Source organism: Stenella coeruleoalba, assembly GCF_951394435.1.
Source record: "Stenella coeruleoalba genome assembly, chromosome: 5".
Lineage (NCBI taxonomy): Eukaryota > Metazoa > Chordata > Mammalia > Artiodactyla > Delphinidae > Stenella > Stenella coeruleoalba.
Genome location: NC_137150.1, coordinates 74,748,660 through 74,820,748, shown reverse-complemented (window position 1 = coordinate 74,820,748; position 72,089 = coordinate 74,748,660). Strand labels below are relative to the sequence as shown.

Genomic DNA, 72,089 nt, shown 5'->3' with positions numbered 1-72,089 from the left:
CTTTGTGAGTACTATATGGTCAGTTTTCATAAGAAGTTCCATGTGTTCTTCAGAAGAATACATAAGCACTAATTGTTGGATACAGGTCTCTCTCTCTCTCTTTTGGTTAGAAAAATGTGTCCTCGAAAATGAAAAAGGATAGAAATGTGACTTTTAACAGAATAGTGAAAAATAATGTATCACCTGTCTCACAAAATCGTTGATGGGAAGGTTTTACATGCCTGTGATGTATTGGTCTCCAGGAGGTCTAGGTGAGAGAATGTGGGTAGATCTTACAAGTCACCCACCCTCCTGTGATGTGTAAATAAAAGAGCACTCACTAGCAACGGGCCATTAGCGTCCTCTCCATCTCTGATTGACGGCTCTCAATGAACGGTAAAATTTCCTAGTGGTTGTGACAGAGGTTGTGGAGAGAGCAAATATGTTCGTTATTCCCATTTCTTAGGCAGGAGTAACAATGTAATTCACTGCCTTTTGTTACAGCTCCTTTCATCAAAAACCAGCTTTAGCTCTACTTTCCTATCTTCTTTGTGTAGCCAAACAGAAAAGATAAAGCCAGTGGAAATTGACATGGTGATGATGATGAAGCTTTCTGAGTAATATAGTATTCTGGATACCATGCAGATAGTATACAAAAGCTATTTAAGCTAATCCTTACACCATGAGGTAGTGTTTGAGTAGATTTCCGGTAAAGGAAACTCAGGTTCAGGAGGTCAAGTAACTTTCTCAAAATCCCATAACTAGTACGTGTAGAACCAGGATTCAAACCCTGGGCCACCTGCCTTTAAGCCTGTGCTAGTTTTACTAATATATGTTGTTTCTCATCATAGCAATTTTTGTCAAAAATAAGTTCTAGTAGTTGAAATCTAGTTTTCTCCATGATATTAAAGTTTGTGAAGCTACATATGACCCCAATAATAAGCAAATCAAATCCCCATCTGGTTCTAAATGAAATTGGTTCCACCACCTGGATGTACTGGTTAATTCCTCCCCAAGGCCTGTATTTGCTGTTGATAGCCATAGGCTAAGGACTGTTTTACATAGAAGAAATGGACGTTTTGATATTTCTTAAGGGGAAATCAATTTTCTGATCTGTTCCAAGCAATTGATTTTTTTTTAAATTTCATCTCCAATAACCTGAAGCTTTCCCTCTCTCCCAAGTAGTATCGTCTTCATCTTTTTAGAAGATCCTTTAAAATGCTATATATTAACAGAATGGAAATAAAACATATAGATACTTACATGAGATACATAAAAGATATCTGTGCCAGGGCCATGTAAGTGAGTCAGCTTTCTCCATCACATCTAAACCTAAAATTCTAGATCTATATGACTATCTTGTTAAAAATAGTTCTCCAGTAATTAAGTATTACAAAAACCAAAAAAGAAATAGCTTCACTCCTATAGCCCATCCATAGAAGCAAAGAGCACCTAAGCATGCCATACTTAACCAGAAATAAACTATATAGGCACCATTGCAGCTTAAAGAAGCCAAAGACTTATCCCTTGGGAATGCTACCTGGTTACCTGTACAGGATCCCAAAAGGTAGCGGTACCAGGCCTCCAGGTAAGGATGGCAGGTTGAACACAGGCATCCGTTTTCATTCCCTCCTGAGACTTCACTGAATCTACAGTAAAGGATTTTTTTTAAGCAGGCACGTAAAGATGAGGACATTGGAAGAAGAGATAGCAAGTATTAGAAGCAGAAAAGGAGGTGAAAGTGGCAAATGACTAAGAGACCTGAGAAACTCAGTCCAAGTCAGTTATGGGGTCAAGCGAGAGCCAGTGCAAGTTTTGCAGCAGAATTCCCGGAAGGCTCAGGTGTTGGAAGCCTCCAGTACCTCTGGAAATATGTGTAATGAAGATGCTAAAATTGGAAGGGTTGTCTGAACCTTGTGTGAGAAGAAATTGTGGCTCCAGACCTCCTCCCCAGCTTCAGGTAGCTGTGTGATTGTCCTTCCCAATCAAGGAAAAGACTGAAGATTTGTCCCCTGGAAAGGGTGAAACAGAGTGCCTCTGTTCTCAGGGACACCAGCCCCACTGAGGGCAATGGAACCATACTCCAAACAGGGCCACTGTGAGAATAGGTAAATGCTAGATTCTGAGGACCCCTGCTGTCCTACCCACCAGACCTCCAGAGGTGGACAGCCAGGGCCTCACCTTCCAGACAGAAAGTAGGAGGGTCTTTCTCTGGAGAATCTGACCAGCTCAAGAGGAAAGACTTAAAGATACTGACTCTGGAGTTTCCCCTGACAAAACAGTCCATTCAGATCACCCTACAGTGAAGGTCGAGTTGACAGGCTCCACCCACACACACAGAGCTTCCAAACAGCTTTTTAGTCCCCAGCTTTTAAAATGAGCCAACTTCTGATGCTGGCCGAGATGGAGTTAGCCCATTGTAGCCTTTCTCTCCCACTGGCTACAACCAGAATCCACGGATGAAATACAGATAGCAGCTACCTGAGCATTCTGAAAAGTAAGTAACAGATTGGGGAGTGAAGTTAACACCTGAAAAAAGACAAGGACAGTGGCACGGAGTTTTCTGGGTTATTATGTTCTGAGGGGTTTTTTGTGTTTTGTTTTTCTCCTGATCTCTTAGCTTTAACCCAAGGGTGGGCTAAATCAGTGAACTGTGCAGCAGGCACAGAGAGCAAAATCTCCAAGAGAAATCCATCTTTATGGCCAAAAGACAGGAAGAGAGCAGGGAGATTCCTATTTTTTCCCCTTTCTTCTTTCTCTTTTTTTTTTTTTTTTTTTTTTTTGCGGTACGCGGGCCTCTCACTGCTGTGGCCTCTCCCGTTGCGGAGCACAGGCTCCAGACGCACAGGCTCAGTGGCCATGGCTCACGGGCCCAGCCGCTCCGCGGCATGTGGGATCTTCCCGGACCGGGGCACAAACCCGTGTCCCCTGCATCGGCCGGCGGACTCTCAACCACTGCGCCACCGGGGAAGCCCCTCTCTTACTCTTTTACCCACAAGGGCATTCATATGGAAGTGTATGAGGATGCCAGAGGCTAAAACTCTTGACAGAATCCCATGTTTCTGGCCAGCAGAACTACAGAAAGTGTCCATTTGAGCTAAAGAATGTGGGAGAAATCTCAGTGAGGAGAGAGCTAAATATTTTTATAAGAATCATATGCAAAGGATTAGGAATAATAATGCTTTGAACATTAACAGTTAACATCATCAATCACACTAGAAGTTAGAAGGCAATAGAATAATTCCTTCAAATTTTGTTTCAACCTAGAATTATACCCAGAGAAACTAATAATCAAATATAAATGTAGAATAAGCATGTTTTAGATATGCAAATCTCAAACAACTTATTTCCCATGCACTCTTTTTCAGAAAAGACTGAAGAATGCATTTTACCACAAAAAGGAAAAATAGTCATAGTTTACTAGAGGTTTAACTGTGACCAACACTGACATAGTTGCAATAATGGAAACACTGAATATTGATTACAATATAATTCTCTTGGGGGGACAGGGGATGGGAAAAGTGGTTATGTGATGGGGACAAAGGAAGGAAAGAGACCAAAATCTCATCTTCTATAGTGGGATGTCAACAGATAATAACTAAAACTGAAAAGTCAAGAAATAGCCATACAAAATATACTATATTTAGAGTCATGGAAGTAAATACCTAAATAATCAGCAAAATACACTGAAGTGATATATTAAACTACCTCTAGAGGAAGAAAAATGGGGACAGGTGGAGGATGAGGCACTATTGTTTTTAATAAGAAACTTTGTTAAAGCTAATTGACTTTTCAAACCATGGGGATGCATAACTTTGATACACACAAAATATATTTTAAAAATTAAGATAGCAGTACCTTGACATAACCACTAATTCAGGAGATCTCTCCTCAGCAATCAATTGTTTTCCTGTATCCAAAGTCCTCTGGAAGGAGGTGACCTATAATAAACAAACAAGAGAGGGCGCTGTTAAAACGCAGAATGGTAGTTTATTAATGGATGATGTAAAACAGAGCTGCCAGTTTGACCAAATACTTGTTCACTAGGCCAAGAATGATGTCTGACATGTAATAGGCATTTGATTAATATTTGTCTAATACTTGCTTTATTAATTAGGGCTTTCTCTTCTTTGGGGAAAATCTATAGTAAAAAAAAAATTATTATTATCAGGAAGTTGCTTGGTGAACACAGAGCCAGGTCAAGGAGTCTGTTGGACAATCTTAGTAGTGGCCATGGTGTCTGATGCATTCGTTTCTGCTAGAGGAGTGGACTGCCCTTTGGACTGCTCATTCCTCTGCTCTTGGGTTAGGGCACCTCATGAACAGGCTTTGGATGATGCTGCCTTATCACCTCTTTGACCCTCCCTCTCTCTGCTTCCATTGCTGACCAGTTTCTCCATCTATCTCACTCTCTTACTACCTTCCATAGGCCTGCAGGTGAGTCTGGGAACCATTCTGTCTATTTCAGCTACAGTTAATTTTGTTAGATATAAAAATGGCATGGTGGTTATATATTTTCAAATGTCCTTGTCAACTACAGATGCAAACCAAGTATTTATGCAAGAAATAACATGCACTTAAAACACTCCAGATGGGGCTTCCCTGGTGACGCAGTGGTTGAGAGTCCGCCTGCCGATGCAGGGGACACGGGTTCGTGCCCCGGTCCGGGAAGATCCCACGTGCCGCGGAGCGGCTGGGCCCGTGAGCCATGGCTGCTGGGCCTGCGCGTCCGGAGCCTGTGCTCCACAACGGGAGAGGCCACAGCAGTGAGAGGCCCGCGTACCGCAAAAAAAAAAAAAAAAAAAAAAAAAACTCCAGAAAAAAAGGGCAGGAGGTGGGAAAAGAATAGATGAAAGGTTGGCAAAGCGTTGATAATTGTTGAAGCTGGCTGCTGGGTACACAGAAGATCTGTTCTACTATTCTCTCTACTTTTGTGTATATTGGAAATTTTCTGTAACAGAAGGATCATAAATATAAAATAAAATGAAAAAATTGCCTCTTTAGAAAATGTTTTGAAATTACCGTAAAGCAGAATTCCTCCTTCTTTAACATTGTCACTGTTATATATTATAGAAATATATTCTGTTCAGAAAAGAAAACTGAACCTGTGGTTGATGTTCAAAATGACAGAAAAATATAATGACTAAAAATATTGTTTAGTTTTTTGCATCTCAAAGAACCCTAAAATGCTAAGAAAGGAAAGATGGCTTTTCTGAATGATAACATTATAATTAAAAGTACAGAAAAGTCGATTCCTAATAAAATGTTACTGTCTAATCACTTTGGATAAAACTTCTCATATCCTTCAATAAAATGATACCTAGTTGATTGAGGAATCTTGGCAAAACACTTTCTTCCTTTTGTTTTCCAGAGGCCGGTTCTCCATAGTAAAGAAGTGCATTCACAAAGCTACTCGCAAAGATGTCGCTGTGAAATTTGTTAGCAAAAAAATGAAGAAAAAAGAGCAGGCTGCCCACGAGGCTGCCCTACTTCAGCACCTGCAGCATCCCCAATACATCACTCTTCATGACACCTATGAGTCCCCCACTTCCTACATCCTGATTTTGGAACTGTAAGTATAGGCGTCATCTCTCGAAGGTGGTCCCGAGCTATTGGGGTTATTTCTTGCCCACAATTAATGGAAATGGCAGTTACATTTCATACTATGTCTTCTAGTTTACAGAGTGTTTTATGTAACATGCACTCTCCCCTCCACTGTATAAAAACGTTATTCCCATTTTATAGATCAGAAAGTCAAGGATAAGGAAGATCATTAAAAGTAGCTCCTTAGGGCTTCCCTGGTGGTGCAGTGGTAGAAAGTCCACCTGCTGATGCAGGGGACACGGGTTCGTGCCCTGGTCCGGGAAGATCCCACATGCCGTGGAGCGGCTGGGCCCGTGAGCCATGGCCGCTGAGCCTGCGCGTCCGGAGCCTGTGCTCCGCAATGGGAGAGGCCACAATAGTGAGAGACCCATGTACGGCAAAAAAAAAAAAGTACCTCCTTAAAACTATGAAATGGAGAAGCTGGGACTTGAACCCACATCTCTCTCACTCCAGTTTTCATCTTCTTTCTCTTATGGACTCTTGGGCTGGGCAGGAGTTTAGGAAAAGCTTATGGACAATGGGCTTATTGACAGGGGTGGAGTTGAATTAAAGAGAGGGGTTTGTGCATCTATCTACTGCCATAGCATCCCCAATCTGCCACCCAAGAAATTCCTTTAAGGGCAGAATCTTACCCTCAAAACCTTCCACTCGGGCTTCCCTGGTGGCGCAGTGGTTGAGAGTCCGCCTGCCAATGCAGGGGACGCGGGTTCGTGCCTCGGTCCGGGAGGATCCCACGTGCCGTGGAGCGGCTAGGCCCGTGAGCCATGGCCGCTGAGCCTGCGCGTCCGGAGCCTGTGCTCCACAGCAGGAGAGGCCACGGCAGTGAGAGGCCCGCGTACCAAAAAAAAAAAAAAAAAACCTTCCACTCATTCCAGATTTTCTAGGGACTCAGGCAGCCATATACTTGGGGCTACGTACTGGGCCCCGGAATAGACCAATAAGGTCACATCCTTCCCACTTCTTCCCCAGGCTAAGAACAGAGATCGTGCTCTGTGGTTTAGGGAGATCTTACAGAGACTAAAGAGAACAATCTTTTCAGAAGTATGGAGCCCTCGTAGAAATGTTGTCTGATTGGTGCTGATGAGGCCCTGCGCCTGGAGAGGAGATAGACATTTACACCGAAGACCAGTGCTGTGTCTGGCTCCACATGAACCTACGTTCCGTAGAGAAGCACCTCTGTTTACACCTTTCAACTATCATTTTAGTCTTGCTCTTGTGTGCTTGTTAGTCTAGGTGTGTTGGGGGGGGGGGGCGGAGGGAGGGGTTCGAAGCAGTAACTTTCTGTAAATTTATTTATGATGAAAAAAAGAAAGCCAAAATGCAAACATCTTAGGCTACATTTTTTAACTGGTTGAAAAGAAACAAGAGGAGACAAAACCATCACTGTTAGTAACTGTAATCCTTTTGTGATACTTAACTTTCTATAGCTGTGTAGTAGCTGGTAAGTTGTCACTTTGTTTTTCTTTTTTTTAATTGATAAAAATAAGTTTAATTTATATGCACATTAACCACTTATTCTGACCTCATGCTTTACTATTTAGTCCAGTTCTTTTTTTTTTTAATTTTTATTGGAGTATAGTGAAGATTGTCACTTTGGATTTCATAAATACATTTACAAACAGCCTTTCAGAGCCTAACCTGTTTGTTAAGAGCTTCCTAACTCAAAAGGTACATTCTGTTGACAGTGAACTATGTTTGTTTACAAGTGACAACATGTTGTACTTGAGTTCCAATAAAAAGTATTGTCACTTGTGTATCAACCAAGGTGGTACAGCAGACCCAGAACCTTTGCCTCTTCAGACTTGTCAATCACCATTCTGAGGGAAGGTGTTGACTACCAGGCTGCCACAGAGTTATGGAAAGAAGCTGTTCTTGGCATGGAGAACCTGGGCTCTAATTCCAGCTCTGTGATTTGGGGCAGTGTACTTAGTTTCCTGGGCCTCAGGGTCCTTATCTGTGGATTCTGAAGATGTTTCCACTTCTCAGAGATGTTGCAGGGATTAACTGAGATAAATATTGCATTTACTATGTGCCACCCACTGTGTAGACCTGGGCCTGGGTGGCAGGAACAAAGATGAAATGTTATATTTCTTTTTTTTTTTTCTTTTTTTTTGGCGGTACGTGGGCCTCTCACTGTTGTGGCCTCTCCCGTTGCGGAGCACAGGCTCCGGACGCGCAGGCTCAGCGGCCATGGCTCACGGGCCCAGCCGCTCCGCGGCATGTGGGATCTTCCCGGACCGGGGCACGAACCTGTGTCTCCTGCATCGGCAGGCGGACTCTCAACCACTGCGGCACCAGGGAAGCCCTAAATGTTATATTTCTTGCCCTTGAGGAGTTAGAAGTCTAATGAGAAAGTCCATAGGTAAATGAATGATTTCAGCATAGCCTGGTAAATGCATATTTTGGAGAGAGTTGTGCGAGAACATAGAGAGGGGCTTGGCTGGACTTGAGGTTCAGGGAAGATTTGTGGAGAGGCAGTACCTGAGCTAAACCCTGGTTATGCCATGACTGTGGGTACCCCTTTGGTGGCCATCTAAATTGCTGGTAGAGCTTTTCTCTACCAGGCAACTGAGGTTCTGATTCCCTAGTCTAGGGAGGGACCTGGGCATCTGCATTATCTAAGCGCTGTAAGGATGAACTTGGTGGCTGAGACTTTCTGGTCTCGGAGTAGAGCTACTGTTAACTTCTCCCTAAAACACTCTAAGAAGTTCAGGGGGCTGCATCTAACAAGCCCAGTCGTACTCCACTCCATGCTCACCACCCCTATCCCACCCTGGCAGGGTCAGAGGAAGGCAAAGGAGGCCTTCATGGGACCTAGCCTTTAATCCTGTCAAGGAAAGTGGGAGAAGAGAACAAGTTTGTGGGAAGGAATAAGCTAGAGAAGAGAATGGAAACTTGGCAGGGGGATGTCAGCTGTGTTCAAAAGCAGTTTCTGATTCTGGCTCAGGCTCCTCTGCCTGGGCCTTTCCTGGGGATGGGCCTCCATGGCCCAATGCATATTAGAGACCAGCTGCCTGACATCTGGTCACTCCCTGCTAAAGAGGGCCCAGAGCACCCGAAAATAGTTGCCATTTATTGCACACTTACTATTGCTACCAATTATGCTTAAATGCCTCATTGTCTCACTTGATCCTTGGACAATCCTCATAATGAAACAGCTATTATTATTGTTGTTGTTGTTACTCTAAAGATGAAGAAACCAAAACACAGAGAGTTTAAATGACTTGCTCCAAGCCGCCAACCTGTTAGTGGCAGAACCAGGATTTGAATCCAGGTCTGGCTGGCCCCTTGTACCAGGCTTTCAGATATAGTTTTTAAGGTTGGAAAGTTGCCCAAGAGGTATGGGATTCAAAAGGGGGTCAAGATGCCAAGATCAGGGCTTCCCTGGTGGCACAGTGGTTGAGAGTCCGCCTGCCGATGCAGGGGACACGGGTTCGTGCCCCGGTCCGGGAAGATCCCACGTGCCACGGAGCGGCTAGGCCCGTGAGCCATGGCCGCTGAGCCTGCGCGTCCGGAGCCTGTGCTCCGCAACGGGAGAGGCCACAACAGTGAGAGACCCGCGTACCGCAAAAAAAAAAAAAAAAAAAAAAAAAAAAGAAAGAATGTCAAGATCAAACTTTGCCTAGTTTCTGTTTTTCCCCAACTAAAAATTGACAAGTAAAAGCTATTTGCAAGACATATATGAGGTTCCTTGAAGCCACCAGATTCCAGTTATTCAGACAATTGCAAGATCTCTCTCTCCCTCCTTTCTCTATTTTGCAATCTAATCTCTCTTAAAGGGGTGTCAGACCTTTTTCCTTGTGAGCAGTTTCAAAAGTTAATGAAACATAATGTGTCTTAAGGTTATACAGATTTCTTCCCTGAAACATGCATGTATCTATCTATCTATCTTTTTAATATAAGTTCTGAACATTGTACTAACTTTGGGCTCTAACTAAAATATGCATGTGTTGCAACATTGATCTTCATTTATAATAGGGAGTAGGAGAAATGTTAGCAAACTTACAGATTTGTGTGTGTGTTATTTTTCTGTTTTCTTTATAAACGTATTTCCTTTGCCTTTTCCTCCCTATTTTCAGGATGGATGACGGCCGACTCTTAGACTACCTTATGAATCATGATGAGCTGATGGAAGAAAAAGTAGCTTTCTACATACGAGACATCATGGAAGCCCTGCAGTACCTTCACAACTGCAGGGTTGCACATTTGGACATAAAGGTAATAAGAAGTAGCAACCCTAGCAGGGAAATGGTTAAGTCTAACCTGCCATCATTACCCTTGAGGGAGGTAAATTCTCATTTTATTTACTTACACTAGAATCCCTGTGAATATTAAACACGAAATGGGTTGTCACAATTTAAGTGTGTTATTCGTGAATTAGTGAGAACACCCCAGAGTCCCGTGACACCTGGGGTTAGAGAAGGGAGGGAGGCTTTAACCACCTTGTCTAACTTTATAGACGGAATCCACTAAATGTCACCATCTTTTTGAAAAAGAAGCTCCTGTTCTCCAAAATAAATAATTTATCCTTTTCTTGATGTAGTGCGGAAGTAAGGGCTAGTTAAGAAGACATGATTTCCAATGTCAAACAACTTCCCTAAAGTACCATTTAACCTCAGGGTTTAGTTCAGTTTGAACATAGGGAATGTCCCATATACTACAGGCTTTATCAAAGAATGGCAGAACCGTGTCTGAATGGATGGAGTCCTACTGGTAGTCAAAACAGAGAGCTGAACTTGCCTTCTCTTATCCCCACCTCCTTGGATCTCCGCAGCCCGAAAACCTGCTCATTGACCTTCGGATTCCAGTGCCTCGCGTGAAGCTCATTGACTTAGAGGATGCTGTCCAGATCTCAGGTCACTTCCACATCCACCACCTGCTTGGGAACCCTGAGTTTGCTGCCCCAGAGGTGATCCAAGGCATCCCTGTGTCCCTGGGCACTGATATCTGGAGCATCGGGGTTTTGACATATGTCATGCTGAGCGGGGTCTCCCCTTTCTTGGATGAGAGCAAGGAGGAGACATGTATCAACGTATGCAGGGTGGATTTTAGCTTCCCCCATGAGTACTTCTGTGGCGTGAGCAATGCTGCCAGAGATTTCATCAATGTGATCCTACAGGAAGACTTTCGGAGGCGGCCCACGGCAGCCACCTGCCTGCAGCACCCATGGCTGCAGCCCCACAATGGCAGCTACTCCAAAATCCCCCTGGACACCTCCCGCCTGGCGTGCTTCATAGAGCGCCGCAAGCACCAGAACGACGTTCGGCCTATTCCCAACGTCAAGAGCTACATTGTCAACCGGGTAAACCAAGGGACGTAGCCGTCTCCCAGCCCTCGAGGTTTCACATGGAAGTGCAGTGTGAACCAAAGCAAGACTGAATGTGTCTGTAAATAATTCTGTTCATGATTTCACTCCACGCGGTTTTCTGGATGGAGAGATGTACCTCTTAAACCTCCTCAGTGGTTTTTCAGGGTCTGAGCAGCAGTCAAATCACCCTAAATCCAGGGACTTTTCAGAAGGTCATCCAGAAGGGATACAGATGCAAAGAGTCACGGAAAGTATTCAAAAGAGAGGCAAAGATAAGAAGAATAGCAGCTGTTATGAAATTTTAATTGCGTGTTCCAAAATGAGTGGTTAACTGGGCAAAACTTCGGCTCACTGAAGTGAGTATAAAACATTTCCGCCTTGGCTGAAATTTTAAGCAAAAAGTTCTATTTAACAGAGATGTCATGTATGTCAACTATACTGGATTAGATTACTTAGATATAGTTTCTTAATAGGATACATGTACACATACAGTAAAATATATCGCATTCAGCTTTCAGAGTTTTATAATATAGAGATATATATGAAATCAATCGTAAGTAACTTTGAGTACTCCAGGTAAGACAGTGACTTATTTACTGAAGCATTACATTGTTTTGACTAAGCACAATTAGATGACAGGTTTTTTAGAGCATTTTATAAATCTTGTATAGAACTCTTTTACCAGAACCTGTGCATTAAGAGAAAGCAATGTTACCCTTTCGCAATCTGTGAATGAGAAGATTTTTCTCTCCGTCACAGGTATTTGACTAACCTAGGTTCTGTTTATGAAATGCTATCCCCAGATTCACTGGCAGCTCAGAGTTCATCTGGCAGGAAAGCCTGCCAGGAAATAAGTCCAAATACAGTAAGAGGTGTGGGGCTATTTTTTATGTCTACACTGGGTTTCAAACAGGTAACAAATAAAACAGGTTCATACAGAAGTGCAAATAGAAACCTTTCCTACAGTTCCTGTGAACAACATAACAATGCGTTCTGATGTTTTCTGCCGCTGCAGAATGCAGTCCTCTGAAAGCTGGCCTGCTTTATTTCTAACCCCTTATGGAAGTGAAGGGGTGCTTACGAAAAGGAGGCAGCCATATAGGCCTTTTAAAGGCCTGGTCCCAAGTCCTTTCTGAAGCCATGGACTAAAATCTGATACATCACCCTAGCAGAGCATTGAGTTTTAACTGTGATTGCAATATCTATCACCTCTCAGCCACCAATATTTCCCTGGGCTAAAAGGACTAATTGCACTTTGAGGCCAACACTGCTTTCTGGTGTATATTCTCTGTACAAGATGATTATGAACTGCCCTTTTTTCCACTGGTGGGAAAAAAAAATTAAACCTGGGCATTTCATGGCTTTTTCTTCCTTTCTTTTGTTTTTTTTTGGTTTTTTTTTTTTTTAGTTTTGGGGAAAGAGTTTTTGTGTTTGTATTTGTACGTGATCCACCCTTTGTTTCCGAGAATGTGTTTCCAAAATTGCTGTTATGCGAATGATATTTTAAAAATATAACTTAACTGTTTGTCCAAATCAGGTTTAATGGCATCGCTTCTCTCCTGTAGTAGGATTGAGAAAATTCCTGCTTGCACTCAGAAGTGCAAGCAGAAAAGTTTATGAAGGATAAATAGAACTACAAACCAATCTTAATGAAGAGGAATGGTGGAAACTGAGCCTGAACGTTAATATATAAAAACACTTATTCCCACAGTGGAAATGTAGAATTAAAAATACTCATCATTCTTTTCCATTGGTAACAAAGTCAATTTCCTCATCCACCCTCCACCTCATCCCATCCAAGATTATAGATTAATAAATTAGTAGAAAGTACAAGCAATAAGACTAGATAGCACTTATGTATTTTCAGGATTAACCAAATATGTGGAAACTGACTCCGACTGTATTCGTTTCCTAGTTTTCATATGGCCCTGGGTCATCAAGGCTCCCTTCCTCAGAGCTCTCTCTTGACTAACCCTTTATATTCTTCATTCAAACCCATAGGTATATACAAATACTATATGATACAATATTTTGAAATTTAAAACATATTTACTAAAAATTCTTTTAGTAAATATGTCTTCATTATAAGATACAACATAAAAGAAGAAAGCCTGGTCCCTAGGGCACATCATGGGATAGATTACAGGCACTGAGGATTCCAGATATCTGTACAGTATGGCTTGGCGAGTTCTGTTCCATCCACTGTGGATGAGGAATAAAGAGCTCCCTGCTGAGTCATTGTGAATTTTTATGACCATGTAGGAGACAAGCTTGAGTTTCTGCTTGAGAAGGACAATGGTGTCCAGACTGCACAGGAGAGCGTTAATGAAGTCGTGTTGTCAGGAGGGCAGTTGACAGAGTATTAGGCAGAGCCAAAGCTTTTATAACAGGTTTTACATCAGAGTTGGGATGGTCCAGATGGGAGGTTGTTTGGAATCTCCCCCAAGTACACATGTTGGGGAAGTGAAGAGACAGGAGAGGAGGGACAGAGAAATGAAAAGTAGTATGACTTTGTTAACTGGACCCAAAGTACAATCATTAGAGTAGAATGGTTTTAATAGAGGCCCCAAAAGAAAGGGTGTATATTTTATATAGTTTGATAACTAAAGAAAACTAACAAGGAGTCATCCTATCTGCAAAGCTCCTGGTCCTTTGCAACAGGGATAAGATGATAGCATTCCTGGTTCAAGAATTCTCCATAGCAAGTTGGAAATAACAAGGAATCCCAGAAGATGGGGTTGGGAAATACACTTTAGGTTGCTCTGTGGGCAACTGTGGTGAGGGATGAAGGATTAGGAACCACTTTCTTGTACCTATTTTGACAGAGATATTTATTAATAGGATATATGTACACATACAGTATTTGTGGTAGAGAAGAGGGGAGAGACAAGGAAATAGTCCCCTTCTACTATAATTATGGTAGTTCTTGCAATCAAAACTTAACTAGGAATTAGTAAGAGTGAACTTCCAGTTGAAATGGGAAAAATAAATGTTGGTTAAGGTCACAAGTTTCTTGCTTGGCTTATATTCATTGCATAGGGTTTTGGGGGGGTTTTGTTTTGTAAGGGTGGGATGCAGAAAGAAGGAAACGATCAGGGACAACCCACAATAATTTTTCTAAGGTATAATAATTTACTTCATCTTTTATATTTGTTTCAAATTAAATAGATTTATATCCGCTTACAGCTGAATGTAGGAAAATTTTTAAGAAAAAAATCATAACGTTGGAGGTGTCCTTCAGGTCTCCGACAGCCATAAACACTCTTGGGGGAGTAGAGGAAGCAGAGGAAAAGCTGGCTGCACCGCTTTGTGGTTCACAAGTCTTTATAAATAGTAGTGCCTTTCAGAGGGGAGGTTGGGAGATAAAGAAGTTCATTGTATTTAGATTGACTGATACTGCAGCATTTTTTCTTTATTTTAAAATATCTTCTAAATGAAACCGTCTGAACATAGGGTGAGCCCAGGAATTCTTGAGTTTCAACCTCAGCTATTCCTGATTCGTCCTTTCTTACAGAAAGTCTTTGTTTTTTCTGCCCCAAATGTCCCCATTGTTAAAATGGGAGTTGGGGGGATGGAGGGAGGAATTAATCTCATAGGAATGTTGGGAAAATACCTTAGTTGGGATATCTAGAAAATACTTTGATTTTTTTAAAGTGCTACACACTGCCAGTGCTAAGAATTTTATCGACAGTAACTTTGAACATTCCAGGATTTCAATATTCATGTCTTTAGATACCATTTGAAAACCCATGAGATTAAATTCTATAAATTAATTTTAATTGGAAGTACTAGGTGCTCTTTGTCTGAATGTTATTTGGTCTTAGCCTGTAATTTCAATCATTTAAAAGCTTGTGTACAGAAAAAGGTTAGGAGAGCTGATGAAGTGTTTGTCAATAAACTGTTTTCTCCAGTATGTCTTATGGCAGAAGCAAAGAGTTAGATGCCCTCCAAAGCAGCCGTGACACTCTTCTCAAGCTTTATGCTCTAGAAAAATTGACAGAGAAGAGCCCAAACAGCCACTTTCCTCACTGGGAGGGCAGAAGTGAGAATAAAACATTTTCTGATATCACAACTCATTTCTTCAGATTCTCACAGGTATCTATAATGAGGAAAATTAAACGTACAGGTGTAGAAATGAATTGGACTCTTAGTTTTCAGAGGGAAAACCTTGGATTTTTTTTTAAAGATAATTAGGTGTTTCAGGAGTAGCATATTTGCTTTTCCATAGTCTCCACGATTTAGTGCCCGTGAGTTAGTCGTTACTTTTTTTTTTTTTTTTTTTTTTTGGCGGTACGCGGGCCTCTCACTGTTGCGGCCTCTCCCGTTGCGGAGCACAGGCTCTGGACGCGCAGGCTCAGCGGCCATGGCTCACAGGCCCAGCCGCTCCGCGGCATGTGGGATCTTCCCGGACCGGGGCACAAACCCGTGTCCCCTGCATCGGCAGGCAGACCCTCAACCACTGTGCCACCAGGGAAGCCCAGTCATTACTTTTTTCTTGCCCTGTGGAAGAGCATGGAAATTTAGATTTGTGAGAATATGAGGGAGCAAATATGTCATAAACTAGATGGTGGTTATTTCTGTGTATTAACTAAAACCTTGTCCCATGAATTTGATAGAAGAGGAAATATTTCAAACATAAGGTGTCTCTATAGTAGGGCAAAAGTGCAAACTCACCACTTCCTTGTTCAGTTTTGAGGAATGTGGGCCTTATTTATTTCTCTCCTGTGTAGCATCTCTGTGGAGTCTGGGTTAGGCAAACATAGTATGTGGGCTTTCAGTGTATTTATTTACATTACAGTTTTTCTTAACTATTTAAAATCTAGGGATCATTTGGAAATGAATGATTAAACCCAGGTTGGAGTTAGGAAGGATAAGGTTTACCAGTTCTCCACTAAGGAAAGGAGAGCTACCACATTAATATCCATTTTCTAAAAACTATAAGGCTCTCAGTTGTTTCATTAATTCTAGAGGATTAAAAACGACTGAAATTTGTCCATAGCATTAGACGTCTTTCACAGAGAATATTGTGCATGTGAGAAATCTATACAAAAATAGTAGAACACAGAAATATCACAGGCCATATTTTCTATGAAAGACATTTCTTCCTCATTTTCAGTACATGTAGAAGTTAGAGGAGAGGAAAAAACAATTACTCTAAGACAAATTTTCATCTTTAAGGGACATTTATGGAAAGACTGAAATTAATACTCATGGGCTATTGTGTTTCCTGTCAGCCTATTTACTGGGAGATTCTAAAATGTCGTCCGATTTACTTTTTATTCAAATGATCAAGATGAACTGTTTATTCAGATAAATGTTATTACAGGTAGTGAGGACGGCTGAGAAAATGGAGGGTGGTAGAAAGGAGTGCAAATGACAATTCTCAGAGTCCCAATCCTGAGGCTTAATTTAAGCAAGCGAATTTGCTAGCCCAGGAATAGCTAGTGTAATAGTTCCATCAATGCCTGATTTCCATCAAGAAATGAAGCCACATCCTGGAGTGTTATGGAGACTGTTACTGTGATGTCAAAGACTGTGGTTATGAATTTGAAGTTAACAGAACATACATCTTCTCTTACTAACTTAAGCCATATCTGTCATCTCTGTGTTTGATTTTTTTGACCCTGGTGCTTTTTCTTCTGTTTCTGCCAAACTTTGGCCTACTCTGTGGGGAAGGTGGGTAAAACTAGTAGTTAGGACAAATGTGAAGACTGTGAAAAAACTAAACCTGTTCTTCAGAATGAGATCCTAGTCAGAGAACAGTAGTGATCAAAGTGCAAACTGTTGGAAAATATGGATATATGTACATCTGTACATGTATATAGTGTATAATATGTATGTATATGTTATTGCTCATATGCAGAAATCTATCCGGTTGAAGACAGCCCAGGTGTGTCAATTTTTCTAGTAGAAAACCATCTAGGGCCATTCAAAACCATTAGGGCTGATAGGTAGAGTTAGATTCTACTCACTGGGGAATTATTTGCTGTCTTTTGAAGCCTACAAAGCCAAATGAACAAAGCTTGAAACATAGTGGGACCATCATATAGGTTATTCCTTTTACCTGGAGTCAGAAGGATCTTTATATTTGAATATTTAACAGTTGGTTTGCAAACTTCACTGGCACCTCTTGGTTTTGAGTGACCCCTCCCCACCAAGGCTTTTGAGAGTTTGGGGTGGGCATCTCTGGCCATTCAGATAAAGGGCCTTATCTGTAAGTGGACAGGTTTCCCCATAGGGACCATTATGCATATACATATACATATAAGTACGTACTTCCATCAGGCTTGTAACAATTGATTTAAAATCACTCCACAGTATTGATAAATAGCTCTATATTTTCAAGGTGCAGAAGAATTCCACAGCCTTAATTATTTCGGTGTCTTGCTGGTCTGCCTTAAGTGTATCTTCTGGGTTTTTGGTTGTCTCATTATTTTTAAATTTTTCTGCAGTTGTTCATTTTGTATGCACACAACGTCGTTTTGTAAAGGTAGGTTGTAAATATTTTATTTGTAAGTCAAAATCACTCATGTGTGATGTAAAGTGATGACCTGCTGTCTTGTTATTATTACTACGGTAAATGTTATAAGTTATGGATGAAACTTCAAAATGTACATCTCAAGTTATGCATTCCTATAAATATACTATACTAAAGATATTATTTCTGGTGGTCTTTTGTTTTCTAATTAAAACTTCTGGTAGAAAGGAGTAATTTTTTTGCTCTTCCTCCAAATATATGAAAGCCTTTGACAAGGTGAAAATATTGCGTTATTATTACATAACACGTTTTACCCAGCATTTGGAAAGAAAGCAACAATTTTGTTGCCTGGAGAAGTATTCAAAGGCATGTCTCTATCCAAAAGTGCCAAATAAGCCTCCCTGTGTGTTGTTAACTTCATTCTGATGTTTTATTTGGCAACTTTGTTAGAAAATTGGCAGGTCATTTGGGATGGATCTCACAAGTTTACACAACATATTGTGGGCTCCAGGAATCTGGACTAGACTCTGCAGACATATCAGGCTTTGAAAGAGTCTGTGTGCGCCACCCAAGTGCAAATGAAAGTGATTCATAGTACACTGTCAATTAGCTAGAGTGTGTGAAAACTAATAAAGGAAAATCTCATTTAAAGTGGAGTGAGGAAGCCCTGAAGGAGGAGCTTTCATGCACACACCAGCACATACCACCCTATGCAGCTTATTTTACATCCCTGGGCAGGAAGATGCTTACTTAACTTCCCTAGCATGACGGCGGAAGATGTTCTCCTTGCACACCAACAACGCAGCCAACAAGAAACTGTCACGACCCTGAACTCTTGATTTCCTCCAATGGACTTTCCTTCAGAGCAGCCCCTCCCAACTTCCCCTGTTTCTCTGTAAAGTAACATTCCTCGCCTTTGTTCTCCAGACTTGCCTATGTTTTGCCATAGTTTCCGTGCCTCAAACGCAATTCCTCTGCCATTCCCAAGTAAAACTCATTTTGTTGGTAAACTAACAGGCCATTTTATTCTTAAGGCTGACAAGTATTTGGGATTGAAGTATTTTGATTAGATTATTTTGCACATAAGAAGAAAAATGTTTTAACAGTGGGTTTCTATTTCATCAAGATTTTACTGCATTTATTTGAAATGAGAACTGTCAAAAACATGGACTTCTTCACACTGGCTGGTCATCTTGCCTTCAGAGAAAACAGACAAACATAAAAGAACATAGAAACATAGGAATGACTTGAGAATCAATTTTATGAGTAACAATCGTGAGTCTATGGTTTTAAAGGTAATTATCCTTAAAGTATTGCCTTCTACCCACAATGGGAATTTCCTCTACTTTAAGGAATTTATTTGTGCATACAAAGTACGCTTAGATTTTCAGATTAGCTGGCATGATTATCCTCCTGGATAACCTTGATACCAAGGTATCAATTCATCTTCTTCTGCTCTCTTCCCTCTCTTCTTCATCTGCTATACACGTATGATGTGCCAAACACTTGTGCTACTCTAAATGGTACTAAACCCACGTCCTCCTCCAGACGCAGAGGGCCGACAGAAGAGGTAATGAACAATTACCTGCTAAGAGCTTTATAGTCCCATGCGGAAATTGCTATGACACTGACATTTGCCAAATGCCATGAAGTTAATAAAAGAATTGAGCAAAGGTCCCCGTCTTCCAGAACTTACACTCTATTTGGAGAAAGGGGAGGGGAGGGGACAGTGGTGTTTAATAACGGGCAAATAAAGATATGCTCGCCCAAGAAGGAGAATTAAGAGGACACTGCGCTATAATAAGTAGGCAGGATTCATACAAATTCTCTTGAGAGGCTTGATTTTATGACCCTGGAGCCAATCTAACTATTGGGGCTTTCGAGTCCAGCGATTTCACTCACAGGCAGCGTCGGGGTAAAGTTCGCTACTACTGCCCGAAACCGGACCTGAAACCCTGGGCTCTCGCTACCTGGCACCCGGAGCTGAGCGGAGTGAGCTCGTCCAGCCGCCGGAAAAGGGGCCGGAAGAGGCGGGATTTCTCAGGTGACGTCACCGGGCGCCGCGGGTAAGCGGCTGTTTGGAGTTCGGAGTGAACTGGGAGAGGGGGACGATGGCGGCCGATGATGCAGCTTTGGAGTCATTGGTAACGGGTCTGTACGACGTGCAGGCTTTCAAGTTTGGGAACTTCGTGCTGAAGAGCGGGCTCTCTTCCCCCGTGTACATCGACCTACGGGGCATCGTGTCTCGACCTCGTATTCTGAGTCAGGTACCTGCCCAGGAAAGGAAAGAAGAGGGTTGGGTGGCGGGGATGGGGACCAGGAGAGGGGGGGGAATGACAGAAGTTGGGCTGTGGGTGACAGCAAAAGAGCCAAGCAGGCGGGTCGACCGTGCTATCGGCCTGGTGGAGTCTGTTTGCGAAGCCCAGAGACCAGGAACTGTTAGGCTTTTGAGGACCTAGAGGGCAGCCTGCACTGTGACTCGCTTGCTTTGACACGTGCTCTGCCAGAGAGTCGGGGAAACCCAGTTTGGGGCCTTTTCTTGCACAGAAGTACTTGAAAGAGTTCCGCGTATTTAACCTCGTGACAATGGGACGGCGGGGGGAGGGGAGGAAAAGGTGTGTTGGGGGAGAATTTAGTAGCTGCTTAAATACTTGGAAGGGCTCTTGCTAGGAAAGGGGGATTCGATTTTGCACTGTGTGGCCAGGAGCAAGAATTAAGGCCAGAGGGTGGACATTTCATGGAGGCAGTTTTTTGGTGAATAAAAGGGAAAAACTTTGTACAGATTAGAGTTTTCTAGCACAAGGCTTCTTAAACTCTGAGTAGATATGAATCACCTGGAATTTTGTTACAATGCATACTCTGATTGAGTAGATCTGAGGCGGGGTGGGAGGTTATGCATTTCTCACAAGCTGCCAGCAAAAGCTGCAGACCACAGTGTAAGTAGAAGGGTCTAAATGTGCTAATAGAGTTTCTACTAGCCGCATATGAATATTGAGCATTATGAATTTTTAAATTTATAGTCACATGCGACTAGCGGCTACCTTATTGGACCGTGCAGATATAGAACCTTTCAGTTATCACAGAAGTTCTATCTAGAAGACTTATGTAAGTTTTCTCCACCACTAAGGGTTTATGTTTGCCCTTTGTGAACCCCAGTCTGATGTTATTATGAAAAGGACTGAAGCACTAGTTGATGTGGGTTAGACTGTTCTCACCATCCAGAATCTTGCTATGGTGCATCTCGTCAGTGCTGAGAAAGTGGATTACTAGGGATCTTCTTTTGAAAAGTTGGTTTATTTTTGAAGAAGTCATCAGTTAACAGATGACTAAAAATTATTTTTTTGATACTAGATATTGGGGTGTGTGTGTATGTGTCTGTGCTTTTTGGTAGTTAACTCAGAAGGAGTTCAAAATATTGAGAGAGCTAGATATAACAGAACTCCTTTCATGTCTACTTATTTATGCAAATAGGGTTTCTTATTATTTGCACCCCCAAAAAGCAAAAGAACTTACACTGAATTCTGACTTCCTAGTAGTAATAGTCAACTACAGTAGATACATAAATTAATTGCCAGGATCAGGTACCATTCATCTCACTAAGAAATGCATTTCCAGGGCTTCCCTGGTGGCGCAGTGGTTGAGAGTCCACCTGCCGATGCAGGGGACACGGGTTCGTGCCCCGGTCCGGGAAGATCCCACATGCCGCAGAGCGGCTGGGCCCGTGAGCCATGGCCGCTGAGCCTGCGCGTCCGGAGCCTGTGCTCCGCAACGGGAGAGGCCACAACAAGTGAGAGGCCCGCGTACCGCAAAAAAAAAAAAAAGAAACGCATTTCCAAAATAATCTGTTTTTATGCTTCTATCAAAATTTGCAGATTATGTTTTAATTAATTTTATGCTCATAACAATTGTAATGATAACAGAATTTTTAACACTTAGAGAGTTATGGTCACAGGAAATTTTTAAAATTTACAATTTAGGGCTTCCCTGGTGGCGCAGTGGTTGAGAGTCCGCCTGCCGATGCGGGGGACACGGGTTCGTGCCCCGGTCTGGGAAGATCCCACATGCGGCGGAGCGGCTAGGCCCGTGAGCCATGGCCACTGAGCCTGCGCGTCCGGAACCTGTGCTCCGCAACGGGAGAGGCCACAACAGTGAGAGGCCCGCCTACCGCAAAAAAAATAAAAATAAAAATAAATAAATTTACAATTTAAAATTTCAGTTTATATACATTTTTGTTGTGGAGAAGTATCATAGAATGATTAGTAGAAGTTTTTCAAGCACAGATATATATTGCATTAGAATAAAATTTTGTGGAGACAATGGAATGAAAATATGAGTTCAAAAAAATGTAAAATTTTCCAAGTTCATAATTCAGCATTTTCATTTTTTTTTTTAAGCAGATGTTGAGTATCAAATCAGTATAGCATTTGGATCCCATTGTATTCACTTAAAGGAGTGGTGTAACAGTTCTAGGATAATATGTTAATTTTTTCAGTACTCTAGAAGTTACATTTTTTACAGCTTAAAAGTATTCATAAATTTTTCAAATCTTTAGAAATACAGGAACAAAAAATTCTGAACACCTCTGATCTAGTTCACTAAGTAACTGCTTTTCTTCTTAAAATAAGATGGTGTTGGGTGGGAGTATGCATTCTGGCATTAAAATGTGATGATTTATGTAGAAAAGGATATTATCAACTAGTGCTTCACACAGTAGGCTCTGTATTTATGAGACCTTTATTTTTTTTTAAAGTCACCTTTCTTTTTTTTTTAATTAATTTATTTTTGGCTGCGTTGGGTCTTCGTGTTGGGTCTTCATTGCCGCGCACAGGCTTTCTCTAGTTGCGGCGAGGGGGGGCTACTCTTTGTTGCGGTGCATGGGCTTCTCGTGGCAGTGGCTTCTCTTTGTTGCGGAGCACAGCCTCTAGGTGCACGGGCTTCAGTAGTTGTGGCATGTGGGCTCAGTAGTTGTGGCTCATGGGCTCTAGAGTGCAGCATCAGTAGTTGTGGCGCGTGGGCTTAGTTGCTCCACGGACTTGGGATCTTCCTGGACCAGGGCTCGAACCCATGTCCCCTGCATTGGCAGGCGGATTCTTAACCACTGCACCACCTGGGAAGTCCTATGAAAACTTTAAGAAAACACTTTGGTGTATATTCTTCCATTGATTTTTTTATTAAGATATAATTGACATATAAAATTATATGAGTTTCAGGTGTACAACGTAGTGACTCTATTTGTATATATTGTGTAATGATTGCCGCAGCAAGTCTGGTTAACATGTCTGTGTTCATAGTTAAAAATTTTTTTTCTTCTGCTGAGAACTTTTAAGATCTCTCAGTAACCTTCAAATATGCAATACAGTATTATTAACTGTAGTCACCATGCTGTGTATTACATCCCTATGCCTTACTTATTTTATAACTGTAAGTTTGTACCTTTTGAATCACTTCACCCATTTTGCCTACCCACTACTCTCTGCCTCTAGCAACCACTAATCTGTTCTGTGTATCTATGACTTGTCTTTTTGTTTGTTTTTTTAAGATTCCACATATAAATGAGATCATGAAGTAGTTGTCTTTCTCCATCTCACTTAACATAATGCCCTTCAAGTCCATCTACGTTGAGCAAATTTCAATGTTTTACAGTTATCGTGGCTGAATAATATTCCTTTGTGTGTGTGTGTGTGTGTGTGTGTGTGTGTACACCACATTTTCTTTATCCACTTGTTCATTCATGGTTGTTTTGCAAATTAGGTTGTTTCCATATCTTGGCTATTGTAAATAATGCTGTAGTGAACATGGGGGTGCAGAAATCTTTTCAAGATAATGTTTTCATTTTCTTCAGATAAATATCCAGATGTGGAATTGCTGGATCACGTGGGAGTTCTGTTTTTAATTTTAATTTTTCGTGGGAGTTCTGTTTTTAATTTTTAATTAAAATTTTTAAATTTTACTATTTTCCACAGTGGCTGAACTAATTAACATTTTCTCCATCAGTGCACAAGGGTTCCATTTTCTTCATATCCTCACCAACACTTATTATTTCCTTTTTTAAAAATTAATTACTTTATTCTTGGCTGCATCGGGTCTTAGTTGTGGCATGTGGGATCTTCATTGTGGCATGTGGGATCTTTCATTGCAGCGTGTGGGCTTTTCTCTAGTTGTGGCCTGCGGGTTTTCTCCATAGTTGTTGCTCACGGGCTCCAGAGCACGTGGACTCTGTAGTTTGCAGCACACGGGCTCAGTAGTTGTGGCACATGGGCTTAGTTGCCCCACGGTATGTGGGATCTTAGTTCCCTGATCAGGCATTGAATCTGCATCCCCTGCATTGGAAGGCGGATTCTTTACCACTGGACCACCGGGGAAGTCCTTATACTTATTATTTCTTGCTCTTTTGATAATAGCCACTCAGAAAGGTGTGAAGTGATACCACATTGTGGTTTTGATGTGCATTTCCCTGATGATTAGTGATACTGAGCATCTTTTCATATGCCTGTTGGCCATTTGTATCAATATGTCTTCTTTGGAAAAATGTCTGTTCAGATCTTCTGCCCATTTTTTAATCAGATCTTTTTTTAAATTATTGAGCTGTGTGGGTTCTTTATATATTTTGGATACTAATCCCTTTTTGGACATATAATTTGCAAATATCTTCTGCAATTCAGAAGGTTACCTTTTTTTGTTACTAATGGCTTCCTTTGCTGTGTGGAAGCTCTTTAGTTTGATGTGGTCTCATTTGTTTATTTTTGCTTTTGTTGCCATTGCCTTTGAAGTTAGATCCAAAGAAATATCACTAAGAGTGATGTCAAGGAGCTTACTACCTATGTTTTATTCTAGGAGTTTTATGGTTTCAGGTCTTACATTCAAGTCTAATCCATTTTGAGTTAATTTTTGTGTATGGTGTAATATAGTGGTCCAGCTTCATTCTTTTGCATGTGCTGTCCAGTTTTACAAACACTATTTTATCGAAGAGACCATCCTTTCCCATTGTATATTCTTGACTCCTTTGTCATAAATTAACTGAACATACGTGCTTGGTTTTATTTTTAGGGTTTATTCTCTTTTCTGTTCCATTGATCTATTTGTTTGTTTTTATGCCAATACCATTCTGTTTATAGTTTGAAGTCAGGGCGTGTGATGCCTCCAGCTTTATTTTTCTTTCTCAAGATTGCTTTGGCTATTTGAGATCTTTCATGGTACCAAAGAAATTTTAGGGTTGTTTGTTCTATTTCTGTGAAAAGTGTCTTTGGAATTTTGATAGCGATTGCATTGAATCTGCAGACTGCTTTGGATAGTATGGACATTTTTACAGTATTAATTCTTCCAATATATGATCATGGAATATCTTCATTTATTTGTGTCATCTCAATTTTGTTCATCAGTGTCTTACAGTTTTTAGTGTACAGGTCTTTGACCTCCTTGGTTAAATTTATTCTTAGGTATTTTGTTCTTTTTGAGGCAATTGTGTATGGCATTGTTTTCTTAATTTCTCTTTCTGATGGTTTGTTGTTAGTGTATAAAAGCACAATAGATTTTTTTTTTTTTTTTTTTTTTTTTGCGTTACGCGGGCCTCTCACCGTTGTGGCCTCTCCCGTTGCGGAGCATAGGCTACGGACGCGCAGGCTCAGCGGCCATGGCTCACGGGCCCAGCCGCTCTGAGGCATGTGGGATCTTCCCGGACCAGGGCACGAACCCGCGTCCCCGCGTCCCCTGCATCGGCAGGCGGACTCTCAACCACTGCGCCACCAGGGAAGCCCCACAACAGATTTTTGTATATTGATTTTGTACCTTGCAACTTTACTGAATTTGTTGATTACTTCAAACAATTTTTTGGTGAACTCTTTATGGTTTTCTAAATGTTAAATCATGTTGTTGCCCACTTAGTTACTTCTTCCTTTCCAGTATGGATGGCTTTTATTTCTTTTTTCTGCCTAATTGCTCTGGCTAGGACTTCCAATAGTATGTTGAGTAAAAATGGCAAGAATGGGCATCTTTATCATGTTTCTGATCTTAACGAAATAGCTTTCAGATTTTCGCCATTGAGTATAATGATTAGCTGTGGGCCTGTCATATATGGCTTTTATTATCTTGAGGTACGTTCCATCTCTACCCTTTGTTCAGTCTCTGTCATAAATGGTTGTTGAATTTTGTCAAATGCTTTTTCTGTACCTATTGAGATGATCATATGATTTTTCTCCTTTGTTTTGTTAATGTGGTGTATCACATTGATTTGTGGATGTTGAACCTTCTTTGTATTGCCTGGGATAAATCCCACTTGATCATGGCTTATTGTCCTTGTAATGTATTGTTGAATTTGGTTTGCTAATATTTTGTTGAAGATTTGTGCCTCTAAATTCATCAGCAATACTGGCCTGTACTTTTTTTGTTGTGTCCTTATCTGGTTTTGCTATCAGTGTAATGGTGGCCTTGTAAAATGAGTTTGGGAACATTCCCTCCTCTAATTTTTTGGAAGAGTTTGAGGAGGATAGGTATTAAATCTTTTTTGAATGTTTGGTAAAATTCAACAATGAAGCCATCTGGTCCTGGACTTTTGTTGTGAGTTGTTTTTTCTTGTTGCTGTTTTTGTTTGTTTATTACTGATTCATTCTCCTTACTAGTAATCGGTTTATGCATATTTTCTATTCATGATTCAGTCTTAGAAGATTGTGTGTTTCTAGGAACTTACCTATTTCTTCCAGGTTATTTAATTTGTTGATATATAGTTGTTCATAGTAACCTCTTATGAACCTTTGTATTTCTTTGGTATCTGGTGTATGTTCTCTTTCATTTCTGATTTTATTTATTTGAGCTCTCTCTTTTTTCTTGGTGACTCTAGCTAAATGTTTATCAATTTTATCTTTTCAAAGACCCAGCTCTTAGTTTCATTATTTTTTTAATTGTCTTTTTAATAGTCTCTTTCATTTTTTTTCCACTCCTATCTTTATTATTTCCTTCTTTCTATTAACTTTGGGCTTCATTTGTTCTTTTTCTGCTTTGTTTGGGTATAAAGTTAGGTCATTTATTTGAGATTTTTCTTATTTCTTGAGGTAGGCCTGTGTCATTATAAACTTCCCTTTTATAACTGCTTTTGTGGCATCCGATAGATTTTGGTATGTTTTGTTTTGATTTTCATTTGTCTTAAGGGTTGTTTTTGAAATTTCTCCTTTGATTTCTTCATTGACCCACAGGTTGTTCAATAGCATGTTGTTTAATCTTCACATATTTGAGATTTTTCTTGTTTTCTTTCTGTATTTCCAGTTTCATGCCATTGTGGTCAGAAAGATACTTGATATGATTTCAATAAATTTCTTGAGACTTGTTTTGTGGTCTAGCATATGATCTATCTTGGAGAATGTTCCATATACACTTGAGAAGAATGTGTATTCTGCTTTTGGATGGAATGTTCTCTGTATTTATTAGGTCCATATGGTCTAGAGTATTCTTGGTTGGAAGTGTTTTCCTTTGAGCACTTTGAATATGTCATGCCACTTCCTTCTGGCATGCAAAGTTTTTGCTGAGAAGTCTGCTGATAGTCTTATGAAGGGAGATTCTGTTGTATATAACAAGTTGTTTTTCTCTTGCCACTTTTAAGATTCTCTCCTTGTCTTCAACTTTTGACATTTTAATTATGTGTCTTGGTTCAGGTTTCTTCTGGTTCATCTTCTTTGGAACACTCTGGACTTCCTGAATCTTCAGGAAATTTTTAGCCATTCTTTCCTTTTTTTAAAAAATTGTGTTCCTTTTTTTTTTAATATTAGAGTATCGTTGATTAACAATATTGTGTTAGTTTCAGGTGTGCAGCATAGTGATTCAGTTATACATATACATGTATCTATTCTTTTTCAAATTCTTTTCCCATTTAGGTTATTACAGAATATTGAGCATAGTTCCCTGTGCTATACAATAGGACCTTGTTGGTTATCTATTTTAAATATAGTAGTGTGTATATGTCAATTCCAAACTATCAATTATCCCTCCCTGACCCCACCACCTTTCCCTTTTGTAACCATAAGTTTGTTTTTTAAGTCTAGGAGTCTATTTCTGTTTTGTAAATAAGTTCATTTGTGTCATTTCATTTTAGATTCCACATATAAGGGATATCATATGATATTTGTCTTTCTCTGTCTAACTTACTTCACTTAGTGTGATAATCTCCAGGTCCATCCATGTTGCTGCAAATGGCATTATTTCATTTTTTTAATGGCTGATTAATATTCCATTGTATTTATATACCACATCTTCTTTATCCAGTCATGTGTTGATGGGCATTTAGGTTGCTTCCATGTCTTGGATATTGTGAACAGCACGGCAGTGAACATTGGGGTGCATGTATCCTTTTGAACCATGTTTTTTTCCAGATATCTGCCCAGGAGTGGGATTATTGGATCATATAGTAGCTATATTTTTAGTTTTTTAAGGAACGTCCATACTGTTCTGCATAGTGGCAGTACCAGTTTGTGTTCCCACCAACAGTGTAGGAGGGCTCCCTTTTCTGCAAGCCCTGTCCAGCATTTATTGTTTGTAAACCTTTTGATGATGGCCATTCTGACTGGTGTGGGTGGTACCTCTTTGTGGTTTTGATTTGCATTTCTCTAATAATTAGCAATGTTGAGCATCTTTTCATATGCCTCTTGGCCATCTGTATGTCTGTCTTCTTCGGAGAAATGTCTATTTCTGTCCATTTTTTGATTGAGTTGCTTGTTTATTTGATATTGAGCTGCATGAGCTGTTTGTAAATTTTGGAGATTAATTCACTGCCAGTTGCATCATTTGCAAATATTTTCTCCCATTCTGTGGGTTGTCTTTTTGATTTGTTTATGGTTTCTTTTGCTGTGCAAACGTTTTTAAGTTTAATCAGGTCCCATTTGTTTATTTTTTTTCCATTACTCTAGGAAACGGATTGAAAAAGATATTGCTGCAATTTATTTCAAAGAGTTTCCTGCCTATGTACTCCTCTAAGAGTTTTATGTTATCTGGTCTTACATTTAGGTGTTTAATCCATTTTGAGTTTATTTTTGTATATGGTGATAAAGAATGTTCTAATATTCTTTTACATAGCTGTCCAGTTTTCCCAGCACCACTTATTGAAGAGGCTGTGTTTTCTCCATTGTATAGTCTTTCCTCCTTTGTCATAGATTAATTGACCATAGGTGTATGGGTTTATTTCTGGGCTTTCTGTCATGTTCCACTGATTTTATATTTCTGTTTTTGTGCCAGTACCATAGTGTTTTGATGACTGTAGCTTTGTAGTATAATCTGAAGTCAGGGAGCCTGATTCCTCCATCTCTGTTTTTCTTTCTTGAGATTCCTTTGGCTATTTGGGGTCTTTTGTGTCTCCATACAAATTAAAAGTTTTTCTGTTCTAGTTCTGTGAAAAATGCCATTGGTAGTTTGATAGGGGTTGCATTGAATCTGTAGATTGCCTTGGGTAGTATATCATTTTGACAATATTGAGTCTTCCAATCCAAGAACACGGTATATCTTTCCATCTGTTTGTGTCATCTCTGATTTCTTTCATCAGTGTCTTATAGTTTTCAGAGTTGAGGTCTTTTGTCTCCTCAGGTAGGTTTATTCCCAGGTATTTTATACTTTTTGATGTGCTGGCAAATGGGATTGTTTCCTTAATTTCTCTTTCTGATCTTCTGTTTTTAGTGTATAGAGATGCAAGAGACTTCTGTGTATTAATTTTGTATCCTGCAACTTTACCAAATTTATTGATGAGCTCTAATAGTTTTCTGGTAGCATCTTTAGGATTTTCTATGTATAGCATCATGTCATCTGCAAACAGTGAGTATTTTGTTTCTTCTTTTCCAATTTGGATTCCTTTTATTTCTTTTTCTTCTCTGATTGCCATGGTTAGGACTTCCAGAACTGTTGAATGAAAGTGGCAAGAGTGGACATCCTTGTCTCGTTCCTGATCTTAGATGCTTTCACCTTTTCACCATTGAGTATGATGTTAGCTGTAGGTTTGTCATACATGGCCTCTATTATGTTGAGGTATGTTCCCTCTATGCCCACTTTTTGGAGAGTTTTTATCATAAATGGGTATTCAGTTTTATTAAAAACCTTTTCTGCATCTATTGAGATGATCATGTGATTTTTATTCTTCGATTTGTTGATGTGGTATATCATGCTGATTGACTTATGGATACCGAAAAATCTTTTTATCCCTGGGATAAATCCCACTTGATCATGGCGTATGATCCTTTTAATGTATTGTTGGATTTAGTTTGCTAGTATTTTGTTGAGGAGTTTTGCGTATATGTCCTTCAGTGATATTGGCCTGTAATTTTCTTTTTTTGCAGTATCTTTGTCTGATTTTGGTATCAGGGTGATCGTGGCCTCATAGAATGCACTTGGGAGTGTTCGTTCCTCTGCAATTTTTTGGAAGAGTTTCAGAAGGATAGGTGTTCAGTCTTCTTTAAATTTGATAGAATTCTGTGAAGCCATGTCGTCATGGACTTTTGTTCGTTGGGAGGTTTTTCTGTTTATTTATTTTTAAAAATAAATATTTATTTATGTATGGCTGTGTTGGGTCTTTGTTGCTGTGTGTGGGCTTTCTGTAGTTGCGGCGAGTGGGGGGTACTCTTTGTTGCGGTGCGCGGGCTTCTCATTGCAGTGGCTTCTTTTGTTGCAGATCACAGGCTCTAGGCATGCGGGCTTCAGTAGTTGTGGCACGCGGGCTCAGTAGTTGTAGCTCCTGGGTCTAGAGTGCAGGCTCAGTAGTTGTGGTGCACAGGTTTAGTTGCTCTGCGGCATGTGGGATCTTCCTGGACCAGGGATCGAACCTGTGTCCCCTGCATTGGCAGGTGGATTCTTAACCACTCTGCCAACAGGCAGTCCCTGCTGGGAGTTTTTTAATCACAGTTTCAATTTCAGTACTTGCAATTTGTCTGTTCATATTTTCTATTTCTTCCTGGTTCAGTCTTCAGAGAGTGTACCTTTTTAAGAATTTGTCCATTTCATCTAGGTTGTCCATTTTATTGGCATATGGTTGCTTGTAGTAGTCTCCTGTGGTCGTTTGTATATCTGTCGTATCCGTTGTAATTTCTTCTTTTTCATTTCTAAGTTTATTGATTTGAGCCCTCTCCCTTTTTCTTGATGAGTCTTTCTAAAGCTTTTTCTGTTTTTATCTTTTCAAAGAACGGGATTTTAATTTCATTCATCTTTTCTATTATTTTCTTCATCTCTGTTTCATTTATTTCTGCTCTGATCTTTGTGATTTCTTTACTTCTACTAATTTTGGGTTTTGTTTGTTCATCTTTCTGTAGTTGCTTTACGTGCAAAGTTAGGTCGTTTATTTGAGATGTTCTTTGTTTCCTGAGGTAAGATTGTATTACTATAAATTTCCCTCTTAGAACTCTTTTGCTGTGTCCCATAGATTTTGGATTGTCGTGCTTTCGTTTTCACTTGTCTGTAGTTATTTTTTGATTTCCTCTTTGATTTTTTCAGTGATCCATTGGTTATATAGTACCATATTGTTTAGCCTCCACTTGTTTGTGTTTTTTACAGTTTTTTTCCTTGTTGATTTCTAAACTCATAGCATTGTGATCAGAAAAGATGCTTGATATGATTTCAGTTTTCTTAAACTTACTGAGGCTTGCTTTGTGGCCCAGCATGTAATGAATCCTGGAGAATGTTCTCTGTGCACTTGGGAAGAATGTGTAGTCTGCTGCTTTTAGATGGAATGTTCTGTAAGTATCAATTAAGACCATCTGGTCTAATGTGTCATTTAAGACATGTGTTTCCTTATTGATTGTCTGTCTGGATGATCTGTTCATTGATGTTAAGTGGGGTGTTAAAAGTCCTTCGCTATTGTGTGACTGTCGATTTCTCCTCTTATGGATGATAGCATTTGCCTTATATATCGAGGTGCTCTTATGTTGGGTGCATATTTATTTACAATTTTTCTATCTTCTTCAACTGATCCCTTGATCGTTATGCAGTGTGCTTTGTGACAGACTTTATTTTATTTATTTATTTATTTATTTTTAACATCTTTACAGTCTTTATTTTAAAGTCTATTTTGTCTGACATGAGTATTGCTACTTCAGCTTTCTTTTGATTTCTGTTTGCATGGAATACCTTTTTCCATCCCCTCACTTTCAGTCTGTATGTGTCCCTAGTTTTGAAGTGGGTCTCTTGTAGACAGCGTATATATGAGTCTTGTTTTTGTATCTATTCAACCAGACTGTGTCTTTTGATTGTAGCATTTAATCCATTTACATTTAAGGTAATTGTTGATATGTATGTTCTTATTGCCATTTTGTTAATTGTTTTGGATTTTTTTTTGTTTTTTGCGGTACACGGGCCTCTCACTGTTGTGGCCTCTCCTGCTGCGGAGCACAGGCTCCGGACGCGCAGGCTCAGCAGCCATGGCTCATGGGCCGCTCAACAGCCGCTCCGCAGCATGTTGGATCTTCCCAGACCGGGGTACGAACCTGTGTCCCCTGCATCGGCAGGCGGACTCTCAACCACTGTGCCACCAGGGAAGCCCTGGATTTGTTTTTGTAGATCTTTTTTCTTCCCTTTCTCTTTTGTTCTCTTCTCTTGTGATTTGAAGTTTATCTTTACTCTTGTGTTTAGGTTTCTATTTCTTTTTTGTATGTGTATCTATTGTAGATTTTTGGTTTGCCATTACCATGAGGTTTTGATATAGCAGTCTATATATATACAAGATTGTTTTAAGTTGCTGGTCTCTTAATTTCAAATGCATTTCCAATATCCTGCATTTGTACTCTCCTCCTCTCACAGTTGCTGGTTTTGATGTCATATTTGTGTGTATGTGATTTCCTACCTTTACTGCGTGTTTGCCTTTACTGGTGAGCTTTTCCATTCGTAATTTTCTTATTTCTAGTTGTGGCCTTTTCTGCCTAGAGAAGTTCCTTTAGCGTACGTTGCAAAGGTCTGATTGTACTGACCTTTGTACTGCAAAGGTCTGATTGTACTGAATTCTCTTAGGTTTTGCTTGTCTGTAAAAATTTTTATTTCTCCATTGAATCTGAATGAGAGCCTTGCTGGGTAGAGTATTCTTGGTTGTATGTTATTCCCTTTTATCACTTTAAATATATCATGCCACTCCCTTCTGGTCTGCAGTTTCTGCTGAGAAATCAGCTGATAACCTTGTGGGGATTCCCTTGTATGTTATTTGTTGCTTTTCCCTCATTGCTTTCAGTATTTTTTCTTTGTTTTTAATTTTTATCTGTTTTATTACCATGTGTATCGTCATGTTCTTCTTTGGGTTTATCCTGCCTGGGACTCTCTGTGCATCCTGGACTTGGGTGACTGTTTCCTTTCCCATATTATGGAAGTTTTCAGCTATTATCTCTTCAAATACTTCCTCAGGACCTTTCTCTCTTCTCCTTCTGGTACCACTGTAATGCAAATGTTGGTGTGTTTAATGTTGTCCCAGAGGTCTTTTAGACTGTCCTCATTTCTTTTAATTCTGTTTTTTTTTTTATTTTCCACAGCCGTGATTTCCATCATTCTGTTTTCCAGCTCATTTATCTGTTCTTCTGCCTCTATTATTCTACTATTGATTCCTTGTAGTGTAGTTTTTATTGCAGTTATTGTATTGTTCATCTCTTTGTTTGTTCTTTAGTTCTTCTAGGTCTTTGTTAAGCGTTCCATCTGTGCCTCCATTCTTTTTCTGAAATCTTGGATCATCTTTACTATCATTACTCTGAATTCTTTTTCAAGTAGATTATCTGTCTCCATTTTACTTGGTTGTTCTTCTGGGGTTTTATCTTGTTCCTTCATGTGGGACATATTCCTCTACCATATCATTTTGCCTAACTTTCTTTGATTGCGGTTTCTGCATGCTGCAGGGTTGTAGTTCTTCTGCTGTCTGCCCCCTGGTGGATGAGGCTGTCTAAAAGGCTTGTGCAGGCTTCCTGGTGGGAGGGACTGGTTCCTGCCCACTGGTGGGTGGAGCTGGGACTTGTCCCTCTGGGGGGCAAGGCCACATCAGGGGGTGTGTTTTGCAGGCAGCTGTTTGCTCAGGAAGACTTTAAGCCTCCTGTCTGCTGATGGGTATGGCTGTGTTCCCACCTTGTTGGTTGTTTGGCCTGAAGCATGCCAGCTCTGGAGCCTACCAGCTGTTGAGTGGGGCCAGGTCTTGGTGAGAGAATGGCACCCTCCAGGAGGACTCATGCCAATGCGTACTCCCCAGAACTACCACCGCCAGTGTCTTTGTCCCCACAGTGAGCCACAGCTGCCTCCCCCACCCCACCTCCGTAGGAGACCCTCCAGTACCATCAAGTAGGTCTGGCCCAGCCTCTTATGAGGTTACTGCTTTATTCCCTGGGTCCTGGTCACATGAGACCTTTTGTGTGCCCTCCAAGAGTGGAGTTTCTATTTCTCCCAGTCCTGTGGAATTCTTGTGATCAAACCTTGCTTGCCTTCAAAGCCAGATTCTCTGGGGGCTCCTCCTCCCATTGCCAGACCTCCAGGCTGGGGAGCCTGATGTGGGGCTCAGAACTTTCACTCATGTGGGAGAACTTCTGTGGTATAATTATTTTCCAGTTTGTGGGTCACCTACCCAGCGGGTATGGGTTTTGATTTTATTGCGATTGCACCCCTCCTACCTTCTCATTGTGGCTTCTTCTTTGTCTTTGGGTGTAGAATATCTTTTTTGGTAGGTTCCAGCATTTTTTTTGTCAATGGTTGTTCAGCAGTTAGTTGTGATTTTGGTGTTTTTGTAAGAAGAGGTGAGCTCAAGTCCTCCTCTGCCATCTGTCTCTGCACCCCAGTCATTATTTCTTCAAATAAGTTTTCTGCCCCTTTTTTTCCTCTCTTCTTCTGGGACTCTTCTAATCTATAATGTGAATGTTATTCTCAATATTTTTCCCTAGGTCCCCTACGCTATTTTTGCTTTTTAAAATGCTGGTGTTTTGTTCTGTTTATTGCTGCTCTGTTAGGGTGAGTTCCACTGCCCTGTCTTCCAGATTACTGATCTTTTCTTCTGCTTCATCTTGTCTGCTGTTGAACCCCTCTAGTTTATTTTTCAGATCAGTTATTGTATTCTTCAGCTCTTTGACTTGTCTTTGGTATGTTTTTATATTTTCTGTCTCTTTGTTGAAGTTCTGTGTTCATCCATTCTTTTTCCTATTTTGGTGAGCATCTTTAAGACCATTACTTTGAGTTCTTTATCAGGTAAATTACTTATTTCTGTTGCATTAAGGTTTTTTATTGGGGTTTTATCTTTTGTTTTCGTTTGGAACATATACCTGTTTTCTCATTTTGCTTGACTCTGTGTTTCTATGTGTTAGGTGATAGAGTTATCTTTTCTAGTCTTGAAGGGGTGGCCCTGTTTGGGAAATGAACCTTACTGTTCAACCTTGCTCTAGTTCTTAGTTGTTTCTCAAACTGTGTCTTTGATTGTTTCACACCTTTGGGGCCCAGAAATGCAATCCCCCCTAGCAACGAAAGCACACACTCAAGTGGTGTCCCCTGTTTGGGCTACATGTGCCCACTGGCTTTGGTGTGCATCCACACCACTGGTGTGGCTGCAGGATTAGTGGAGGATGGGGGAACAGGCTGCAGCAGAAACATGGGGAAGTGGTGTATTCACCCACTGCCTCTGGTGGGGCTGGGGCTGTGGTGCAGGGAGGGGCAGGCAGTAGCAAGTTAGAGAGTGTAAAAATGGTGCCTGCCAGTGGCTCCATACCTGGAGAAAGCCCCAACAGAGCCCCTCTGGCAGACACTTTAAGATTAGCAAGTGAACTTACTTCACATATGGTCTAGGCTCTTTTCAGGCTACAGTTTTTGTGTTGGGTCCCAGGGTGAGTGAGTCTGCACACAAGCCATTTAAGAGCAGATCTCTATTCCCTACATCCATATGGTTTTCCTGGATCCAAGCCCTGTTGGTCTTCAAAGCCAGGTGTTTTGAGTGCTCATCTCTCCGGTGTAGGTCCCAGGGGTTGGGGTGACTGATGTGGAGCATCAGGGAGAAGTTCCATATTTGTGAGATCCCTCCTGGTTATGGGTTGCTGAAGTAGTGATGGAGTTTTTGGCGAGACTGTGTCTCTAACTCTCCTACCCATCTCCATGTGCCCTTTTATCCTTTGTTGTGCAGTAGCTGTTCACCTATCTCTCAGGTTCTTTTCGGAGGGAGTTGTTCTTAATGTAGTTGTAGATTTGTTGTGTCCATGAGAGGAGATGAGTTCAGGATCTTCTAACTCCACCATCTAGAACCACCTTCCCACTTGTTTATTTTTGGTTTTATTTCTTTGCTTTTGGTGTCAAATCTAAAACATCATTGTTAAGACCATTGTCAAGGAACTTACCGCCTGTTTTCTCAAGGAGGTTTATGTTTTTAGGTCTTACATTCAAGTCATTAATCCATTTTGAGTTAATTTTTGTGTATGGTGTACGATGTAGTCTAGTGTTCCCAAAACCATTTTGTTGAAGAGACTGTCCTTTTCCCTTTGTGTATTCTTAGCTCCTTTGATGTAAATTAATTGAACATATATGTGTAGGTTTACTTCTGGGCTCTCTATTCTGTTCTGTTGACCTGTGTGTCTGTATTTATGCCAATACCATAGTGTTTTGACTACTGTTACTTTGTAATATAGTTTGAAATCAGGGAATATGATACTTCCAGCTTTGTTTTTCTTTCTCAAGATTGTTTTGGCTATCCAGGGTCTTTTGTGGTTCCATACAAATTTTAGGATTGTTTGTTCCATTTCTGTGAAAAGTGCCATTGTAATTTTTTAGAAACTTCATTGAATCTGTATATTGCTTTTAGTATGGACTTTTTTTTTTTTTTTTTTTTTTTGCGGTACGCAGGCCTCTCACTGTCGTGGCCTCTCCCGTTGCGGAGCACAGGCTCCGGACGCGCAGGCTCAGCGGCCATGGCTCATGGGCCCAGCCGCTCCGCGGCATGTGGGATCTTCCCGGACCGGGGCACGAACCCGTGTCCCCTGCATCGGCAGGTGGACTCTCAACCACTGTGCCACCAGGGAAGCCCTAGTATGGACATTTTAACAGTTTAATTTTTCTGATCCATGAGCATGGAATATTTTTCCATTTACTTATGTTATCTTAAGTTTGTTTGTTTGTTTTTAAAATCAATGTCTTATGTTTTTAGTGTACAGGCCTTTCACTTCCTTGGTTAAAGGTTTTTCACTTCCTTGGTTAAATTTATTTGTAAGTGTTTTATTCTTTTTTTTTTTTTTTGGCCGTGCTGTGCGGCATGCGGGATCCTAGTTCTCTGACCAGGGATTGAACCCGTGCCCCCTGCAGTGGAAGTGTGGTGTCTTAACCACTGGACTGCCAGGGAAGTCCCTGTTTTATTCTTTTTAATGCAATTGTTTTCTTAATTTCTCTTGTGAAACTTCTTAATTGAAGACTTCTGTTGGGAAAATAAAACTAGCAGGTGATAGGTTTAGACATGACAAGCATAATGAATTACTAAGGAAAACTGTGAAGCCTAGGGGTCATCCTTAGTCTTCAGGGTGAACATCATAGCCTTTCCTAACACATTCCATGTTGCCCTTGGAGCAGCCCTGAGTCTAGCTAAGTAGGTTAATTCTTCTGTTTTTATATTTATATTTGTAAACTGGGATTTGTGGAGAGGATAACTTAACAAAAAGGCATTTATATTTTTCTGATCAGGTTTAAGACTCTCCCTTGCTGGGTTGTTACTGTCTTTATGTTGTTACATGATTTATACACCACTTAAAATAGTAATAATAATAATTGGGTTATGTGTTGTTTTTTTACAGGTTGCAGAAATTTTATTCCAAACTGCCCAAAATGCAGGGATCAATTTTGATACTGTGTGTGGAGTACCTTATACAGCTTTACCATTGGCCACGGTTATCTGTTCAACCAACCAAATTCCAATGCTTATTAGAAGGAAGGAAACAAAGGATTATGGTAAAGTAAAAATAGTATAAGCTTTAAGTTGACATGTAGCCTGATACTTTTAGAATTTGTTCTTCTAGGCACTGATGTTCATAGTCACCTTGAATATTCTTCATAGGGCCTTTAAGTTGTTATGGCCTGTGGAATTTGTTAACTGTTGTTATAAATCACCTCCCTTTCCTTTAGAGTCTAGGGGTGAAATGCTTTGTATTAATTAGGCAATGAAAAAAAGTGCTTTTTTTGTGCACCAAATTTATGAAACCCAACATTTTTACCAGCGCTTCCCTCATCAGAAGAATGTTCTAAGAGCACTTACTTTCCCAATGTATTTATATTTAAATTGCATGAATAAAATTAATCTGTTAAAGCAATGTGAGGGAATTCCCTGGCAGTCCAGTGGTTAGGACTCTGCACTTCCACTGCAGGGGGCCCAGGTTCGATCCCTGGTTGGGGAAATAAGATCCCACAGCTGTCCAGGTAGCCAAAAAAAAAGTAAATGCCACATGAAATTCTAAATGAAGATTTTTTATGGGTTCATGGCAGTAGGTTATCAGGTGGGTGTTTTAAATGTGGGCTGCGTTAAAACTAAATCAATCTAAAAGTATTGGAACTGACTTCATATTTGATGATCTTAAGTACTAATGATTTTTTCGTGTTGTTTTACGTTGGTGTGATACTGTTTTTATTACTTCTTTTTGAAAAGAGTCCTTTTTACAGACATGTTCTAAAAATTTTATGATGAAATCATATGATGTCTGGGATTTGCGTCTAAAAATTATGGGGAGAGGGTGATGTTGGAGTTACAGTTGAAACAAGATTGCCCATGAGTTGCTAAGTGGTGAGGTGCTGTATTTGTGGAGGTTTGTTATACTATTTTGTCTAGTTTTGTTTGAAATTCTCCATTATAAAAAAATTAGACAAATGTTTTTGCCACTTAGTGGCACAGTGTTTATATGAATCACTGCCATAAGACTACTGTTTCTATTTCCTTATTATGTATCTTCAAAAATATTTCTTAGAATAAGATCATTAATTTAAAAATATACCTATAAGTACTCGCAGTCTTATGTTCTCGCCTAAGATGATTCAGTTAAACTTGCCAATTCTGCAAGGGAAGGAAAGGAGTTGGGGAAAGGGCAAAGACAGTACCTGTGGAAAGTTCAGAATGTAGGCAAAATGCCCACTATATCTATTCTGATTCAAAATAAGATAAATTTGGTAGTGGAAAATGTAAAAATGAATCTCTAAACCGTGAGTCTGTGTAGTCTACAGCCTGAGTATTTACAGTTTGTAGATTATCTGAAAATAGTCTGCAGTAGGGGTTGGAGTGGGGAAGTGTGTTTAGTCACATTACATTACATAGCTCATAACGCTGTGGTGATTGACCTCAGTGGTTGTCGAATATTTTCCCTCCTGCATTTATGTGCTCAGAAGGCCAGTTGTTTGGCTGATCTTGAATAAAGAAATTGTTAATGGAAAAAGGAATGATTTCATTGATGATATTGGGCTATTCTTTGTTTCATAACTTTCATTGACCTAGGTGATCTTGCCTTAATAAAACCTGTATTTGAAATTTTGATCATAAACACATTAAATGATGTTTTACACCATTAAATAATTTGCTAGTTTTACTAAAAATGTTCTGTATATGTAACTTTGACAATTTTGAAATACATAGGCACTGAACAAAACAGTAATTGTGGCACATTGAAGATTCATTAGGAATTTTAAAAATAAAGTAGTTCCAAAGTAGATTATCAGAAAATATAATTTAGATTATCCCCCTCTTCATAAATACATGCCAAATTTATACTACAAGATACATCTTGAGTTGGCTGAAATATATAACTTTTAAACAGAGTCAACGTAATTTTTTCTTTTCTAGGTACTAAGCGTCTTGTAGAAGGGGCTATTAATCCAGGAGAAACCTGTTTGATCATTGAAGATGTTGTCACCAGTGGATCTAGTGTTCTGGAAACTGTTGAGGCTCTTCAGAAGGAGGGCTTGAAGGTCACTGATGCCATAGTGCTGCTGGACAGAGAGCAAGGAGGAAAGGACAAGTTGCAGGCGCATGGGATTCGTCTCCACTCAGTGTGTACATTGTCCAAAATGCTGGAGATTCTTGAGCAACAGAAAAAAATTGATGCTGAGATGGTCGAGAGAGTGAAGAGATTTATTCAGGAGAATGTTTTTGTCGCAGCTAATCATAATGGTTCTCTCCCTTCTGTAAAGAAAGGACCCAAAGAACTAAGCTTTGGTGCACGTGCAGAGCTGCCCGGGATCCACCCAGTTGCATCAAAGCTTCTCAGGCTTATGCAAAAGAAGGAGACCAATCTGTGCCTGTCTGCTGATATTTCAGAGTCCAGAGAGCTGTTGCAGCTAGCAGATGCTTTAGGACCCAGAATCTGCATGCTCAAGACTCATGTAGATATTTTGAATGATTTTACTCTGGATGTGATGAAGGAGTTAACCATTCTGGCCAAACGCCATGAGTTTCTAATATTTGAAGACCGGAAATTTGCAGATATAGGAAACACAGTAAAAAAGCAGTATGAAGGTAAGTATTATTCAGGAACCAACAAGAATCACAAATCCAGCTTAAACTGGCTGAAGAACAGAAGGAAATGTATTGGCTCACATGACAAAGTCCAGCCGTAGAAAAGCCTGTCAAGCGTGGTTGGCTCTAGGAGCTCAAGTGATGTCTTTTGGCCTTGCTTTCTCTCCAAGTCTCAGCTCTGCTTTCTTCTCTCTTGACTTCTTTCTCAGGTAGGTACACTCCTCAAACCAGTCGCTCAGACCTGGGGTATAGAATACCTTTATTAGCTCACCTGGGTAATATACCCTGCTCCTGGTGATGTGAGGCTATTTTTTAAAAATTTTTATTGCAGTATAGTTGCTTTACAATGTTGTGTTAGTTTCTATTGTACAGCAAAGTGAATCAGCTATACGTATACATATATCCGCTCTTTTTTGGATTTCCTTCTCATTTAGGTCACCACAGAGCATTGAGTAGAGTTCACTGAGCTAAACAGTAGGTTCTCATTAGTTATCTGTCATAGTATCGATAGTATATATATGTCAATCCCCATCTCCCAGTTCACCCCCCCACCCCACAACTTGGTGTCCATATGTTTGTTCTCTACGTCTGTCTCTATTTCTGCTTTGGAAATAAGATCATCTATACCATTTTTCTAGATTCCACATATATACGTTAATATACAACATTTGTTTTTCTTTTTCTGACTTACATGACAGTCTCTATCTAGGTCCATCCACGTCTCTACAAATGACCCAATTTCATTCCTTTTTATGGCTGAGTAATATTCCATTTATATATGTACCACATCTTTATCCATTCCTCTGTTGATGGACATTTAGGTTGCTTCCATGTCCTGGCTGTTGTAAATAGTGCTGCAATGAACGTTGGGGTGCATGTGTCTTTTTGAATTATGGTTTTCTCTGGCTATATGCCCAGTAGTTGGATTGTGGGTCACATGGTAGTTCTAGTTTTAGTTTTTTAAGGAACCTCCATACTGTTCTCCATAGTGGCTGTATTAATTTACATTCCTACCAACAGTACAAGAGGGTTCCCTTTCCTCCACACCCTCTCGAGCATTTATTGTTTGTAGATATTTTAATGATGGCCATTCTGACCTGTGTGAGGTGATACCTCATTGTAGTTTTGATTTGCATTTCTCTAATAATTAGTGATGTTGAGCATCTTCTCCTGTGTTTGTTGGCCATTTGTATGTCTTCTTTGGAGAAATGTCTATTGAGGTCTTCTGCCCGTTTTTTGATTGGGTTCTTTGTTTTTTGATATTGAGCTGCATGAGCTGTTTGTATATTTTGGAGATTAATCCTTTGTCAGTTACTTTGTTTGCAAATATTTTCTCCCATTCTGTGGGTTGTCTTTTTGTTTTGTTTATGGTTTCACTTGCTGTGCAAAAACTTTTGAGATTAATTAGGTCCCATTTGTTTATTTTTGTTCTTATTTTCATTACTTTAGGAGGGAAGTCAAAAAAGATCTTGCTGCGATTTACGTCAGAGAGTGTTCTGCCTGCTTTAGCTATTCAGGGTCTTCTATGTTTCCATACAAAATGCAAAATTTTCTGTTCTAGTTCTGTGAAAAATGCCATTGGTAATTTGAGAGGGATTGCATCGAATATGTAGATTGCTTTGGGTAGTATAGTCATTTTCACAATATTGATTCTTCCAATCCAAGAACATGGTATATCTCTCCATCTGTTTTTGTTGTCTTTGATTTCTTTCATTAGTATCTTATAGTTTTTTGTACACAGATCTTTTGACTCCTTAGGTTTATTCCTAGGTATTTTATTCTTTTTGTTGCAATGGTAAATGGGATTGTTTCCTTAATTTCTCTTTCTGATCTTTCGTTGTTAGTGTATAGGAATGCCAGAGATTTCTGTGTATTAATTTTGTATCCTGCGACTTTACTAAATTCATTGATTAGCTCTAGTAGTTTTCTGGTGGCATCTTTAGGATTTTCTATGTATAGTATCATGTCATCTGCAAACATCTGCAAACAGTGAGTGTTTTATTTCTTCTTTTCCAATTTGGATTCCTTTTATTTCTTTTCTCTGATTGCCATAGCTAGGACTTCCAAAACTGTTGAATACTGGCAAGAGTGGACATCCTTGTCTTGTTCCTGATCTTAGAGGAAATGCTTTCAGTTTTTCACCATTGAGAATGGTTTGCTGTGGGTTTGTCATATATGGCCTTTATTATGTTGAGGTAGGTTCCCTCTATGCCCACTTTCTGGAGAGTTTTTATCATAAATGGGTGTTGAATTTTGTTGAAAGCTTTTTCTGCATCAACTGAGGTGATCATGTGGCTTTTATTCTTCAGCTTGTTAATATGGTGTATCCCATTGATTGATTTGCATATATTGAAGAATCCTTGCATCCCTGGGATAAATCCCACTTGATCATGGTGTATGATCCTTTTAATGTGTTGGATTCGGTTTGCTAGTATTTTGTTAAGGATTTTTGCGTCTGTGTTCATCAGTGATATTGGCCTGTGATTTTCTTTTGTTGTGATATCTTTGTCTGTTTTTGGTATCAGGGTGATGGTGGCCTCGTGCAGTGAGTTTGGGAGTGTTCCTCCCTCTGCAGTTTTTTGGAAGAATTTGAGAAGGATCGGTGTTAGCTCTTCTCTAAATGTTTACTAGAATTCGCATGTGAAGCCATCTGGTCCTGAGCTTTTGTTTGTTGGAAGATTTTTATTCACAGTTTCAATTTCATTATTTGTGATTGGTGTGTTCGTATTTTCTATTTCTTCCTGGTTCAGTCTTGGAAGGTTGTACTTTTCTAAGAATTTGTCCATTCCAGGTTGTCCATTTTATTGCCATATAGTGGCTTGTGGTAGTCTCTTATGATCCTTTGTATTTCTGCAGTGTCAGTTATAACTTCTTTTTCATTTCTAATTTTATTGATTTGAGTCTTCTCTATTTCTTGATGAGTCTGGCTAAAGGTTTATCAATTTTGTTTATCTTCTCAAAGTACCAGCTTTTAGTTTTATTGATCTCTGCTATTGTTTTCTTTGTTTCTATTTATTTCTGCTCTGATCTTTATGATTTCTTTCCTTCTACTAACTTTGCGGGTTTTTTGTTCTTCTTTCTCTAGTTGCTTTATGTATAAGGTTAGGTTGTTTATTTGAGATTTTTCTTGTTTCTTGAGGTAGGATTGTATTGCTGTAAACTTCCCTTTTAGAACTGCTTTTGTTGCATCGCATAGGTTTTGGGTCGTCGTGTTTTCTTTGTCATTTGTTTCTAGGTATTTTTTGATTTCTTCATTGATCTCTTGGTTATTTATAGCATATTGCTTAGCCTCCATGTGTTTGTGTTTTACAGTTTGTTTCCTGTAATTGCTTTCTAATCTCATAGTGTTGTGGTTGGAAAGTTGCTTGATACGATTTCAATTTCTTAAATTTACTGAGGCTTGATTTGTGACCCAAGATGTGATCTGTCCTGGAGAATGTTCCTTGTGCACTTGAGAAGAAAGTATATTCCGCTGCTTTCGGATGGAATGTTCTGTAAATATCGATTAAGTGTATCTGGTCTAACGTGTCATTTAAGGCTTTTGTTTCCTTATTAGTTTTCTGTCTGGATCATCTGTCCATTGGTGTAAGTGGGGTGTTAAATTCCCCCACTATTATTGTGTTACAGTTGATTTCCCCTTTCACGGCTGTGAGCATTTGCCTTATGTATTGAGGTGCTCCTGTGTTGGGTACATAAATATTTACGGTTGTTATGTCTTCATCTTCTAGGGTTGATCCCTTGATCATTGTGAGGCTATTTATGTAAACTTCTTGAACCCCAAGGTATAGTTAGGGGTTATTTCCCTAAAGAAAATGGCTGTGCTTATGCCAGAAGAAGGGGACATGGGTTCTAGGCAGGCAAAAATGACAGATGTTGGCCCTGCAGAACACAATGAGTTCTGAATATTCAAAGAATGAAAATTGCAGATATAGGAGACAAGGAAAAGGTAGTATAAAGTAAGATTTATTTTTAGCAGAAAAAGATCTGTTGATATGCATCCTTTTTAAAAAATTTTGTCAAATAGCTCAAGGTAGAGCATACATTAGTTTTAAAAAGTGCTTAATTCTTTACCAATTCTTTACCCATTCTTCTATGCAACTTTCTGTTATATTGGGTATATCTCTTTTTTCACTTACCCTTACAACGGACATTTTATGTTATTTAACAGTTATAAGCATCTTTTGAGACAACAATTTTTCTTAAAGTAATACATACATATTCTTAAGCTATTTCCTTAGGAGAGATTTGCTGTAATGACTTTCTTCATGTGCTAAAGGTATTGACTGTTGGGACTTCCCTGGTGGTCCAGTGGTTAACACTCTGCACTCCCAATGCATGGGGCCCAGGTTCAATCCCTGGTCAGGGAACTAGATCCCACATGCTGCAACTAAGAGCCCGCATGCCGCAAGTAAGACCCGGCACAGCCAAATCAATAAATAAATACTTTAAAAAAAAGATTGTTGAAAGAGTTATACAAACTTTCTATAAGTTTGCATATAGTTTTTTTTCAAAAATCTACTTGGGTTACTGTTGTCTGCTTTTAAAATGAATACAATTGTCTATTGAAATTTGAAGAGCTAAAGAGACCTAAGGAACAAGTAGATTTGAGAGATGGTAAAGTTTCTGAGAGATCCCTACAGAATGAAAATTTGTCATCTTCAGAGGAATTTCAATTGATATCTTCCACTCAACAAACAACCTGTCTTCACTGGACCCTTTCCAGTTGCATAAATCTTATTGGTAGTCACAAGCATCAGCCTGCAAGGAAAAACAGTCTTATCAGTTTTGCTAGTAAACTAAGTGTAGAACTTATAAGATTTTTTTCTCCTTGTGATTTCTCAACCAGCTAACCAGGTGGACAGATAAATTTTTCACAAGTAGGTCCACTGATAATCACTAAAATTCTTGAAGTGTTTCGCTATTACATTGACATGTTACTAGGAGATTATTTCCATATTGTAGTTGGTTGGTTGGGTAAAAGTTAAGGGATTTTGTCTGGAAATTGACAGATACCATTTTCCCCTTTTCATAGGTGGTGTCTTTAAAATAGCTTCTTGGGCAGATCTAGTAAACGCTCATGTGGTTCCAGGCTCAGGAGTTGTGAAAGGCCTGGGAGAAGTAGGCCTGCCCCTGCACCGGGCATGCTTACTCATTGCAGAAATGAGCTCTGCTGGCTCCTTGGCCACTGGGAGCTATACTGAAGCAGCGGTAAGTGACAGAGGAGAGACATTGGGGCAACAGAAGGCTGGGGCTGTGACACTAGATGTTACAGGGGAAGAAAATACCTTAATTTGGGGTCTATGGAATTGCTGTCAAAAACAAAAAAATCACCTGCTGTTTGTGTGACAGTATGTTAATACTAGTTGGCTAGAATATCCTGATGGTTAATAGCATTTTATATCTTGTAGTGTACACCAAAGAAATTTGAACTGTACTCTAAGAGAGAAACATTGAAACACAGATATTGGGTCAAATAAACATATGTCTGTATTTACCTGGTCTTTAAGATAGAGGAGTTTTTTCCCTTTCACCATGAATTGAAATTGAATAGCTTTTTCCCAGATACGCAGTTTCTTGGACTCTCCCGAGTCACACACAGATGCACATTCTCATGACAGCAGCCCACATGAAGCAGCTCACCTTTTCAGTCTTTGATATTGATTGGCATTGTATGGGAGAGCTCTTAACTAGAGTCCAGACACATTGTTTCCTTTAGTAGCTCCCCATTATTAAAAATCCTTAACACCATACATGGTTGGTGGAGCCCAGCTCCAACCCCCTGCATGCCAGAAAAAAATGAGAGATGGATAATCATCTAGTTATAAAGCTCCTCTTTACATTCTCCTCTGGGCAAGGTTCATAGTTGGATAGTCACCTAGAAAGATGGATGGATTATCTTTGCAGATATTTTAAAGACTATTACTTTTTAAAGTAACAGGAATTTTTAATAAAATTTTAATTTTTACATGGGAATTTATGTTTCATATTTCAAAGCCTGTGGAACTGTGAAGAATTCATATGGCCCTAGGGCCAGGTTTTAACAGCACCCCTGAATTGACCATAAATGTCTATGATTTCCCAACTCTCATAGCAGAGGGTCCATGAGTCCAGTGCTAATATTTGGCATTCTGGATCTGGCTCAAGGACAATACATTGATTTTTGGTTGGTAGTAGTACTTAGTGGCAAGAATGGAACAGTCTGGGCCTCAGGGAAGAGCCAAATTAGAAAGTCAGGCAGACCTTCTAGGGAGGCTCTATGAATGTGAGGTAATGGTAGATAAATTGTGGAGACAAGTTATTGGCAAATGTTAAAGAAGAGGGAAAGCTGTAGAGGTAAGATTTCTTTAGCTAGTTCTTAACAACATAGTGGTTTTTTATGTGGTGGCTGTCCTTGAATATCTATGTAGATAGGCAGTAAGTCAGTGTCGTTTTATACCATTATAAATGTATTCTAGAGTACTACTTGTATCCTTTTTGGAAGTAGGTAGGTCCCCAAGCATTATTACAAATAAGTAACGATGCAGCATCTAGATTTTAGATGCACATAATATAAGACTTTTAGTGTTTTCAGTGTTTGGTTATAGGAGAAGGGGACGGAAGGTGTTATTTCAGGGTGGTCTTAATGGAGCAAGTGTGTAGATTGATATCTAAGATTACCCGTTTTAGATGTAATTAGTTTAATATGAAATGAGGAAATGCATCTATAAAATAAAGTTTCTTACATTCTGTGTGGTTAAGTGCTTTCTTGTAATCTTTTATTACATTCCATTTAGGTGAGAATGGCTGAAGAGCATTCTGAATTTGTGGTTGGTTTTATTTCTGGCTCCCGAGTAAGCATGAAACCAGAATTTCTTCACTTGACTCCAGGAGTTCAGTTAGAAGCAGGAGGTAAGTCTATTCATTGGTAATGGTTTTTCCAAAATGCTTCTTTACCCAAGTCAGCAAGGACAAAATAAAACCTAGATATGCAAAATAGCTTGCAGTCTAATTTTAGGATGAAAATCTAGAAAGCTACTTTTTGTTGAAAAATGCCCAGAAACTGATAATTTTAATTGTTCCCAACTGATGTTCCAAATATGCTGCCAAAAAAGGTGTTCTGTGCTCAAGGAGGAATGCTCTAGGTTAAACAAAATCAGACATTTGTTTAGGACTTTGCAGAGCCTTTGATGTGCTAATGTTTATTGTGGTTCTTCAGTGTGGAGATACCTGGTTCTGTCATGTCATCCAAACTTACCTGAACACGTTAACACTTTTAGCAGTCTGAGAAATGCAGTTGCAGTGGCTAAAAGAAAAAGAGCAAACTTTCTCAATGATAGTCTCTAGTCAGTGAAGGAGTAATCTAGGTTATTAAATGTCCTTTTGGGGGTTCAAAGTTGTTTTGTTTTTTTACTTTTAAAAAAGTAATATAGTAATTGAAATATAGTGGATTTACAATGTGTTCATTTCTGCTGTGCAGAAAAGTGATTAAGTTATACGTATATATACATTTTTTAAGTATTCTTTTCCATTATGGTTTATCACAGAATACTAAATATAGTTCCCTGTGATATACAGTAGGCCCTTGTTGTTTATCCACTCTATATATAATAGATTGCATATGCTAAGCCCAAACTCCCACTCCATCCCTTTCCCACCCCACCTCCCACTTGGCAACCACAAGTCTGTTCTCTGTGTCAGTGAGTCTGTTTCTGTTTCGTGGATATGTTCATTTGTGTCATATTTTAGATTCCACGTATAAGTGGTATCACAGGGTATTTGTCGTTCTCTTTCTGACTTACTACACGTAGTATGATAATGCCTAGGCCTATCCATGGTGCTGCAGATGGCATTTTGTTCTTTCTTATGGCTGAGTAGTATTCGTGTGTGTGTGTGTGTGTGTGTGTATGACTTCTTTATCCATTCATCTGTTGATGGCCATTAAGGTTGTTTCCATGTCTTGGCTATTGTGAACAGTGCCTCTATGAACACAGGGGTGCATGTATCTTTTTGAATTATAGCTTTGTCCAGATAGGAGTGGGATTGCTGGATCATATGGCAACTCTATTTTTAGTTTTCTGAGGAACCTCCTTACTGTTCTCCATAATGGCTGCCCCAATGTACATTCCCATCAACAGTGTAGTTAGGTTCCCTTTTGTCCACACCCTCTCCAGCATTGTTATTTATAGACTTCTTAATGATGGCTATTCTGACATGTGTGAGGTGGTACCTCATTGTAGGTTTGATTTGCATTTCTCTAATAATTAGTGATATTGAACGTCTTTTTATGTGCCTGTTGGCCATATGTATGTCTTCTTTGGAGAAAGGTCTATTTAGGTCTCCTGACCATTTTTTTAAAATTAATTAATTTATTTATTTATGGCTGTGTTGGGTCTTCGTTTCTGCGTGAGGGCCTTCTCCAGCCGTGGCAAGTGGGGGCCACTCTTCATCGCGGTGTGCAGGCCTCTCACTATCGCAGCCTCTCATTGCGGAGCACAGGTTCCAGAAGTGCAGGCTCAGTAATTGTGGCTCACTGGCCCAGTTGCTCCGCGGCATGTGGGATCTTCCCGGACCAGGGCTCAAACCTGTGTCCCCTGCATTGGCAGGCAGATTCTCAACCACTGCCCCACCAGGGAAGCCCCCTCCTGCCCATTTTTTGATTGGGTTGGGTTTTTTTATTGTTGTTGAGTTGCATGAGCTGTTTGTATATTTTCTGAAATCAAGCCCTTATCAGTCACATTGTTTGCAAATATTTTCTCCCATTCTGTAGTTTGTCTTTTCATTTTGTTTATGGTCTCCTTTGCTGTGCAAAAGCTTGTAAGTTTGATTAGGTCCCATTTGTTTATTTTTGCTTTTATTCTATTGCCTTGGGACTGACCTAAGAAAACATTAGTATGGTTTATGTCAGAGAATGTTTTGCCTATGTTCTCTTCTAGGAGTTTTATGGTGTCATGTCATATATTTAAGTCTTTAAGCCATATTGAGTTTATTTTTGTGCATGGTGTGAGGGTATGTTCTAACTTCATTGATTTACATATGGCTGTCCAGCATTCTCAACACCACTTGCTGCAGAGATTGTCTTTTCTCCATTGTATATTCTCGTCTTCTTTGTCAAGATTGACCATAGGTATGTAGGTTTATTTCTGGGCTCTCTATTTCTGTTCCATTGATACATGTCTGTTTTCATGCCAGTTCCACACTGTTTTGATTACTGTAGCTTTGTAGTATTGTCCGAAGTCTGGGAGGTTTATGCCTCCTGCCTTTGTTCTTTTTTCTCAGGATTGCTTTGGCAATTCTGGGTCTTTTTTGGTTCCATATAAGTTTTAGGATTACTTGTTCTAGTTCTGTGAAAAATGTCATGGGTAATTTGATAGGGATCACATTAAATCTGTAGATTGCTTTGGGTAGTGTGTCCATTTTAATGATATTCTTCTAATCCAAGAGCCTGGGATATCTTTCCATTTCTTTAAATCATCTTCAATTTCCTTTATTAATTTTTATAGTTCTCAGCATATAAATCTTTCACCTCCTTGGTCAGCTTTATTCCTAAGGTTTTTTTTTTTGGTATGATTTTAAAAGGTATTGTTTTTTTACATTCCCTTTCTGATATTGTGTTGTTAGTGTAAAGAAATGCAACCCATTTCTGTATGTTAATCTTGTATCCTGCTACCTTGCTGAATTTATCAGTTCTTTAGGGTTTTCTATATATAGTCTCACGTCATCTGCATAGAATGACAGTTTTACGTCTTCCCTTACAATTTGGATACCTTTTGTTTCTTTTTCTTGTCTGAATTCCAATACTATGTTGAATAGAAGTCATGAGAGTAGGCAACCTTGTTCCAGATTTTAGCAGGAAGGATTTCAGCTTTTCACTGTTGAGTATTATATTGGCTGTGGGTTTGTCATAAATAGCTTTTATTATGTTATGTTACCCACCTTGGTAAGAGTTTTTATCATGAATGGATGTTGAATTTTATCAAATGCTTTTTCTGTGTCTATTTAGATGATCATGTGATTTTTGTCTTTTCTTTGTTAGTGTGATGTGTCACATTAATTGATTTGCATTTGTTGAACCATACTTGTGATCCTGGGGTGAATCCAACTTGGTTGTGGTGCATGATCTTTTTTATGTGTTGTTGGATTTGGGTGGCTAATATTTTGCTAATATTTTATTTGGTTTTGCTAGTAGTTTTTTGCATCTGTATTCATCAAAGATATTGGCCTGTAATTTTTTTTTTGGTGGTGTATTTGTCTCATTTTGGTATCAGGGTGATGGTGGCTTCATAGAATGTCTTTGAGAGTGTTCCCTCCTTTTCAATCTTTTGGAAGATTTTGAGAAGGATTGGTATAAGTTCTTCTTTATGTGTTTGATAGAATTTGCCTGTGAAGCCACCTGGTCCTGAACTTTTGTTTGTAAGGAGTTTTTTGTTTTTGTTTTTTTTATAGATTCTATTTCACTTCTAGTGATTGGTCTGTTCATATTATTTATTTCTTCTTGATTCAGTTTTGGTGGGCTGTATGTTTCTAGAAAAACTTGTCCATTTCTTCTAGGTTGGCAAATTTGTTGGCATGTACTTGTTCATAATATTCTCTTACAGTGTTTTGTATTTCTGCAGTATTGTTTATTTCTCCTTTTTTCTTATTTTGTTTATTTAGGTTCTCTCTCTTTTCTTCTTGATGAGCCTGGCCAAAGGTTTGTCAATTTTGTTTACACTGTCAAAGAACAAGCTCTTAGTTTTATTGATTTTATCTAGTTTTTTTAATCTTTATTTTACATTTTTTTGTCTCTGATGTTTATTATTTCCTTCCTTTTGCTGACTTTAGATTGTTTGTTCTTTTTCTAATTCTTTTAGGTGGTAGATTAGGTTGCTTGAGATTTTTCTAGTTTTTTGAGAAAGGCTTGTATCGCTATGAAGTTCCCGCTAACAACTGCTTTTGTGGCATCCCACAGATAATGTACGGTTGTGTTTTCATTGTCATCTGTCTCAAGATACTTTTTAAATTTCCTCTGATTTCATCATTGACCCATTGGTTTTTTAGTAGCATGTTGTTTAGACTCCATGTAATTGTTTTCTTTTTCTATGGTTGATTTCTAGTTTCATGCTGTTGTGGTCAGGAAAGATGCCTGAAATAATTTCTATCCTCTTAAATTTGTTGAGGCTTGCTTTGTGCTCTAGTATGTGGTCAATCCTAGAGAATGTTCCATGTGCACTTGAAAAGAATGTGTATTCTGGGTTTTTTGGATGTAAGGTTCTAAGAATGTCAATTAAGTCTAACTGTTCTGTTGTATCATTTAGGATCTCTGATGCCTTATTGATTTTCTGTCTAGGAAGATATGTCCATTGATGTGAGTGGGGTGTTAAGGTCTCCTACTATTATGGTATTCCAGTCAGTTTCTCCCTTTATGTATGTTAATATTTGTTTTATGTATTTAGGCACTCCTATATTAGGTACATATATGTTGACGAGAGTAATATCCTCTTCTTGTATTGATCCTTTTATCATTATATAGTGTCCTTCTTTATCTTTTTTTATGGCCTTTGTTTTAAAGTCTGTTTTGTCTGATACAAGTATTGTGACCCCTGCTTATCATTTCCGTTTGCATGAAATCTTTTTCCACCCCCTCACTTTCAATCTGTGTGTCCTTTGCCCTAAAGTGGGTCTCTTATAGGCAGCATATTGTAGGCTTTTGTTTTTTTATCCAGTCTGCCACTCTGTGTCTTTTGAATGGGGCATTTAGTCCATTGATGTTTAAGGTAATTCTTGATAGATGTGTATTTATTGCCATTTTAAATCTTTTTTTCCAGTTAATTCTGTATTTCCTCTTCTTCCCCTTTTCTTTTTGTTTTTCCTTTTGTGGTTTGATTTCCTTTTATTTTATGCTTGTGTTCTCTTCTTTTTGGTTTTTGTGAATCTATTGTGTTTTTGACTTGTGGTTACCCTGCTTTTCAAGTATGTTAACCCCTTCATATAGCTACGTGCTTTAGACTGGTAGTCATATAGGCTCAAATACATTCTAAAAAAAGACGAATCTACATTTTCTTAACTCTCCTCCTCAACATTTTATGATTTTGATGTCCTCTTTTACATCTTCATGTTTATCCTTTTGCTGTTCACTGTGGTCATCATCACTTTCACACACAAAAAATTTATTTTTTTCCTTTTTAATCTATATAGTGGCTTATGTAAGTGATTTTACTTTTTGGTTGTAATTTTCTCTTTGATATAGCTTCTTGTTTTTCTATTTAGAGAAGAAGACCTTTCAATATTTCTTTTATGATAGGGTTAGTATTGCTGTATTTTTAGTTTTTGCTTGTCTAAGAAATTCTCTCTCTCCTTCTATTCTAAATGATTGAGTGAATATATTTTGCCACTCCCTTCTGGCCTGCAACGTTTCTGTAGAGAAATCAGCTGATAGCCTTATGGGGGTTTCCTTGTAATGAATTGTTTTTCTCTTGCTGCCTTTAGAATCCTCTCTTTAACTTTTGCCATTTTAATTATAATATGTCTTGGTGTAGGTCTGTTTGTTTGGGTTCATCTTGTTGGAACCCTCTGTGCTTCCTGTACCTGGATGTGTTTCCTTCTTTAGGTTTGGGAAGTTTTCAGACATAATTTCTTCAAATACATTTTTGATCCCTTTTCCTGCCAGTGAGGAGGCTCCCTGGGGTACGGGAGTCTTTCCTCCTTCACAGCTCCCTCCCGGGGGTACAGGTCCTGTCCAGATTCCTTTCTATTTTTTTTTTTTCTTTTGTCCTACCTGGTTATGTGGAGATTCTTTTTGTCCTTTCAGAAGTCTGAGGTCTTCTGCCAGCATTCAGTAGGATTCTGTGAGAACTGTTCCACATATAGATGTATTTTTTGATGTATTTGTGAGAGGAGGTGAGCTTCTCGTTCTTCTTCTCTGCCATCTTGATTGCTCTGCTTTGGTTTTTTTTTTTTTTTTTTTTGTAAATTTATTTATTTTTGGCTGTGTTCGGTCTTCGTTTCTGTGCGAGGGCTTTCTCCAGTTGCGGCAAGCGGGGGCTGCTCTTCATCGTGGTGCACGGGCCCACTATCATGGCCTCTCGTTGCGGAGCACAGGCTCCAGACGCACAGGCTCAGTAGTTGTGGCTCACGGGCCCAGTCGCTCTGCGGCATGTGGGATCCTCCCAGACCAGGGCTCGAACCCGTGTCCCCTGCATCAGCAGGCAGACTCTCAACCACTACGCCACCAGGTAAAGCCCTCTGTTTGTTTTGGTTTTGAATGGGGAAAAAATGGTGACCTGGAAACATTTTTTTCTGAATTGGTTATTGTACAATAAATCTTGCTTAAGATTTCTTAAGCAAGAAAGCATATCACAGGAATGGGAGTTTATTCTATCCCTCTTTCCACCTCTTTCCTTAAGTTTGGAACTGTGAACATCTGGGTCACAGAATGTTTTGTGTATGTTTGGAACTGTGAACATCTGGGTCTCAGCAAAACAACTCTGCTTCATAGAGTATGGAGAATGTGCTGCTGTGGTACGTTTCCATGTCTAGAGTTACCTTTTTACAACTCCATAGTGTATCCTAGTTACACTTGGGCTGGAATATGTTTAATCATTCCCCTGTTGCATTTGGACTTTTTACAAACTAAACATCCTTGTATATATTTTTGCATGTATAGAGTTTTGGAATACTCTCCCACTAGGCTACAAACTCCTTGAGGATGAGAGCTTTTTCTGAAGAATGCATATCCTCTAGCACAGTACCCCTGTGCACCATAAAGGTTCTGTAAATACTTACACAGATGTTGAAGGGATGGATAATATGCTGTATAGGAGCAGATGTAAGAGTTGGTGTTTCTGTGAGTGGAATGATAACACTGAGAACATAATGACTGAGACTATAGATTTGGTAAACCTTGTTTTTCTTAAAACCCTGAAATACTAGAACTGTTGGATACCTGTCAACCTTGAAGAAGCTAGTTATTTTATATAAATAATATAACCACACTTATAAAGAAAGATACTACCTTTTTGGGGTTTTGATTTTTAAACAAAAAAACATTATAGAAGGTTAACCAAAGAAAAGTAGATGTTCCCCTGGGGTTAGGGAGGACTGGGGGTCTCTGTTCCATTTCTCAAGTTTCACATTACAGGTTTTATATACTACAGAGTAGGCCTCAGCAGAATGACTCGCCTATCTAAGGCTTTATGATAGTTGCCTTAGTATTCTACAATTTTTAAACTCTACATTTGTGCTAAACATTATCTGAATCAGGTAGATTTGTATTCCTAGCCCTTCCAGTATCTTTGGACAAGTCACTTCCCTTCCTTAGGTCTCGTTTTCTTGATCTGTAAACTGTGGGTAGTAACACCGTTGAACCTCACAGGGTTGCTGAGAGGCTTAATGAGATAATGTATGTAAAGCAGCTTAGCACAATGTCTTGGGACAGAGTAAGTACTCTTTGCTTGGCAACTGTTAATGTTCATTGGAAGCCTCCACAATCTTTGACTAGATAAGTACAGTTAGAATCTAGGCTTTTAGGGATTTTTAAAGCATCTTGGATTTGAAAGATAATAAGAAGCCATTTATAGGAGGCTTCTGGAACAGCAGAATTTAAAAAGAAGGAAAAAGTGGGGTTCTGGTTCAAGATGGCAAGATCCTGAACTGACCTCCTCCCACAGACAAACTGAGTCTATAGCTGTGTGTGGAACAATTTCCTTGGAAAGGCTGGCTGAGCACGGACTACACATCAGGGAAACGAGAAGAAAACCACATTGAAGTGGGTAGGAGAGGCTGGGATGCAACCTCACTGCTAACCCCACCCCTGGTATGAAGACCCAGAATCGGGGTGGAACTCAAAACCCAGAGCTTCTCCCTGAGGAGTGAAGGGTTTGAACTATACATCGGGCATCATAACTTTTAAGACCTGTACCTGAAAGATGACCCCCCCCAAAACATCTAGCTTTGAAAATCAATGGGGCTTATGTCCACAAGACCCACAAGACAGTAGTGATCTGAGTGAAATGGCTCTTTTAAAAGGCTTGCAAGCTCAGACTCACCTGCCCCAGGGCCCAGCTCAGAGGGAGCCTGTGCTCAGACTTTAATATTAGCAAATGAGCCTTTTTTTACTTAACAAGTTGGCCTGAGGGGTAGGCATATACTGTAACACACATCTCCAAGAGCTTGCTGGAACACCCTCCAGGGACAGAGACTGGGGGGCACGATCTTCACACGCTCCCTCTGCTTTGGCTGGCAGCAGCATCTCTCTTTTTAACTTCTTCCCACAGGTGCCATCTTTACACTCCCCCTCAGCTTTGCTGCAGCCATTGGGCACATCTTCGCACTTTCCCTTTCCTCATCTCCTGGAAGGGAGCTTTTACACGGGGCTGGTGCCCAGGGAACACCCCTTGATTGCTTGGCCCTAAAGGCCAGGGGGAGCTTATGTTGCTGTGTCCAGTGGGACTAACAAGTGAAGAGACAGTTTCTGGCAGGCTACATACCCCAGGGCACTGCACAGACAGCACACTGCAACACACCCCATCTTTCTGTGAAAGAGGCCTGTTTGCTTGTCCAGGAGCTTTGGCCTGAGGCTTCTCTTTTGGCAACCACCTGGGGCCTACAGAGATGTTTTCAGGGAACATAAGCTGATAGACACCATCTTTGCACTCTCCTTCTGCCTCACTACAGCTGTTATCTATCTCCCAGAAAAGAATTTAGATACTCATCTGCGGGCAGCAGAACTTATGCTTGCAGTCCCACAGGACTGTATGTATTTGCATACTTCAAAAGCTGTTGCCAGGGTTGGAGGCAAGATGGTGGAGTAGAAAGACTTGAGCTTACCTCCTCTCACAAAAACACCAAAACCACAACTAACTGCTGAACAACCCTCCTCTCACAAAAACACCAAAACCACAACTAACTGCTGAACAACCCCTAGCAAAAAAAGACTTGAACCTACCAAAAAAGATGTTCTACACCCAAAGATAAAGAAGCCAAAACAAGACAGCAGGAGGGGCACTTTTACCATATAATCAAATCCCTTACCTGCCGGGTGGGTGACCCACGAACTGGAAAATAATTATATCACAGAGGTTCTCCCACAGGAGTGAGAGTTCTGAGCCCCACATCAGGCTCCCCAGCCTGGGGGGTCTAGCATCAGGAGAAGGAGCCCCCAGAGCATTTGGCTTTGAAGGCCAGTGGGGCTTGCGTGCAGCAGCTCCACAGGACTGGGGGAAACAGAGACTCCACTCTTGGAGGGCACACACAGGGTTTCACATGCACTTGGACCCAGAGGAAAGCAGTGACCCCGTAGAAGCCTGGGCCAGACCTACCTGCAGATCTTGGAGGGTCTCCTGGGGAGGTGAGGGTTGGCTGTGGCTCCCTGTAGGGCAGGTACACTGGTGGCAGAGGCCCCAGGAGATACTCATCAGCATGAGCTTTCCCTGAGGTCACCATTTTGGTGAGGCCTGGCCTGGGACACCTCAGGCCAGACAACAAACAGGGTGGAGACATAGTTCCACCCAAAGCCCTGACCCCACAGCTGCCTGTAAATATAGCCCTTGAGATGGCCCTGCCCACCAGAGACAAGACCCAGCTCCATCCACCAGAGAGCAGGCACCAGTCCCTCCCATGAGGAAACCTGCACTAGCCCCTGGACCAACCTCACCCACCATGGGGAAGACACCAGAAGCAAAAACTACAATCCTGCAGCATGAGGAATGGAGACCACAAACAGAAAATTAGACAAAATGAGATGGCAGAGATGAAGGAACAAGATAAAACCCCAGAAGAACAACTAAGTGAAGCGGAGATTGGCAATCTACCTGAAAAAGAATTCAAAGTAATGATAGTAAAGATGATCCAAGATCTTGGAGAAAGAATGGAGGCACAGACTGATATAAGAAATGTTTAAGAAAGAGCTAAGGGACTTCCCTGGTGGTCCAGTGGTTAAGATTCCATGCTTCCACTGCAGGGAGCATGGGTTTGATCCCTGGTTGGGAAACTAAGATGCTCACATGCTGCACAGTGCAGCTAAAAAGACCCCTAGAAGCTTCAGAGAACAAACAGATGAACAATACAATAGCTGAAATGAAGAATACACTAGAAGGAATCAATAGCAGAATAAATAGGGCAGTAGGACAAATAAGCGAGCTGGAAAACAGACTGATGGAAATCATTATTGCAGAACTGAGTAAAGAAAGAAAAATGATAGCACTATTTACAATAGCCAAGACATGGAAGCAACCTAAATGTCCATCAACAGAGGAGTGGATAAAGAAGATGTGGTACATATATACAATGGAATATTACTCAGCCATAAAAAGGAATGAAATTGGGTCATTTGTCTCTACAAATGTGAATGGACCTAGAGTGTCATACAGAGTGAAGTAAATCAGAAAGAGAAAAACAAATATCAACACGTATATGTGGAATCTAGAAAAATGGTATCCATGACCTCGCTTACAGAGCAGAAATAGAGACACAGACGCAGAGAACAAATGTATGGATACCAAGGAGGAAAGCAGTGGGGTGTGAGGAATTGGGATCAACACATATACACTATTGATACTATGTATAAAATAGACAACTAAAGGGAATGTACTGTATAGCACAGGGAACTCAACTTAATGCACTGTGGTGTCCTAAATGGGAAGGAAATCCAAAAGGGAGGTGATATATGCATATGTATGGCTGATTCATTTTGCTGTGCAGTAGAAGCTAACAGAACAGTGTAAAGCAACTATACTCCAATAAAAATTAATAAAAAACAAAAAAAGAAAAATGAAATGAGGACAGAGACCTCTGGGACAACATTAAATGCACCAACATTCACATTATAGGGGTCCCAGAAGGAGAAGAGAGAGAGAAAGGGCCTTAGAAAATATTTTAAGAGATAATGGCCAAAAACTTTCCTAACATGGGAAAGGAGACACTCACACAAGTCCAGGAAGCACAGAGTCCCATATAGGATAAACCCAAGGAGGAACACACTGAGACACATATTAATCAAATCAACAAAGATTAAAGACAAAGAGATAATATTAAAAACAACAAATAACATACAAGGGAATCCCCACAAGGTTATCAGCTGATTTTTCAGCAGAAATCCTGCAGGCCAGAAGGGAGTGGCATGATATATTTAAAGTGATTTTAAAGAGAAAAACCTGCAGCCAAGAATACTCTACCCAGCAAGGCTCTTGTTCAGATTTGACAGAGAAATCAAAAGCTTTACAGACAAGCAAAAGCTAAGAGTGTTCAGCACCATCAAAACAGCTTTACAACAATGCTAAAGGAACTTCTCTAGATGGAAAAGAAAAGGCCACAACTAGAAATAAGAAAAATTACGAATGGGAAAGCTCACCAGTAGAGGTAAACATAAAGGTAGGAAATCATCCACACACAAATTTGATATCAAAATCAGCAATTGTGAGAGGAGGAGAGTACAAGTGAGGGACACTGGAAATGCATTTGAAATTAAGAGACCAACAACTTAAAACAATCTTGCATATGTATAGACGGCTATATAAAAACCTCATGGTAATGGCAAACCAAAAATCTACAATAGTAAACACACAAAACCGAAAAGGAATCCAAACACAACACTAAAGATAGTCATCAAATCACAAGAGAACAAAAGAGGAAGGGAAGAAAAAGACTTATAAAAACAAATCCAGAACAATTAACAAAATGGCAATATGAACATACATATCAGTAATTACCTTAAATGTAAATGGATTAAATGCTCCAACCAAAAGACAGACTGGTTGAATGCATACAAAAACAAGACTTGTATATACGCTGACTACAAGAGACCCACTTTATTTTTTTATTTTTGTGTGCATGTGTGTGTATTGATAATTTATTCTTTTTTATTGCCAAGTGGTATTCCATGGTATGTATGTACCATCATTTGTTTAGAACATCTTACTTGTTTTCAGTTTTTTGCTATTACATGTAAAGTTGCTATGAATAACTGTGCACAGGTTTTTGTGGGGAATAAATTTTCATTTCTGTGTCATAGATGCCCAGGAGTATACTGAGTTGTATGGCAAATGTATATTTGGTTTTTAAAGAAACAGCTAGGGCTTCCCTGGTGGTGCAGTGGTTGAGAGTCCACCTACTGATGAGGGGACATGGGTTCGCGTCTCAGTCCGGGAAGATCCCACATGCCGCGGAGCAGCTAGGCCCGTGAGCCATGGCCGCTGAGCCTGCACATCCGGACCCTGTGCTCTGCAACAGGAGAGGCCACAACAGTGAGAGGCCTGCGTACCACAAAAAAAAAAAAAAGAAAGAAAGAAAAAAGCTAAATTCTTTTACAAAGTGGCTGTATCATTTTATATTCCCGCCAGCAATGTATGAGTGATTCAGTTTTTCCACAATCTCACCAACACCTGGTATTTTTTTTTAACATCTTTATTCAACATCTGGTATTGTTGCTATATTTTTCATTTTAGTTGTTCTAGTAGGTAGGTAGTGATATTTCTTCATGGTCTGCATTTTCCTAATGGTTAGTGATGCCAAACATCTTTTCATGAGCTTATTTGCCATTCGTATATTTACTTTGGTGAGTTGTATGCTCAAATGTTTTTTAATTGAGTTTTTTTTTTTTTTTTTTTTTTTACTGGGGTATAGTTGTTTTACAGTGTTGTGTTAGTTTCTACTCTACAGCAAAGTGAAGTAGAGTTCCCTGTGCTATACAGCAGGTTCTCATTAGTTATCTATTTTATACATATTAGTGTATACATTGAAGAGACCCACTTTAAATATAGGGACACATACAGACTGAAAGTGAGGAGATGGAAGAAGGTATTCCATGCAAATAGAAATCAAAAGAAGACTGGAGTAGCAATACTCATATTAGACAAAATAGACTTTAAAGACTGTTATAAGAGACAAAGAAGGACACTACATAATGATCAAGGGATCAATCCAAGAAGATAGAACAATTGTAAATAAATATGCACCCAACATAAAGGCACCTCAATATATAAGGTTTCATCCATAAAAGAAATTGATAGTAACACAGTAATAGTGGGAGACTTTAACACCCCACCTACATCAATGGACAGATCCTCCAGACAGAAAATCAATAAGGAAACACAGGCTTTAAATGACATATTAGACCAGATGGATTTAATTGATATTTATAGAACATTCCATCTGAAAGCAGCAGAATACACATTCTTCTCAAGTTCACAAGGAACATTCTCCAGGATAGATCACATCCTGGACCACAAAGCAAGCCTCAGTAAGTTTAAGAAAAGTGAAATCATATCAAGCATCTTCTCTGACCACAATGTTATGAGATTAGAAATCAACTACAAGGAAAAAAAACTAAAAAACACAAGACATGTGGAGGTTAAACATTATGTTACTGAACAACCAATGGATCACTGAAGAAATCAAAAGAGGAAATCAAACAATAGCTAGAGACAAATGAAAATGAAAACACAACGATCCAAAACCTATGGGGTGCAGCAAAAGCAGTTCAAAGAGGGAAGTTTACAGCAATACAATCTTACCTCAGGAAACAGAAATCTCAAACAACCTAACTTGATACCTAAAGCAACTAGAGAAAGAAGAACAAACAAAACCCCAAGTTAGTAGAAGGAAAGAAATCATAAAGATCAGAGCAGAAATAAATGAAATAGAGATGAAGAAAGCAATAGAAAAGATCAATGAAACTAAAAGATGGTTCTTTGAAAAGATAAACCAAATTGATAAACCTTTAGCCAGACTCATCAGGGAATAAAAGGGAGGTCTCAGATCAATAAAATTAGACATGAAAAAGGAGACGTTACAAAGGACACCACAGAAATACGAAGGATCATAAGAGACTACTACAGGCAACTATATGGCAATAAAATGGACAATCTAGAAGAAATGGACAAATTCTTAGAAAAGTACAAGCACCCAAGAGTGAACTAGGAAGAAATAGAAAATATGAACATACCAATCACAGGTACTGAAATTGAAACTGAGTAAAAAAACTTCCACCAAACAAAAGTCCATGATCAGATGGCTTCACAGCAGAATTCTATCAAATTTAGAGAAGAGTTATCACCTGCCCTTCTTCAACTCTTCCAAAACATTACAGAGGAAGGAACACTCCCAAGCTCATTCTATGAGGCCACCATCACCCTGATACCAAAATCAGACAAAGATACCACACAAAAAAGAAAATTATTATAAGCCAATATCGCTGATGAACATAGATGCAGACATCCTCAACAAAATACTAGCAAACCGAATCCAACAATACATTAAAAGGATCGTACACCATGATCAAGTGGGATTTATCCCATTGGATGCAAGGATTTTTCAGTATCCACAAATCAATCAGTGTGATACACCACATCAACAAATTGAAGAATAAAAACCATATCATCTCAATAGATGCAGAAAAAAACTTTTGACAAAATTCAACACCCATTTATGATGAAGACTCTCTGGAACCTGGGCATAGAGGGAATCTACCTCAACATAATAGAGGCCATATATGACAAACCCACAGTGATGAAAAGCTGAAAGCATTTCCTCTAAGATCAGGAACAAGACAAGGGTTTCTGCTCTCACCACTGTCATTCAACATAGTTTTGGAAGTCCTAGCCATGGCAATCAGAGAATGAATCTAGGAGCTGACTGAGACCCTCCCCTTTGGGACACTGATAGGTCTTGGCATACCCTCGAGTACTCAGAGCTATTACAAATATAATAGGCTGCTTTGATGATCAAAAGATTTGAGAAACAACCAGGAGCTAGGGTAGGGCTGAATGACAGGTTTCATCTCATACATGAGGCTACTCCTTTAAGACCAGCTGAGATAGTTGTTTCATCTAATGCATAGAAACCAACCCAGAGTCAAGCAAAATGAAGAAACAGAGGCATATGTTCCAAACGAAAGAACAAGATAAAAGCCTGAGGAAAAGACCTTAATGAAATGGAGATAAATAATTTACCCAATAAAGAGCTCAAAGTAATGGTCATAAAGATGCTCCCGAACTCAACTTCGACAGAGATGGAAAATATATGTATTAAATAGTCACAGAGCTGAGGAATACAATAACATAACTGAAAAATACACTAGAGGGCTTCAGACTAGATGAAGCAAAGAAAGGAACTTGAAGAGAAGGCAGTGGAACTTACCCAATCAGGACAGCAAAACCAAAAAAGAATGAAAAAAGTGAAGATAGCTTAATGGACTTATTGGACACATCTAGTAGACTGACATTCTCATTATAGGAGTCCCAAAAAAAGGGAGAGAAAGGAATATAAAACTTGATGAAATAATGGGTGAAAACTTCCCTACCCTAGGGAAGGAAACAGACATCCAGATGCAGAAAGCCCAGAGTGTTCCAAATGAGATGAACCCAAAGAGACCCTCATCAAGACACATTATAATTAAAACACCAAAAGCTAAATACAAGGAGAGAATCTTAAAAGCAGCAAAAGAAAAACAACTTGTTATGTACAAGGGAACCTCCATGAGACTATCAGCAGATTTTTCAGCAGAAACTTTCCAGGCCAGAAAGTAGTGGCGTGATAATATACAGTGCTGAAGGGGAAAAAAAAACTTGCAACAAAGAACTCTACCCAGCAGAGTTATTCAGAATTGAAGGAGAGAATTTTCCAGATTAGCAAATCTAAAGGAGTTAATCATCATTAAACCAGCCTTACAAGAAATGTTAAAGGACTTCTTTAAGCTGAAAAGAAACTGTGCTAATTAGTAACAAGAAAACATAGGAAACAATAAACTTCACTGAAAAAGGTAGTGGATCAACCACTTAAAAGGTTAAGAGACAAAAGTAGTAAAAATAATTATAACTATAATAATTAGTTAAAGGATATACAAGATAAAAAGATGTAAAATGTGACATCAAAAATATAAAACCTTGTGGAGGGAGTTAATATGTAGAGCTTTAGAATGCAATCAAACTTAAGTTGTTATCAACTTAGACTGTTATGGATACAAGTTGTCATATGTAAGCCACATGGTAACCACAAAGCACAATCCTGTAGTAGACACACAGAAGATGAAGAGAAAGGAATCTAAGCATACCACTAAAGAAAGTTATCATAGCACAATGGAAGAAAACAGAAGGAGGAAGAGAGACTCAATAGATGCAGGAAAAGCATTTGACAAAATTCAACATCCATTTATGATAAAGACTCTTAACAAAGTGGCTTTAGAGAGAACTTACCTCAGCCTAATCAGGACCACAGCTAACATCATACTGAAAAAGCTGAAAGCTTTTCCTCTGAGATCAGAAACAAAACAACAATGCCCACTTTTGCCACTTTAATTCAGGTTAGTAGTTGGAGAGCCTAGCCAGAGCAGTTAGTCAGAAAAAGAAACAAAAAACATCCAGATTGGAAAGGAAGTAGCAAAACTGTCACTATTTGTAGATGACATCATATATAGGAAACCCTGCAGACTCAAAAAAACTGTTAGAACTAATACACAAATTCAGTTAAGTTACAGGACACAAAGTCAAAAATCTGTTGCATTTTTATACACCAGCAAACAATCAGAAAGAGAAATTAAGAAAAAATCCCATTTACAATTGCAACAAAAAGAACAAAATACCTACAAATAAATTTAACCAAGGAGCTAAAAAACATGTACACTAAAAACTATAAGACAAAGACATTTATGAACAAAATTGAAGACAAAGATAAATGGAAAGATATTTCATGCTCATATACTGGAAGAATTAATACTGTAATGATGTCCAAATTACCCAAAGCAATGTACAGATTCAGTGCAATCCCTATTAACATTCCAATGGCACTTTTCACAGAAATAGAACAAAAAATCCTAAAATTTCTTTGGAATCACAAAAGACGCCAAATAGCCAAAGCAGTCTGGAGAAAGAACAACAAAACTGGAGGCATCACACTTCCTGATTTCAAATTATATTACAAAACTATAGTAGTCAAAACAGTATGGTATTTGCATAAAAACAGACACATAGATCAATGGAACAGAATAGAGAGCTCCAAAATTAACCCACACATATATGGTCAGTTACTTTTTGACAAAAGAGCCAAGAATATACAATGGGGATAGGACAGTCTCTTCAATAAAATGGTGTTGGGAAAACTGGTTAGCCACATGCAAAAGAATGAAACTGGACCACTATCTTACACCATACACAAAAATTAATCCAAAATAGATTAAAGATGTGAATGTAAGATCTGAAACCATAAAATTACTAGAATAAAACATAGGTGGTAATCTGCTTGACATAGGTCTGGGCAATGATTTTTTAAAATCTGATTCCAAAACAACGAAAGCAAAAATAAACAAGTGGGACTTCATCAAACTAAAAAGCTTCCACACAGCAAAGGAAATCAACAAAATATAAAGGCAACTTACTGAATGAAAGAAGATATTTGCAAATCATGTCTGATAAGGGGTTAGTATACAAATATAAAGAACTCATATAGCTCAGTAACAATGACAACAAAAAATCACATTAAAAAATTGGCAAAGGATCTGAATAGACATTTTTCCAAAGAATATGTGCAAATGGCCAACAAGCACATGAAAAGATGCTCAACATTGCTAATCATCAGGGAAATGCAAAACAAAACCACAATGAGATACCACCTCACAGCTGTTAGAATGGCTATTATCAAAGCTTTTCCTGTATGATCAAACAAAACAAGGATCCCCACTATCAAAAGACAAGAAATAGCAAGTGTTTGCAAGGATGTGGAGAAAAGGGAACCCTTGTGCACTGTTGGTGAGAATGTAAATTGCTGCAGCTCCTATGGAAAATAGTATAAAGTTTCCTCAAAAAATTAAAAATAGAACTGCCATGTGATCCAGTAATTTCACTTCTGGGTATTTATCCAAAGAAAACAACACTAAGTTGAAGATACATCTGCACCCCCATGTTCGTTGCAGCATTATTTACAATAGCCAAGATATGGAAACGACCTAAGTGCCCACTGATGGATGAGTGGATAGAGACGATGTTGTGTGTATATACAATGGAATATTACTCAGCTATTTAAAAAAAAATGAAACCTTATCCTTTGTGACAGTATGGATGGATGCCCTTGAGGGTATTACACTAAGTGAAATAAGTCAGAGAAAGACAAATGCTATATGATCGCACATATGTGTAACCTAAAATCAACAGATTGGATGTTCCCAGAGTTGTGGGGTAGGGGTGGATGGAATGGGTAAAGGGAGTCACAGGGTACAAACTTCCAGTTATAGAGTAAGTCCACGAGGATGTAATGTACAGTATGCCAACTTTGTTAATAAAACTATATAGCATATTTGAAAATTGCTGAAAGAGTAGATCTTAAAAGTTCTCATCACAAGAAAAAAAAGTTTTGTGACTGTAAGGTGACAGATGTTAACTAGACTTATTGTGATGATCAGTTTATAATGTATCCAAATCATGATGTACACCTGAAACTAATGTTACATGTCAATTACACCTCAATAAAAATTTTTTTAAAAAAAGAACAAAAAAGCCAGAATTAACAATTAGGGTTTGGGGGCTTCCCTGGTGGTGCAGTGGTTGAGAGTCCGCCTGCTGATGCAGGGGACACGGGTTCGTGCCCTGGTCTGGGAAGATCGCACATGCCGCGGAGCGGCTGGGCCCGTGAGCCATGGCTGCTGAGCCTGCGTGTCCAGAGCCTGTGCTCTGCAACGGGAGAGGCCACAACAGTGAGAGGCCCGTGTACCGCAAAAAAAAAAAAAAAAAACAGAATTAGGTTTTGTACGTAATCTAAGCACTTGGCGGGGCTGAGGGGAAAGGCTGGCTCACACATGTGGTCAGGTTAGATGCCTTGCGAGGACTTTTCCAACAGCATGTCACAGTGCTTCTACGATGTATATTACAATTGTCTTCAATTGTGAGGCAATTTTTATTGTATTTTATTTGCTACTGAACCTTTTTTGGCAACATAGGAAATTTATTCCTTTGTTTTTTGATGCTGTTAAAGTATAAATGCTCTAGAATTAGACATTGAAAAGGAATTGGTTAGTATCTGTCCCCACTGTGGAGGTCTCTGGCCAATCCAAGGAGTCCCTTCACCTGCTTTTATTCACTTGCTCTGTAGAAGGGGTGTGGTGAACAAGAGCATATTTTTATTTAAAGCGGGTTAGATACTTTTCAGGAAAGTCATGACAGGTTTTCTGATTTCCTGTATTAATTAAACAAACTTTTGTGGTTTTGTAGGTGATAATCTCGGCCAGCAGTACAACAGCCCACAAGAAGTGATTGGCAAACGAGGTTCTGATATCATCATTGTGGGCCGGGGCATAACAACATCAGCTAATCGTCTGGACGCAGCCGAGATGTACAGAAAAGCTGCTTGGGAAGCTTATTTGAGTAGACTTGCTGTTTGAGTGTCTTGGATACATTTTTGTGAAGGCCTTGAAGATACATGGTCTCCTGAGATGCCACTGGCTTGAAGTAATAAACAGCCTTTAATACTGCTTGGATTCTTCCACGGGTCCTGTGTGGAATGACTTCTGGAGTTACCACGGCACACAGGAAATATTCAGTGACTATAATCACTGCACTGTCACTATAATCAGTTCATTTTCAAGCTTTTATTGAGACTGATGTTGGTTGGGCAATCACAGCCCTGTCCTGTTAGAATCCGCCACATTTGAGGAAGTCCCCCATCTCTAGATCAGACTTTTTGATTCTTTGAATTGCCATGAGACAGAAATTTTAGGTCATGAAGAGGCTAAAACCAGTACAGCATTTCTTGTGTCCTTTATTCAGCGTCTAATGTGGTACCCTAATAATATTTAAATATTAGCTGTTCTCCTCCTCTTCTGCTTAAAAGTAATAGTCCAGGTGTCCACATGGTGCTGGCTCCCAGCACTGCCGTTGCTCACTCACCGGAGGGGGCGCGGTGGGAAACAGGAGATGACTGTAGTTGAGCCCCTGAAGCCAGCTTTCATTTCAACATGGAGAGGGCTTCTGACTCAGTTCTTCCCCAGGGCAGCAGTTTAAACCTGTGCTGAACCCCAGCCACTGATTCCTTTTGCCTTATTTCTATTAGAAATGGACCAGCTTCTCCTTCATTTATTTAAAAAGACAGCAGCATCAAGAGGTCTAAGGTTTCATTTGGAGGTTTGCTTGAGGATCCTACATGATTGTCCCAAATGCCATTGACAGAGAGGGATGTCAGCCTTCACATTTAGAAATGAAGAGAAAGGAGCCCAGCAACAGAGCTGAAGCTTTTGGGTCTCCACTGTGGTGGGGCTGGACACTTCACACGTGTGGCAGTTAGGCAGCCTCTCACTCTGGTCCCCAGTGCACTTTCTCCTAGAAATTCTCAGTTTCTGGACGATCCCTGGGCTCCGATACTGATACAGATTTTCTCCATTTTTATATTTCTTTGGTCTGTTCAGGAAGCATCTTAGAGGGAGGGGAGTGCAGGGTGTGGGCTCAGGTGATCCTTTTGAAATGGCCCGGCTGCACATTCAAGGCCCTGGGGTTCTAGAGCAGGGCCAGGTGGCAGTTGCATTTGAAGGCTCTCAGTTCTGATTCCACCAGCACACTCCTGATCTGTCGTTCTCATCTCGATCATGCCTACAAGCAGTGGCAGGTGTCAGAGGAGACTTGCCATTTCCTCAGGATGACAGCTGTTCCCATCTCTGACTGCCCCACTCTTCAGCTTTCGTGAGCCAGATAGAAGCCTGTTAGGTCAAGTCAGGTGCTTATCTTGGAGTCTACACTTAACAGCTTCTGCTCTGACGTCCAGTTGAGCTTCGCGTCCCAGTGCTGCAGCTCCAGAGAAGTTCCCTCTGGGAAAGGCAAATTATCACGGAATAAGGCTGGAAGGAAATGGAAGAAGTGTGGCCTCGGGGCTACTCTGGAGGAGCTGAAAGTTAGGAAGAGGTGGAAAATTTTCTAATAAGAACTTACGGGAATTTCTTGGATATGTTAAAAGTCTTGGTGACCTCAAGGCCGAGAAACCTTTGCAGTAATGTGCTGAGGTCTCAAATGCCCACTTAATGGACTCACATTCAGCATGCGTCAGAATCACCTGGAGTCTCGTTAAATCAGACGTTGGCCCAGCTCCAGCGTCGACTCTGGGTAGTTCTAGGATAGGACATGAAAGTTTGCATTTCTGACGAGTTCTCAGGCAATGCTAATGCTGCTGGTACAGGGACCACACTTAGAGCATCACTACCCTGGTTAGTCACATTTTTCTTCTGCAATGAAATGGTCTTGGGGTCTCTTTCTCCTGCTGAGAACAGGAGAAAAGTCCTGCCATAAGCAGTTGTGTTACTGAAGCTCACTCAGGGCCCCTTCTGGGTGACTTGAAGGGAAATCAGAGGAGCATCAAAGAATCACCTGGGCCCCACCATCGGAGATTCTGTTTCAGCAGATTTGAGGCGAGGCCTGGAAATCTGCATTTCAACAGGTACTTCAGCTTATTTTGATGTTTCTTGAGACTAAGCCCAGCACAGACAGTCTGCAGTCATAAAACTTTGGAGCACAAATTGAGACAAGACAAAGAAGAACTTGGCTGTCTAGGACCTATGACGGGACTATTCAGCATAGAAGCATTTTAGAGGCATTTAATAGTTTAGCCCTTTCTCAGTCAAGAAATATTTACAGAGCATGAGCTCTGAGCTTACAACACCGGCCCTAGTGAAGAAAATGGGAACAGTCTTCGCAGGGTGCCCAGAACAACATCTGTAAGACTAATGGGACTGGAGAATATCAATGCTGGCCTCTTCCAGTACTCTGGGTGTTTAGTAGAGCATAAGACAGTCAATTTGTAGTGCCGCAGGAACCTAAGAAACCTGGTCCGCTCTCCTTACTTTAAAGCGACAGACGTATAGACCCTGAAAAGTGAAGGGATCAGCTCATGACCAGCTTATGAGCAACACAGCCTGGGGCCTCCGACCCAACTCATCCTCACTCACAGTGAAGCGGACTGTCTACGATCTCTGGAAGAGGGCACGGAGGGTGAGGGCGGCCGCCTGAGGACACGCAACACTCAGCCAGCTCTCCTAGCACAGTGCGGCTGGGCCCACGTAGGCAAGGCCCAGAAGCACCGCCACAGGCTTTGCCAGGAGCTCCAAAGAAGAGAGCAGATACGGGGTATCATCTCCTTTGAGGTGGGTGGACACAAGGAGCAAGAGTGGGGAGGCTCAGGACTAGGGCACGTGCACACTCTGTGTGTGTGTGTGCGTGCGCGTGTGTACACATCAGAGGGCCAACTGGATGTTTCTGCCGTGAGAGGAGCTGAGGTTTCTGACAGCCCATCTTGGTCAGTGCAGTGCTGGCCCATAGATGCAGTCTGTGGCCTCCTACCAACCATGGGTTTGCTGCTACGTGCCAGGGGTGGGCAAAAGAAAGAAAATACCTGAGGAAATCCAGCAACCAGGAGGGGAAAGCAAAGAAAACCACCTGTAACAGGTGTTAGCTCCAAGAGAGCAGAGATTTCACCTTGTGTTCAGTGCAGTATCTCTGCACCTGGAACGGGCCCAGCAAATGTTTCTGAATGAATGCAAGCATAGGTGCCTTCTATGGTGAAGGGGAACTGCCACAGGAAGCAGACCCGCTTCAGAATAACAAAAACAAGATGACAATTTGTGTGTGTTGGGGGGAGGGGGGACTAAAATGAAAATTTTCATTTTGAATGTGAAAATGTGATGGAAATATTTCAAGATGGTGTGATTATATTGAGAACTACATCTGTGGGCAGGAAGATCAAGTGGAAGAAATACCAAAATTCAAAACAAAGGGACAAAGAAATGGAAATAACGAGGGAGCAGATGAGAGGCTTACAGAACAGATTCCTGAATATAAAGAGGAAAAGACGATGGGAGGACAGGAAATATTTACAGAAATAACTGAGGAAGTTTTCCCCAGTTTGAAAAAATACTTGAGTCTGCAGAAGCAAAGGGCCCAGTTAGTTCTAGGCAGGTGTTGTGGACAAAGGCATACACCTGGGCACATGCTGTCAAAATCACTGAACTTCAAAGATGGGAAATTTTACAAACATCTAGAGGAATAAAATACTTGGAAAGTGAAAGGAATCCAACTAGTAGCAGACTGTCACCTCTAACACTGGAAGCTTGGAGACAGGTAGTGACATCCACAGGCCCTGAGAAAGGCCTGTCACAGCCAGGAATCCTGAGCCCAGCTATGTGATCCCCTGTCGGGCTGTAGCAGCCTGGTTGTGAGTGTTCATGGTGCGCCTCAGTGCTCTGACTCATATCGGCACCAGTGAGTGAGAGGCACTGAGCATGTGCCTCTGAAAAGGCTCCTCGAGGGAGGCCGGGAGTGCAGGCAGAGCGGGGCTATCTGGCCAATAAAAATGGGACCTGTCAGTCGCTGAAGCAGTGACTCTATCCCAGAATCTTAGGAAACTGATTTTGGAAGCTCCTTAGAGATCATCTAATCTGATCACCCCATTTCACAGATGAAATTGAGTCCCATTGGGAAATGATTCACGCAAGGTTACAGAAGAGCCAATGACAGGCAGAGTAAGGACTGGAATCCCTGTCGTTACCGTCCAATTTGGTATTTTTGTTATTACACTTTTTATCCCGTTTCTGTAAGGTAGATACATTCAACTTTGTCCCCCTTTCTATCAACACGCAGATACATACTGTACATATAATATTCTTTCACCATTTAATCAAATATTTATTGAACACAGGGCGTGAACCTGACATACATCGTCCCAGTCATTACAGAACTTAGTTTCCAAACTAAACTTTCACAAGGACTTCCGTACCATCCTAAGAGACAGCAGCCAGTCTTTCCTTCCCCATCAGTCACAACTTCATTGCTACCAGGATTCAATAGAAAGTACCAAAACAAGTGGCAATTCTGTGAACGTCCCCATCCTTCCTTCCTCCCTGAATCCATACACTTTGCCTTACGACTCAGCAGTTCCTCCCATTTGAGGTGGAGAGTATTTCCACAACCACTGATGTTGGACTCAGCTGTGTAGGTTTCTCTGGCCAATGGAATGTGGGGGGAGGGGTCAGGGTCCCAGTTCCGAGTCTAGACTTGTGTTTCTGCCACCATGAGAAAAGCATGCCCTGATTAGCCCACACGTCCCAGGAGAGTAAGAGCGGAGCAGAGCCCACACCAGCCTTCCGCAGCCTGATGCCCGGGGGCCCCACCTGGCCCACGAGCCTGTGAGCATGGCAATCAGTGCTCATCACTGGACGCCAGGGGATCGGGGTGGGGGGTTGTGCAGCAGTAGCTAACTAATAGTTACAGTGCGCCCCACGTCTAGCCCTGGTCACCGGGAGGACAATAGCTTTACTCCACCAAGACTCTGCCTTCCCCGCCTTCACCTGCGGCTGCTTTCAGAGATCTCTCCAAAAGAAACAGCCACTTGGCTCCTGTGGGAACACTGTGCTTCTGTAGTGAGCCCACCGTCAGCCAGTAGGTAACCATGGACTCTGCAGTTTGCTTCCTCCACCCCTTAGCAGATGGACGTGATACGTGTCATCAGCACCCCGGCTGACTGGCCATGGGCTAAGGGTACCAGTGGGGCAGGGATACCAAAACATGTTTTTTGGAGGAATCTGGTATTTTTTTAAAAAGGGGGGATGGGAATCAGGACTCCTTAGGGTTCTTTATTTTATAGTTAATGCTGTCTTTATTAAATGCTGTTTTTTGTTTTTTGCAGTACGCGGGCCTCTCACTGTTGTGGCCTCTCCCGTTGCGGAGCACAGGCTCCGGACGCGCAGGCTCAGCGGCCATGGCTCACGGGCCCAGCCGCTCCGCGGCATGTGGGATCTTCCCGGACCAGGGCACGAACCCGTGTCCCCTGCATCGGCAGGTGGACTCTCAACCACTGCGCCACCAGGGAAGCCCTAAATGCTGTTTTATTTTGCATTCTAGGACACAGGATGCTATATCTCTTTTTAGATCCTAGGACCTTTAAAGTTTGTAATCTGGCTTTGATTTAATTATCAAGTGATTTTGTTTTTTTTTTTTCCTCTGCAATCTGTTTTCTCCATAGCCCTTCCAAGCCCACACTTGGCCTTTGTGCCTCAGGAGAGGGATGCCACAATGGAAATACAAAGAGAAACAAAACAATTAGAATATTTTTTAACTTTTCAAGTTCAAGGTCTTGGCATTAAGGACTGGTTTGGAAGAATGTTTGCCTCTCTCCTTCCCACCAAGCGAACAGGGGAGGAGTGTTCCTCTGGCCTGGGGAGAGGAACAGAAGGTGGAGGGGTGGACACAGTCAGATCCTGGGGTGGGCTGTGATATGGAATCCCCACCCCAGGCAGGGAGGGCGGGAGGGAGGAAAAAAGAGGCACAGACAGCAGAGGAGCTCTGGGCCTCGCTTTTCTAGGAGGGGCCCAGGAGAGCAGTGATGCC

General features: G+C 40.2%; 2 protein-coding genes across 8 annotated transcripts in view; both read left to right on the top strand.

The window, feature by feature from the left end:
* Nucleotides 1-13,890, top strand: part of KALRN (kalirin RhoGEF kinase) — a 642,647-nt gene extending 628,757 nt beyond the window's left edge. For 6 of the 7 annotated variants that reach the window (XM_079922559.1, XM_079922555.1, XM_079922558.1 and 3 more), the window contains 3 exons: nt 5,351-5,551; nt 9,663-9,801; nt 10,358-13,890. In XM_079922559.1, coding sequence (XP_079778685.1) covers nt 5,351-5,551; nt 9,663-9,801; nt 10,358-10,903 — 886 coding nt within the window. In that variant the 3' untranslated portion in view covers nt 10,904-13,890. The remainder of the gene's footprint in view (nt 1-5,350; nt 5,552-9,662; nt 9,802-10,357) is intronic. The other variant, XM_079922561.1, reaches the window with a different exon arrangement.
* Nucleotides 13,891-19,423: 5,533 nt separating this feature from the next.
* Nucleotides 19,424-69,062, top strand: UMPS (uridine monophosphate synthetase). Its single transcript, XM_079923024.1, has 6 exons — nt 19,424-19,636; nt 37,094-37,247; nt 39,121-39,792; nt 44,825-45,000; nt 46,566-46,680; nt 65,940-69,062. Exons 1-6 carry the CDS (start codon nt 19,481-19,483, stop codon nt 66,107-66,109), a joined length of 1,443 nt encoding a protein of 480 aa, XP_079779150.1. The 5' UTR covers nt 19,424-19,480; the 3' UTR covers nt 66,110-69,062.
* The last annotated feature ends 3,027 nt before the right edge of the window (nt 69,063-72,089 follow it).

Excerpts from the sequence above, each read along its gene's own strand:
- UMPS (XM_079923024.1), top strand. The coding sequence starts at position 19,481 with ATGGCGGCCGATGATGCAGCTTTGGAGTCATTGGTAACGGGTCTGTAC. Across the intron at positions 45,001-46,565 it reads GGAGCTATACTGAAGCAGCG|GTGAGAATGGCTGAAGAGCA; the intron begins GTAAGTGACAGA and ends CATTCCATTTAG. Across the intron at positions 46,681-65,939 it reads AGTTCAGTTAGAAGCAGGAG|GTGATAATCTCGGCCAGCAG; the intron begins GTAAGTCTATTC and ends GTGGTTTTGTAG.